The following is a 63,051-nucleotide window of genomic DNA, read 5'->3' on the forward strand; positions in this document are numbered from 1 at the left end:
AATATAAATTGCGTACCTTAGACCCATCGGGGGTGCCTTTCTTTTATAGTTAACTCAATTCTAGTCCCCATAGAAGCCTAGCTTCAATGGACTTTTACTCAGTGCTTATCCTGGACTCTCCAAGAGATATAGATAAACTCCCTAAGGGTGCGTTTGTTTGGACGGACTGGATAAGGAGGGATTGTAATCCATCGGACTGTTAGTCCTGGGATACATTGTCCCTGGACTATTTGGTCGGACTAGATTTATATTCTATGTTTGTTTAGTCATGGGATTAGAGGTCTGGATTGGACTATTCTATTGAATCCCATGTTTGTTTGGGATATTATGGAGAAGGATAAATGTTCAAAAGACTATTTTGCCCTTTTGAATTATTTACTAAATAATAAGAATATTAAATCTAAAATTTTACTTTTATACAGAGTAAAATTTTACTTTTAGTTTCAGAGTGTAACATTTTACTCTTATTCAGAGTAAAATTTTACTTTCATACAGAGTAAAATTTTACTTTTAGTTTCAAAATGTAAAATTTTACTTTCATACAGAGTAAAATTTTACTTTTAGTTTCAAAATGTAAAATTTTACTTTTAGTTTCAGAGTGTAATATTTTACTCTTATTCAGAGTAAAATTTTACTTTCATACAGAGTAAAATTTTACTTTCATACAGAGTGAAATTTTACTTTTAGTTTCAAAATGTAAAATTTTACTTTCATACAGAGTAAAATTTTACTTTTAGTTTCAGAATGTAAAATTTTACTTTTAGTTTCAGAATGTAAAATTTTACTTTAATACTGAGTAAAATTTTACTTTCATACAGAGTAAAGTTTTACTTTCATACAGAGTAAAATTTTGAATTTGGAGAAGCTAAGAGAAAGATGAGAGGGTCAAAGATGTAATAAAGCTAGCCAATCCCATGGGATACATTATCCCATAGATTCTGTCCTAGGCCCCCTCCAGGGATACAATAAGCCAGTGAATTCCGGATTAATAGTCCGGAGGGATTATTAATCCGGACCAAAAAATCCATACCAAACAACGGACTATTAATCCCTCCGGATTAATAGTCCAATCCCATGAGTTATCCTTCAAAACAAACGAGCTGTAAGAGTGTTATCCTTATCCATGCTAAAGTCCTTCTCATTCCAGGACTCTTGTCCCTTATCCGCTTATCTCGGATTCTGATATCTTCGGAGATAACCTCGGCCCAACCGAGATCACCTTGGCGTCATAACCTGGACACGTAGCACCTCGACTGACACGTCGGCGTCACCTTGGCTACGTGTTGGTACTCAGAAAATATATCCCCATAACTGCCCCCTAGGTTCTATCACCTCGGCATTCTGAGGTGATGGAACCTATACCAGAACTTCCTGCCAATATATCATTTTAAAGTCTCTCAGCCGAGATCATCATATAGGCCGACATGTCTCTTTAAGGTTAAAAGATTCCAATATCTCCTTCACGCGTATGAGCTGTCATACAAAATAACTCAACCGTTTCAGTCACGCGTCTTCCTCTTACTGGATCGTATTCCGGACGCGTTTGCAAGTCGTCTTGCACCTACATGCGCCGTCTGACAAATCTGTTTTTCTAGGCTCATCAATTCCTTTTTGCTGCCTCTTCACGTTTTGACAAAACTTGTATCCTCTCTCTTCGTCTCTTCACTTTTTACTTTCGCGTCTGAAGCTTTTTTCTCTTTCTAACTTTTCCCTTCAAGATCCTCCATTGCTCAAGCTTCCAAAGCTCTTCAACTTGCTCTGTCCATTTCCTCCGGCGAGGTTCTTGCCAATCTGTTCCACTGCTGCCGTTCTTCTGATTTCGGCGATCTCAACATTGGCTTCTTTTCTCTGGTAAGTCACCATTCCTCCTGGTTTTAGTTCTTGTTGTGCTCTAAGAAATTTTGCTTTATCATTAGTCGCCATTGTTGTTTTACTCAAATATTTGATTCATGAATCATGCCTCTGAGCGTATTTATTTCATGATTTTGTTTTTTGCCCATGTCTTGAATACTCGCACTGTTCACAACTTTTCTGCACTTTTGCCACTGTTCTTGACCTTATACCCTTTGTACTTACAATGTTCTTGATAGTCCATCTTTGTTCTTGATTCTGAAGCGCATTCTTGCTTTTCTATTTTTCAGATTTGTGCCTTCAATCTTCGTTTCCATAGATCTAGGTTTGGGATTTGTTTGTAGAACCCACGAATTTTTAGGAAAAACTGAAACTATTTCCACAAATTCTAACCCGGCAAATTTTTAGGTTTTTGCCAAGGTCCCAATAACCCTTTTAAAACACCTTCATTCTGAAACCCAGTTCCTCCTAGTTAGGCCGATATCATGAGTATGTGAAAACATAGGGTAGACACCCCGACCAAGTTAGATCACTTTAGCGTGAGTTTGACATCCCTGCTGACGTCCATCTGAGGTTGGCTGGGGAGGAAGACTCTATCATGCCCACAACTGATTCCATGCCCCTTCCTATTGTAGCTTTCATTGAGTGCGGACTTCGGCTTCCACTCAATATCCTTTTTCATGAGATCATCCATTATTATAAGTTGAACCCAATGCAGCTTGCCATCAACTCCTACCGAGTCATTAATGGCATCATAGCCTTAGCCAAACAAGAAAATGTTAGGGTTACCTTAGCCGATATCCAGTATTGCTACACCATGTGTGGCCTAAAAAAAGACACGGGCTACATTTACTACCTCAAGCCGAGATCCACAGAATATAAAATCGTAGCCGACCTCCCAGACTCCAACAAGGGAGCTGGAGACGATTACTTCATTACCTCGGGGAACCGGGAGAGATTTCGCTCCAGATGAGGACCTCCATCTGTACCCTCTTCCTCAAACCGTTTTTGTAGAGGGCAATGGTAAGAGCCTTGTGTCCATACTAACTTGTTTTTAAAGTCTTTAATACTTTATTTGCTTCTAACGTCTGTTTTTCTTGCAGCTCTTCCTTAGCCACCAAAGGGCTTCCGTTAGTCTTTCTTTCCCAGCAAAGACTTGAGGAAACTTTTGGATCTGCCAGTCTACAAACGAAAGGCCCCTTTTCTACTTAATTTCATTTCTACGTACAAGTCAGCTCTTCCCGATGTCCCCAAGAAGAAGAAGAAGAAGAGTCTGTCTCCTCCTTCTGCCACAACTCCTCAAACTACCTCCACATCTCGGCAAGATCAATGATCGACTTCTGATCCAGCCGAGCAGCCGTCAACCTCAGCTCCTTGTCTGATCCCAATATCCCAGCGCCAACGTCGACGACGAACTGTTTTTGCTGCTGAAATGGGCCGTCAAAAAACAGTTGTTAAGGATCTTTTGGCCGATATTCCTGATTTAGTTGATGCCCAATCAGCGCCAACCCAGCCAAAGCCGAAGACAAAAAGGATCAAGAAGGCTCAGCCAAAGGCAAATGTGACTCAAATTGATACCGAAGATGTTTTGCCGATCTCGAAATTAGCTTCAAGCGAGAGAACTACATCTGCTGCCGAGAAGAGGCCAGCCGAGGCCCAACCATCGGAATCCCCAAAATCAAAAAGGTCGAGGTCATCCGCTACAACCACATCGAGGTCTCGAAAGCAGGATTTCCCCTAGGCTCCCCAAATCACATTGGAGGATAAGCCAGTTAGGGCTAACGACAGCGCTGATGACAAAAATGTTGGCATTGCCCTTAGTACTGCTCTGCTTCTTCCCGACGATCTCGACCGAAACGCCGAGTTGAGTGAATATGAAAACTATGCTCTGATGCTCCAGCGCTCTATCCAAGTAAGTGTCCTTATTTGGTCATTTTGCTTTCTTTCTTGTACTTAGAAAATTTTCTAATAACTTTTGTCTTGTTCACTTTCAGGCCATTCAGCATGCTCATTCCTTCTCAATTCAGTCCTTTGAGAATCGGAAAGAACTGGCCGATAAGAAGAGAGAAGTTTCCAGTCTGCAAAAGGCCAACAAAAGCTTACAATAAAAAATGAAGAAGTTAGAAAACCAGGCCGAGGCTGCCATCAAAGCAAAGGACGATGCCGATGAAAAAGCAGGTGCTGCTGAGGCCATTAACAAGGTTCTTGAGGCCCAGAGGAAAGAGTCTGAGGAAAATATGGCCCAAGCCCAAAAAGAACTTTAGGATGCCTTGGCCACCAAAGACGCTGAGCTAAAGGAGGCCGACCAGAAGGGGTACAACGAGGGGGTGGCCGATGTCACGGCAGACTATGAAAAGCAAGTAAAGCAAGCATGCAACAAGGGTTTTACCCTTGGTTGGATGACTTTGCTAAAAAAGCTTGAAGTCCCCGAGGACTCGCCCCTTAGGAACGCCGACGTCATTCATCTTCCATTCCCTCCTATTCCAACTCAATCCGACGACGAATCTGAGTCCGAAGAGGAGACCTTAGTGAGGAAATCGAAGGAGGCTGCTGGGACCAAGTCCCCTTCTCTGAATGAGCAAGTCCTAGACTTAACTCAAGATGAGGAGGGTGAGGAAGCCCCCAAGGATGCCACTCCTGAGAAGGCGTCATCGGACGTGCCCCTTGCCGACAAGAGCCTCGATCTAACCCTTTAAGAAATTGACGCCGAGCTTGCAGCTGAGAAGGCTGCCGAGATGTCTTCTCAGCAGTCCTCCAAAGTCCAAACCCAGCCTACTAATGATGTTGAAGACTCTTAATTTCATGTTTTTCTCTTTCTTCTGTGTTTTGTACTTTTTTGTTTTTGGGACAGTGTAAACTCTTCATATGGCCGATGTGCCTTCTTATGAATACAACTTCCTTCTTTCTTGGATGCTTGCATGTTTGTCTTTCCTTTATTGCTTTTGTATGACTTTCATACTTAGAATAAGTTTGTGTCTTCAAAATGCACCTTAGTCTTGTGCAATCTTCTCAGGGTGAAACACCTCGGCTTATATCGGCAGGTGCTTAGCTTAATACAACTTTGGCTTTAACTTGTAAATTTTTCTCAAATTTCAACAAGTTTGTAACCTTGGTTTAGCTTCAACTTGCAAAATTTTCTCAAGTTTTGACAAGTGTTAAACATCATCTCGGTTTAACTTCAACTTGTAAACTTTTCTCAAGTTTCAGCAAGTGTTAAACATAATCTCGGTTTAACTTCAACTTGTAAACTTTTTAAGTTTCAACAAGTGTTAAACATCATCTCGGTTTAACTTCAACTTGTAAACTTTTCTCAAGTTTCAACAAGTGTTAAACATCATCTCGGTTTAACTTCAACTTGTAAACTCTTCACAAGTTTCAACAAGTGTTAAACGTCATCTCGGTTTAACTTCAACTTGTAAACTTTTCACAAGTTTCAACAAGTGTTAAACATCATCTCGGTTTAACTTCAACTTGTAAACTTTTCACAAGTTTCAACAAGTGTTAAACATTATCTCGGTTTAACTTCAACTAGTAAACTTTTCTCAAGTTTCAACAAGTGTTAAACATAATCTCGGTTTAACTTCAACTTGTAAACTTTTTAAGTTTCAACAAGTGTTAAAACCGCTTTCCAACTCTCTGCCCCCTAATGTGAACTTAAGTTCCACTTGAGTTCTCATTACGCATGTATTCTAGAAACATCGGCAAGTATCTTATCAGTCATAAATGTAGAAGAATTCTGCTAAAATTTTATTCATTACGTCAGCAAAAAATAAGGAAATTCTAATGATAGAAAAATTTCAGATTACAAGTATTTCAAGGTCTTGGCAACTCTTTGCCCTCATTATCTTCAAGCCGATATACCCCATTGCCCAATATTGAAGTGATTCTGTAGAGTCCTTCGCAATTTGGGCTAAGCTTGCCCTCCCTGGGAGCTTTCTTGTTGCCGACGACTTTTCTCAAGACTAGGTCGCCGACTTGGAATTCTCTTGGGTTAACCCTTTTATTGTAAGCCCTGGCAAGCTGTTGCTGGTATGCTGCTAGCTGAATTGCAGCTCTCTCCCTTATTTCTTCTAGTAGATCAAGGTCTCGTACATCATTAGTCCCGTTCTCTACCCCCTGGGTTTTGATCCCTAGGATGCTGACCTCCAGTGGAATGACAGCTTCTGTGCTATAAGCCATGGCAAAGGGGGATTCCCCTGTTGATCTTCTCGACATAGTCCGATATGCCCAAAGTACACTTGGCAGTTCAGCCACCCATTTTCCTTTTGCTACTTGCAGCCTTTTCTTTATCCCATCCAGGATAACTTTGTTGGATGCTTCTGCTTGTCCATTGCTTTGAGGAAAGCTTGGGGTTGAAAAATAATTCTTGATCTTGAATTTTGCACAGAAGCTTTTGATTAGCTTGCTGTCAAATTGTGTTCCATTGTCGGCAACTATTGCTCTTGGAATCCCAAATCTGGTAATGATATTTCTCTATATGAAGTTTTTCACGTCCACATCTCGGATCTTGGCTAGGGGCTCAGCTTTTATCCATTTTGGTGAAGTAATCTGTTGCTACCAGCAGGTACTTCCTTTGTCCAGTTGCTTGGGACAGTTACCCAATGAGATCCATGCCCCATTGGGCAAACGGCCAAGGACTGGATACTGGGTTCAAGTCTGTTGCTGGTTGGTGTATCAGCGGTGCAAACTTTTGACATTTTTCACACTTCTTGACATAGGCCTCTGTGTCCTTTTGCATGTAGGGCCACCAATATACCTGAGTGATGGCCCCATGAGCTAGTGATCTGTCCTTCTGCTGTCAGACTGAATCTTGCCGACTTTAATCTGATCTTGTGCGCCTCTTTGTGGTCATCTGGCAGCTTCTCTTCCTTTAAGAATGCTACAATTGCATCCATCCAGCTTGGTCCCATATCCACACACATTGCTTCGTGCTCTACGATCGGTGGTTCAACGCTCGGGCCCGACAGGTATTCGACCATTATCGTCCTTGCTTTTCCTGGTTGTATTGCACTAGCCAGATTGGCCAGTGCATCGGCGTGACTGTTATCATCTCGGCTAACCTGATGTAGTCGGCAATTCTGTAACAAGGCGACTAACCTGTTGACTTCCTTTGCGTAGGCTAACATCCTTTCATCTCGGGCTGCAAACTCGCCCATTGTCTGGTTGACTATGAGCTGGGAGTCACAGAAGACTATCATTTCATCTGCTTCTACTGCTACTACCAGCTTTAGTCCTGTAATCAATTCTTCATACTCTGCTTCATTGTTTGAGGCCTTGAACCGCAATCGAATGGATTGTTCCAATATCTCTCAATCTCGAGATACCAGTACTACTCCTGCCCCGCTCCTTATCGGTTTGAGCTCCTATTGACAAACAGTCGAAAGGAGTCGCCGATGTAAATGCTGCAGGGTCTGAGTTTTTCCTTCTTCCTTTGTTCTGTTGCATTTGGCTGGGCTTCTCCCTGCTTGCTTGGACATCGTTCATCTCAACTCAACGGCGCCCAATGTACGATGGATCCTGGTGTGAACTTGGCCACGAAGTCGGCCAAAACTTGGCCTTTGATTGCTGTTCTGGGTCTGTATTCCAAGTCATACTGTCCCAAGGCCACTGCCCACCTGGCTATTCTTCTTGTCAGGTCTCCTGGTTGCAGTAAGGACTTCAAGGGTTGTTCAGTTAGCACTACAATTTTATGGGTCTAGAAATAATGGTTCAGTTTCTTTGAAGCCATTACTAAAGCCAGTGCCAATTTTTCTAAGGGTAAATACCTTGTTTTTGCATCGACCAGGGTTTTGCTTACATAATAAACAGCCCTTTGTTCCCCTTTTTCTTCTCGGATTACCACTGCGCTTACTGCGTGTTCTGAGACTGCTAAGTACAAAAACAACTCCTCCCCAGGTTCTGGATTTGAAAGAACTGGAGCTGTGGTCAAATACTTCTTCAAGTCGGCCAGGGCGACCTCACATTCTTCTGTCCATAAAAAATCTGTGGCTTTCTTCACTAAGTTGAAGAAAGGTTTGCACTTGTCTGAGCTTCTGCTGATGAACCTATTCAGGGCTGCGGCCCTTCCAGTCAACATTTGTACCTATTTTGCCGATGTTGGACTCTTCAAATCCAAGATGGCCTTAATCTGATCTGGGCTGGCCTCAATGCCCCTTCTAGTCACTAAGTATCCCAAAAACTTACCAGATCCCACTCCAAATGCATACTTTGCTGCATTGAGTCGGAGCCGATATGTTTTAAGGATGTCAAAGACTGCTTTCAGGTTGGCCAGATGACCTTTAGGTTCCTTGGTCTTCACGACCATGTCATCGATGTAAATTTCCATCGTTCTGCCAATCAGGTGTTTGAACATCTTGGTTACCAGTCTTTGGTAAGTTGCTCCAGCGTTTTTCAACCCAAAGGGCATCACTCTGTAGCAGTACTGACCTTTTGGGGTGATAAACGTAGTCTTCTCTCATCTGGGAGATGCATGGCTATCTGATGGTATCACCTGTAGGCATCTAGGAAGCTCATCCTTCTATGCCCTGAAGTGGCGTCTATCAGCTGGTCAATCTTGGGTAGAGAAAAACTGTCTTTAGGATAGGCCTTGTTCAGGCTGGTAAAGTTCACGCAGACCCTCTATTTACCATTCTTCTTCTTCACCACCACTGTGTTTGATAGCCATGTCAGGTAATTTATCTCTCGAATGGCCCGGCCTCCAGAAGTCTGTCTACTTCCTCTTCCACTGCTTCGACGTGTATCAACGTCGGTCTTCTTGCCCGTTGGATTATAGGTTTTGCCGACCTATCAACATTCAGTTTATAGCAAGTGACCTCGGGGTCAATGCCAGACATTTCGTAAGGCGTCCAAGCAAACACCTCAATATTTGCTCTCAAAAAAGCTTCCAACTCTTTTTCCTCTTCTTCAGCTAAGCCCAAGCCGAGAAGAAAGAAGCGTTCTTCATCCCCCTTCTGGATAAGGATTTTCTTCAGTGCTTCTTCACTCTTCTCGGCTGGCTCCTTGCCGATATCCTCTAGGACCTCCACGTCCTCGCCTTCGATCTCTGCCTTCTCTGGTTCTCTTATGCTGCAGGTGGATTTCATTACTGTCATGGAGTAATTCTTTGCCTGCAGCTAATCTCCTCTAATCTCCTCTATCCCATGTTCTGTTGGGAACCGCAATAGTTGATGCAGTGTTGAGGGAACAGGCCCCATTGTATGCAACCATGGCCTTCCCAAGATGATATTGTAAGGGGATGGTGTGTCTATTACGGTGAACTCTATCTTTATCTTTTTGGTGCCAGACTGCACCTCCAAGCTCGTCGTTCCCAGTGGCCATGTCGGCGTTCCGTTGAACCCAACCATTGGGCTATTGGATTGCTCCATATCATTTGGGTGAAGGCCAAGCTCCTTGTAACATCTGACGTACATGATGTCACAAGAGCTGCCTAGGTCGATTAAGATGCGCTTCACTTGGCATTTCCCAACCTGGAAGGATACTACCAAGGCATCGTTATGTGGATGCTGCACCATCTCAAGGTCGGCTTCAGTGAAAAACACTACCGGTCCTTGGCACTCCTCTTCCCGATGTCTTTTCTCTTCGACTTGGTAGACATGCTGTAGGTGTTTTACCTTTTGGGTCTCTCCCCGAATCTCGTTTTCGTTGACCTTCGAGTGAATTACATTAATTACCCGAGGTCCTCCTACTTGAGGTTGCTGTGTTGGGGGAGGTGGAGCTGCTGTCGCTTGAGGCAATCTTGTCTGTTCTTCCCTTGTCCTGGCCTCATCGACAAAGTCTCTCAGATAGCCTTGCCTTATCAGGTCTTCTAAGTGTGTTTTCAAGGCTCTACAACCCTGAGTCATGTGCCCATCTTCATTGTGGTAAGCACAATGTCTGCCAAGGTTTCTTCTCATAAACTCTCCTGGTGCTCTTGCTGCCGTTCTGAAATAGGGTTGGTTCCGAATTTTATCCAGGACTTTGTGAATTGGGATTCGGAACACAGTCGTAACTGCCTGTGTAGCCCTTAGTCCAATCTCTTGCTTATTGGATCCATTGTTACCTCGGCCTCGCTTCGGCAAGCCGTTTCCTTTTTCTTGTTTTGCCTCCTTAGTCCCCGATGTATCTTCCTCGGCTCTAGCATACTTCTCGATTCTCACCCTGAGCTCTTCCATACTTTTTGGCAATATCTTTGCCAAAAATTTTCGTAGTGGTCAGTCGTCTTTTAGGCCGTTCTTGAAAGATACGACCGCCACCTCTTGATTACATTCTGGTATTCAGTTGAACACCTTATAGTACCTTTTTGCATAGGCCCTAAGGCCTTCATCCTTACTGATCTTCAGAGCCATCAATGCATCCACCCTTAATGGCTGCAGCTTGTTTGTCACGAACCTGGCCATAAACATCTCAGCCAGGCCTTCCCAGGTCGTCACACTTCCCTTCGGTAGTTTGTGAAACGAATCTGATGCAATCTCCCCGAAGGATGAGGGGAACACTTTGCAGAGTAACGGCTCGTTCCCACTACATAATGCCATTGAGTTCAAGTATAATCCAACTTGGAAATTGGGGTCTGACTTACCATAGTATATTTGGAACCTCGGCATACTGAATCTCTTCGGCGCCTCAAATTTGTCCAATTCCACTGAGAAAGGTGTTCTCGGCTTATCAGGGGAGGTTACCTCGGCATCGGCATTCTGTTGCTTCCTCTTGAGGTAATCTCTCAGGTCTTCCTTTGTTCGCCCAGGAGCTCGGCTATCTCCCGACTTCAGTCTTTTCGGCATACTACTCTCAGCTTCGTTGTAGGCCCTTTTCGACCTTTCTCCATGAGTTGTGTCGAAGCACAACTCCTGCCTTTGAACGTGCCGATGTTCTCTTGGGTCTGCTTCTTTAGTGCGATGTGTCCTTCATGATTCTTCTCTCCTCGACTCTCCTCGCCCGACCTCCCTGGAAGGCCGGTGAGAGTGTTTTTCGCTTCTGGTTTGCTGAGGGGCTATTGGGATTGGCTTCAACCCTCCTTTCTGGGTATTGGCCGCTGGAATCGGCGTGTCCTGCAGCGGGTATGGTGGCTGCATGACATTACTTTGCATTATAAAATTGACGACCAATTACAGGTCTGCCAACTTGTTTGCCATCTCTTTCACCTCGTCGTCCCTCCGTAGGCATCTATCCTTCCATACCTAGAGGTCGTCCTCGTTGTAGTATCCGTTTCGATTTGGTTTCTTTGGTACGTCACCATCCTGACCGACATCTTTCTTGCCGTGAATCTGGTTCTGAGTCTCCTCATTGCGACCATCTTCCTCCATATTAGGATCAATATGCTTACCTTTCCCAGCAGGGGTTTCGTCCCCAACCTTATTCTTCTGTCCGTCGCTAGCCATCTATTCTCCTTTCTTTCCCACAGACGGCGCCAAATTGTGTGAGTGATTTTTCGATCACACTGCCAGCTCAGTATTCAGCTGGAGAGCACTGGCATAATAGATGGCACCTGGCTGACCTGCAACAGAAAGAGAAGATTCCAGTGGTGGTTCGTCCACCCGGGGGCACTCCGACAATCAAGTCAGTATATCTCTCAAAGATAATCAATAGTGCTAAACTCACTGTTCAAAATATAAATTAAGTACCTTAGATCTATCAGGGGTGCCTTTCTTTTATAGTTAACTCAATCCTAGTCCTCATAGAAACCTAGCTTTAATGGACTTTTGTTCAGTGCTTATTCTGGACTCTCCAAGAGATAAAGATAAACTCCCTAAGAGTGTTATCCTTATCCGTGCTAAAGTCCTTCCTCATTCTAAGACTCTTGTCCCTTATTCGTTTATCTCGGATTCCAATATCTTTGGAGATAACCTTGGCCTAACCGAGATCACATCGGCGTCATAACCTGGACACGTGGCACCTCGGCTGACACATCGGCGTTACCTTGGCCACGTGTTGGTACTCAGAAAATATATCTCCACACCTCGTATACCACTATCAAACATGTCCATTTCATATCAATAAAACCAGAAGATCATTACACATGGTGATGGTGGCGAGATCAGTATCACACATGCAGACACATATTATTCAAACAATACCAAGATAACTGAAATAGGTATAAAATGAAATTCTTTTTCCCAAGAAAATAATTTTTGAAAATATTGGTACTCCTTCAACCCCAAATAACTAAGTAGTCCAATAGTTCTTTTACTTTAATACAAAATTGTCACATCAACACTAAAAATTGTCAATTGATTTTGAGTTTGAGAACTAGAACTAAGTAGTCCAATAGTTCTTTTATTTTTATTTTTATTTTGAGTTTATGACTCGCTTTAAAAATTGCCAATTAACAACTACCCGTACAAGATTAAACCACTTTTGTCATTAATTAAAACAAAGAATGCCTAAAACAATGAAGATTTACACAACAAAATAAATAAGTTACAAAAAAGTCAAATATTAAATTAATACTCAAAGCATCTTTCTTCAATAATTTTCCATTTTGCTCTTTAGCTACAAGGTTAAAAGCCTACACTGCTGTATTCCAGACTTCTCTTTCACAGTGATCATATCTCTATATAGTCATTGCCAAAAGTTCTAGCATTTCTCACCCTCCTTACCGACATATGGCTGTAGAATTAGATGGAAAATGCATCAAATTCAAACAAAAATACTGGGCATGTTTGGCTTGTCTCGGAAAACATGTTTTTAGAAAGAAAGAAAGAAAAAAAAAAAAAAAACTCCAAAAATATGTTTGGTTGAAATTTTTTTTAAAAAATTCAAAATTACTTTTCTCTCTACTTACACATCAATCCTTACTTTTTCTCTGTCCTCTCTCATTCTCAATCACTTTTTTTCTCACCTATCTATTCAACTACAAAATATATATATATATATATATATAATCATATTAAACTCCAAAACTCTAAACTATTTTCAAAATATATAACCAAACAAATTTTCAAATTTTCTAAATTCTCTTCCAAAAATTATTTTTGAAATAATATCTCAAAATATAAACCAAACAAGGCCACTAAATTGGAAGTGTCATTTAAATAATTGAAGGGGAAGGTACATACCCACAGTTTGCAGCTTGTACCGGTTGTCAATGAAATGTATATCGTCTTAAATAGAAATATTTGTATGCCGTGAAAATATATATATATTTTTACAACATACTTTTGTATGTCATAAAAAAATTGGATTAAAATCTTTTTTAGTAAAAGTTTTCATGGCATGCTAATGCATGCCATGTAAAGTTAAAATAGTTTATGATATGAAATGTATGTCGTCTTAAGTGCAATTATTTTGTGACATATTTTTTTAAGCCGTGAAAATATAAATTTTTTATGACATACTTTTGCATACCATAAATATGTAAATTAACGACTTACATGATGTATATGCTGTTATTGAAAAAGTATTAACGACTTACAAAAAAAAAAAATGTCGTAGAATGTACTAATTACGACATGCATTCGATGCATGCCATAAACATAAAGCCGTAAATAGTTAATTTTGTTGTAGTGCCATGTGTGCTGTTTTCAATTTATTTAGATCTAATGCCAACTTACTTGGCAATTACACCACTTCTTCTTCTTCTTCCTCTCATTCTTTCTTTCTTTCTTTATTTCTTTATTTATTTATTTTATTTTTTATTTATTCATAAATTAGGTAATTACTTTTTGACAACTCCTTTCACACACCCGTATATCTATTCTATTAATTTAATATGATTCTAGTTAACATGTATTCTAAGACTGTGTTTAGATCATAATTTTGATTAGGAGACTGGCCTTGTTACATTCTGCAATACCTCAACAGATATATGTATAAAGCATGGAAGTTTAGATAGTTAAATTATGTTTGTCCCAATGACGGGGCCAGAAATTCAAAAGTAGAGGGGGCATTCATTAATCACAATGTTAATTTTTTCTTCTTGTAATAAGTAATAACGAGATATTATTAAACTTATACACTTATTTATTTGTTTTTTGTTAACCGATGTGGGTGCACTATCTCATATCACTCTGTGAGATATCACAGCTCCACTACATAAGTGGATTAACTCCCTTAGACTAGTATGAGGCATTTTAAAGCCGTGAGAAGTTAGCTGCTGGTTTTCGCCTAACTCCAAAGCAAACAATATCGTGCTAGTCGGGGAGGGTTAGCTACTTCATTAGCAGCTAACCTCTCAGGACTTTAAAAGGCTTCATTAGCAGCTAACCTCTCACGACTTTAAAAAGCTTCATTAGCAGCTAACCCCCGTGGCCATCCCTACTTCTGTGTATATGGTACACACCAAAATGCATATGGTACGCACCTCTAAAATGCATAATTAAGTTTGAAGAAATCTGTCTAATTTTTTGGCATAATTAACATTACATAACATTTGTCACTAAAATGCATAACATGCATAAAAAAAATACATAATTAGGCGTAAATCGTACACACCTCTAAAGGAATTTCCTTACTTTTTAGAGTTAATTTTCGTTTTACCTTTCAAATTATTTTCATATTTTGTATCCTATTCTTAAAACATTTAATTTCATCGATCTAATCTCCTAAATTTTTAATTTCAACTAATGTGATTCTTTACTTTTACATTTTTCTAAATTAGTAGAATAAAAAAAAATTAAATTTAATAACAATTATTTTAATTTTTTTTAGTTGTCAAGCAAAGATAAATCTTGCTAAAAAAGTGTTTTTTTTTAATTTTTTATATTCAATTATCAATAAAATAAGCTAAAAACAAGCAGTTTAACTCTTTCTAGCTTAAATACCAAAAAATGATTTAAAATTTGTAACCAAACAAAGCATAAATATAAACAAAAGGATAAATTTCATTTTTCAAGATTTTCATTTAAATTTTATTTTACTCTTCGTCTCCTAATTCCAACAATTAAATTTTTGAGTACTCAAAATTGAACACATGATCCCCATCACTCACCGTTAAAAAAAAGTAATATAAAGTGCTCATGTGATGGGATTGTCTTTTTTATATCCCTTTAAAATATGGCTACAAATTAATCAAATTGTTCACAGGCTCGGCTTAGTAATGGCTTAGATTAGCTTGAGCCAAATTTTTAAGAGAAAAGTTAAGGATCATGAAAATTTTGTCATAAAAATGATCATGAAAAATTTATAATCATTGGATTACCTTGATTAGTGTGTGGTGCTTTATTCTAAGTGTAATCCAAGGGTCACAAAGTTTTTATGATTATTTTCATGAAAAGTTTTTCATGATACCTACCATTGCTGAACTTTTAAGTTTGTTTAATAAAACAAGTTAAACTCAAGCTAGAATGAGCTCGATTAATTTATTATTTATTTAAATAATAAAATAAGTATATTATTGATATATTAGTAATGCAAAATGTATATAAATAATAGATTTGTATTGTTTTTAAGAGTAACATATTTCAATTACTTTGAAACCAAATAGAGAGGTAAGAGGAAAAGTGAAAACGGAGAGGTGTGGGAGGCATATACTGATTCGAGCTTTAGCACCTGTTGAATAAGCCAGGGAAGATAGGAGGAAAGGTGACGTCCGAACCTGATCATAGGATCAACACTGAGAACTGAATGCAGCGGAACACTGCGCCTCACCACCATTAAATAATATAATCAATAACAAAAAAAATTCATTATCAATTTGAACTCGAGTTTGATTAGTATTAACAGTCGAGCTGAGCTCCAGCTACATGAATTTTTTACTCAAGCTCGAGTTAAATTTCGAGCTCGATAAACAAACGAACTAAGCTCGAGCTCTATAAAGCTTGGTTTGGTTAGGCTCTCGTTTGCTGCCTTACTTTAAAGCATTTGAAAACTGAGCAATGAGAAGGAACTACCAGGTGAAAGTCAACAAAGGTAGATAGATGCCTCAAGTTGAAATTCTGCCAAAACCCAAGTGCAGAGCTTGCTCTGAAGTAACTCATCATTTCATTGCCGAAAAAGCAAAACGCCTCCCTGCAGTTCACAAGAACATACAACTCTTTTAGAAGAACTGAACATGGTAGATCTTTCTCAGTTTAGCTTATGAGTATCTTTCATAGTGTAAATCTTCCACAAATTTACAAAGTACCCATCTCTCTTCTTTTCTACCTGTGTTAATTCCTCACTTTCATAGTGTAAAACGATATTTAGAGTCATCTCTTTGTTAAACAATATCAATTCAACCAGCCATTTCAGACAAGCAAAACTAGGCACAAGTTCATAGACCACTTTTCTTTTTCTTTTTTTCTTTTCGGCCTCAAATCCTTTTGAAATAAGTTTGGTTTGTTTTTGAGAAATAAATTTTGAATTTTTTTTTCTAAAATTTTGTTTAGTTTAGTGATTTTGAAAAAAAATTTTCAAAATCACTTTTTATCTCATACATATCAATCAATCATTTTTTCTCCCCCCTCTCTCATTTTCAATAACTTTTTATCTCACACACGTCTAATCAACTACAACAAAATATCAAATCATCCCAAACTTCCACACTCCAAAATTATTTTCAAAATCTACAACCAAACAAATCAAAAAAATTTCTAAACTCTTTCTCTAATTTTTTTTTGAAAATTTGTTTCCCAAAACCAAACCAAACACTTTCGCAATATCTTTAATCAAACTTCCTCAATTGTTTCGTTGTTGGATGGGTCTGCAAAAAGTAGTAGAAAGCAATACATGAAGGCTCTAAGTGAGAACAAGGAAACAACACAACAAAGCCAATCCAACCCTAATCACATCCTAGATTCCCAACGGACCAAAAAATAATAATAATAATAATAACAGAATCCCTCTGATAGTAATGAAGATGAAATTATTTCGATCTAAGTTTCAACTTTTCAACCTTCTTAATGACATTGTTGCAGATAGTTTATTCTACATTCTGGTCGTTCTTGCTTCCAGAGACATTCAGATGACATTGATCAATCAAGTGCTAAAATAACCCGTTAAGCAAAAATTAAGATCTGGAAACAAAGCTACCCTGAATATATCCTTACTCTAAAACAAGATGTACACTAACCATACTAATGGATGACTTAATAATCATGATGTGTATGTTATGTAAGCATAAACTCAAACAAAAATGGTTACATACAAAAAAAACTTCACCGATAATGAAAGAAAACTGGGCTTAGAAGATTGAAGCATTTGTGACGGTACACTTGCCGTTGCAAAAAGTCACTTTTTGAGATGGCAAACTTGTTGTCACGAAAAAGGTGAATTTTTGAGACGGTACAACTTGCATTTGTGAAAAATGTGACTTTTTGTGATGACATAATTTGCTGTCACGAAAAATGAGAGTATTTGCGACGGCAGAAATTGCTGTCTCAAAAAAATGAGAGTATTTGCGACGACAGAAAATACTGTCGCGAAAAGGAGAGTATTTGAGACGACAGAGATTGCTGTCGCGAAAAAATAGAGTTTTTGCGACGGCACAAACTAGAGTTGCAAAAAAAAAAAGTTAGTTTTTGCAGCTGTCTGTCTGCCTGTCTCTCATTCATCTCTCTTCTCTCTATCTCTCTCATTTCTCTTCTCTCTCTGTCTCTCTATCTTTTTCATTTCTCTTCTCTCTCTGTCTGTCTCGCTCATCTCTCTTCTCTCTTTGTCTCTATCTTTTTTTATATCTCTCTCTCATTCATCTCTTTTCGCACTCTCTCTTTTTGTCTATCTCTCGCTCATCTTTTATTTCTCTTTCTTTTTTTGTCTCTCTCTATTTCTTTCTCTCTCTGTCTCTCTCACTCATCACTATTCTCTTTCTCTCTCTGTCTGTCTACCTGTCTGTTTGTCTATTACACACTCTCTCTCCCCCACTGTCTTCGCCTTGCTCACTTTCTCCCTCATCTCTTCTCTATTTACTGAGTTCCTTCTCGATTTATCGATCTATTACAAAAAAAATGCACTTCTAGCGACCACTTTGTCTTTCTCTCGTTTATCACTCTGTCTCTGTCTCTCTATCTCTCTTCTCTATCTGTCTTTCACTCATCTCTCTCTCCCATCACCCATCTCCTCTACCACATTCACTACTATTGCAAATGTCATTCCACTACTACTACCACTACCACTGTTGCCACTCCATCTCTATGACTACCATTACTACCACCATCGCTACCACTCCACTACTACCATCACCACTACTGCCACCACTACTGTCATTACTTCTTCGCCACCATCGCCACTCCATCTCCTTTACCACTACCACAACTTCACCACTAATCTCCTTCGCTGGCACCACCACCACCACCACCACCATCACCTCTTATCCACCACTTTCACCACTACTGTCGCTTCCTCTCCTCTACCACAAAAAATTTGTTCCTGGTTTTTAGTAACAAAAAAAAATGGACCGCAAAAAAATATTTTTCATTAACCACAAAAAATTAACTTTATTTTAACAGAAAATATTTTTTATTAAATTATTACCCCTACTTCTACCAAATAAAAAAAATAATCAGTGTGTTTGGTTTGAGTTTTCTGAATTAAGTTTTTTAAAAATTGAGTTTTTTTATTTTTGTTTTTTTTTTGTTTTTAGTGAATTTTTTAAAATTTTAAACTTTTTTTTTTTAGTTTTTTAGATCCATCTTACTTAGATGTATCTAAAAAGTAAAAAAATTGTGAAAAAATATTTTAAAAAATTAAGAAATACATAAAAATATAAAAAATATACTGAATTCTTGTATTTTTTTGTATTTTTTATATTTAGTGAATTTTTAAAAGATTTTTTTATAATTTTTTACTTTTTAAGTGTATTTATGTTAAGTATGTCTAAAAAGTAAAAAATTTGTATAAAATATTAAAAAAATTCAGTAAAAATAAAAAAATATGAAAAATAAAAAAGTAAAATTTTTTAAAAACTGTTTTTAAAAAAATAAAACCAATCAAGATGAATATTTTTTTTATTAAAATAAATTTTCAACCTAACACTCCCTCTCACTCTCTCCCGCTCTCCTCTCTCTTTATCTCTTCTGCCTCCTACGTCGTCGCCTCTGGTGCCGCCCCCGGCGACCACCACTGCCGCCGCCACACCTCCTCCCTCACCGCCCTCTCTCTCTCTCTCTCTCTTCTCCTATTCTCTTCACCGATCTTCACCGGTCGTCTACTTCGTCTTCACCAGTCACTAGTGTTACAGATGATCCTCCCAAGGTCCATCTCTCTCTCTCTCTCTCTCTCTCTCTCTATATATATATATATATATATATATTGTGGTGTTTATGCTTGGTTCACCAGAAATTGGGTTCTCGATTTCCTTCAATTTTATGTGGGTTTTAGCTTTTCCTTTTCATTTCAGATATCTGGGTTCTCTTTGGTTTTATGGTTATATATGGTGGTTCACTTTTGTCAAATCATGTGAAACTGTTGGCTATTTAGGATTTAAAGATTTCCTTATCTTCAATTCTGTGTGGGTTTTTTTTTTTCTTTTTTTAATAAATGTTAATTTCATTTTAGGATCAAGTGTTAGTCAGATATTGGGTTCTATTTGGTATTTATGGTTATATATATATATATATATATGGTGGCTCAATTTTGGCAATTGTGTGAGACTATTGGCCTGTTTGGGGTTTAAATTTGTCCTAACTTTAATTTCATCTGAGTTTATGCTTAGATGCTTTTGTTTGTGAAGTACCTAATTTTTCAAATTTAGCATTTTGCTTTCAAAATATTTGATTACATGTGAAAGACTTTGGCTCTGGAATCCATTATGTTTCAGGTGATTTTGTTCATAACCACACTTAAACTGTATCTTTGAGTTGGTACATGGCATTTAAATTATGTTCTAATATTTACCAAGCACTTAACAGTGTGCATGATTTTGCAAGTGATCTTGTGCGTAATGACACCAGAAATGAGCTGTTGGAATTGTGCAAACTCAAAGTAATTAGAACTGTGAATTGGTGTATGTCATTTAATTTCTACAAATGTTGAGTAAATACTTAAACAATGCATAATTTTTCAAGCGATTTTGTGCAAACAACACCTGAAATGAGCCTTTGGAATTATGCAAACTCAAATTAATTTAAAGTGTGAGTTGGTGTGTGGAAGTTAAATTATGTAGAAAGATTTACCAAGTAGTTATCAGTGTAATTTTTGGAATGTTTGAACCCGAGTTATTACTTGAGTGGATTTATGTGATAAATGAATTGAAATCCCAAATCTTCGGTATTGAAATGTTCATCACCTGCAGGCTGACCCCCAATTTGGAGGCTCCACTGATGAAGTTGTAAATTTAGGACGAAGTGTGAAGTGCTCGGATAAATGGGTTGATAACTTTAGAGAGAGAGAGGAGAGAAATAAAAAATTGACTTAATGAGGGAGAAAGAGAATTTTCAAGTTGGCTTTCTTTTTTCTTTTCTTTTCTTTTTTAATTTCTGAAGGTTAATTTTTTATTAGTTTCTAAGTTCGATTTATATGGTTGTTAGTGGTTTTGGGGGAAAAACTGAAAGCTAGATTGATAGAGAAACTATCAACCAACCTTTTAGCAAGAAGGCTACAGCTAGGGAAGCTTTCCAGAATTTGCTTTAGCTCTCCCTGTGATGCATGTATCAATTTGAATTAATATAGTGAATGAATGGAAGACTTCTGGAGAGGTTCGAATATCCCCACCAGTATGGGTTAGATAATAATACTAAAGAATCAAGGGGCTGCGTCTGAATGATTTTTTTTAAGATTGTTGATATACAAATGAAATATTTATATAAAAAATTTATATTGAACTGTTTGTAAGTTTCATTTCAAATCAAAATACCACCATTATGGCTCATAATTTTAAAATTTTCTTGTCACATCATTCTGGATGAGATTTTTTGAGCAAACTGTTTGTAATTTTCTTTTGTCACATCATTATATTGTCAGCTTCTTCTATTGATAACGAAGCAAGTTGTTATTTCCTTTGGTTGGTTGGTTGTCTTACTTGATTATACATCTCTAGGGAATTATGTCAAATAAACATAATTACATGTTTACATTAGATTTGACTGTTGAGCGACTATGGTAATTAACTCTGTTCTACGGTAATTATATTGATGTTGTTATTCCATCATTCTCATTTCCACAGTCCATAAATGTGGCTTTCAGGTACACACACTCTTGCCCTCAACTCCTACACAACTTGTCAATTCAAACAATGGGAAACATCCAAATTTGATTCTTATAGTTGGAATTGGTGCTAGCATGCTGATCATTGCTATCATTGCTGTCCTTATAAGTTATAATATGTTCATGTTCTTCTCGTCGAGGGAATAAAAAAGCATCTGCCAAAGAGACTGGTATGTATAAAAATGGAATTTAGGTCCTTATTTATGTTATTGCGTTACTTATTTTTTTCGTTTTCTAAATGTCTTTGATTAGCAGTTTTGATTGATCATGTAATAGGCTAATAGCAAACCACAGGTAGAAATTGTAATGTCTCTAAATTTGGAAAAGACTCCCGAAGTTTGCCTTGTGAAGTAATGTGTCTTAAATGAAAGTTATTTATTTATTTCTTATTTTGTTTTGTTTTTATGTTTTAAGTTCATTAGTCATAAGATATTAATTCTGTAAAAATTAAATCAGTTTCATAAACACAAAGAGAACAACTTTTATATGAGATAAGGCAAACCAGGAATTACGTTTGTTTTTAGATCCAGTTTTCCTTGGGATTTTACCTTTCTATCCGTGGATGTGTATCCTCACCATATGGAAATGAAATAATTTTCCTTTCTTTCACACAGTATTTGGAATCTGTATGTGTTTTTATTTTAAAATATGGTATTATGAAACTTTTTTTAAACCTTTTTATGGGAACCAGGAAGGAAAAAAAACTATCTATTTCCACAAGAATATTTAAATGCAACTGTTCAGAATGTTGTTTATAAGGAGAAAAGACCTATCTCAATGCATGAAGGCGGGTCTTAACTAGATTTGTTTATGAAAATGTGAGAGCAATGTTGATATCAATCAGTGTCTCTTTGTCTATGGTCTTTAGTTATCCATGTCTGATGGGATGTGGAGGAGAATATTTTCTTATATATGCTAGGTACACACGACTACCTAGACACGAGAGATTTGTGGGAGAAGATGGGACTCGAATTGGGTTCCCAGTTTGAGAGTTAGAGCCGGATTTCACTCTAGGCAAACTAGTTCCTTAAGAAACTTAGCATTCGAGGTGTTGACGGCTCAAAAACACCAAACGGCGTCGGATTAGCACGAAACTTGGCACACATGACCCCTTAGGTATGGGAGACTTGTGGGAGAAGACGAGACTCGAATTGGGTTCCGGTTTAGGAGTTCGAGCCGAATTTTGGTCTAGGCAAACTAGTTCCTTAAGGAACTTGAATTCGAGGTGTTGACACCCCAAAATCACGAAACGGCTTCGGATTAGCACGAAACTTGGCACACACGACAGCCTAGGCACGAGAGACTTGTGGGAGAAGACGGGACTCAAATTGGGTTCCCGGTGTGGGAGTTAAAGCTAGATTTCGGTCTAGGCAAATTAGTTTTTTAAGAAACTTAGAATTCGAGGTGTTGACGCCCCAAAATCACCAAACGACGTCGGATTAGCACGAAACTTGGCACACGTGACCGCCTAGGCACGAGAGACTTGTGGGAGAAGACGGGACTCGAATCGGGTTCCCAGTTTGGGAGTTGGAGTCGGATTTCACTCTAGGCAAATTAGTTTCTTAAGAAACTTGAATTCGAGGTGTTGACGCCCCAAAATCACCAAACGGCATCGGATTAGCATGAAACTTGGCACACACGACCGCCTAGGCACGAGAGACTTGTGCGAGAAGACGAGACTCGAATCGGGTTTCCGATTTAGGAGTTCGAGCCAGATTTCGGTCTAGGCAAACTAGTTCCTTAAGAAATTTAAAATTCGAGGTGTTAACATCCCAAAATTACCAAACGGCGTCGGATTAGTACGAAACTTGGCACACATGACCGCCTAGGCATGAGAGACTCGTGGGAGAAGACGGGATTCGAATCGGATTCCCGATTTGAGAGTTAGAGTTGGATTTCACTCTAGGCAAACTAGTTTTTTAAGAAACTTAGAATTCGAGGTGTTAACGTCCCAAAATCACCAAATGACATCGGAGTAGCACGAAACTTGGCACACACGACCGTCTAGGCATGAGAGACTTGTGGGAGAAGACGGGATTCAAAACGGTTCTCGGTTTAGGAGTTAGAGCTGGATTTCACTCTAGGCAAACTAGTTCTTTAAGAAACTTAGAATTCAAGGTGTTAACACCCCAAAATCACCAAACGGCGTCGGAGTAGCACGGAACTTGACACACATGACTGCCTAGGCATGAGAGACTTGTGAAAGAAGATGAGACTCGAATTGGATTTCCGGTTTGGGAGTTCGAGCCGGATTTCACTATTAAGAAGCAAACTAGTTTTTTAAGAAATTTAGAATTTGAGGTGTTCATGCCCCAAAATCACTAAACGACGTTGAAGTAGCACGAAACTTGGCACACACGACTACCTAGGCACGAGAGACTTGTGGGAGAAAATGAGACTCGAATCGGGTTTCCGGTTTGGGAGTTAGAGCCTGGTTTCGGTCCAAACAATCTAGTTCCTTAAGAAACTTAGAATTCGAGGTGTTAACGCCTCAAAATCACCAAACGGCGTCGGATTAGCACAAAACTTGGCACACACGACCGCCTAGGCATGAGAGACTTATGGGAGAAGATGGGACTCGAATCGTATTCCCAGTTTGGGAGTTAGAGCCGAATTTCACTCTTAAGAAACAAACTAGCTTCTTAAAAAATTTAGAATTTGAGGTGTTAATGTCCTAAAATCACTAAACAGCGTCGGAGTAGCACGAAACTTGGCACACACGACCGCTTAGGCACGAAAGACTTGTGGGAGAAGACGGGACTCGAATCGGATTCCCGATTTGGGAGTTAGAGCCGGATTTCACTCAAGACAAATTAGTTTATTAAAAAACTTAGAATTCGAGGTGTTAACACTCCAAAATCACCAAATGGTGTTAGAGTAGCATGGAACTTGGCACACACGACCGCCTAGGCACGAGAGACTTATGGGAGAAGACGGGACTCGAACCGGGTTCCCGTTTTGAGAGTAATGGTCGAATTTCACTTTAGGCAAACTAGTTTCTTAAGAAACAGAATTCGAGGTGTTAACTCCCCAAAATCACCAAACGGCGTTGGAGTAGCACAAAACTTGGCACACACGACCGCCTAGGCACGAGAGACTTGTGGGAGAAGATGGGACTCGAATCGGATTCCCGATTTTGGAGTAAGAGCCGGATTTCACTTTAGGCAAACTAGTTTCTTAAGAAACTTATAATTCGAGGTGTTAACGCCCCAAAACCACCAAACGGCATCGGAGTAGCACGAAACTTGGCACACACGACCGCCTAGGCACAAAAGACTTTTGGGCAAGGTTTAAAAATGCGGTGTTACGTAACGGTTTCGGCCGTTACGTAACGGTTTCGATGGTAGGCACCACGCGTTACCCCCGATTTTGCGATGTGATTGAAATTCACAGGTGTATCGGCCGTTACGGCCACGTAGCGTCGTAACGGTGGCGTAACGGCCTGTTACACCCGTTACAGGGCTTTTTTCGCTGATTATTTTCAAAAAAAAAAAAAACAAAAGAAATACGGATAGTGCAAATGCTGGTTCAAACAAAAGAAAAAAACAAAAAGACAAAAAATGTGGTACATACCTTTATTATTCAGAGGCTCAATCACTGGTTCAAATGCTTTGCTTTATAGCACATGAACCACTTCGAGGTGAGGTGTATCCATCCACAAATTTTCAGATCTGAAATACGGATGATATGAGTGAGAAATAGAGAGAGAGAAGAGAGAAGATGGAAGAGGGAGGAGATGAACCTGCCTCTGTTCTGTGACTCTCCGGCTGCCCCTTTGTTTTCAACACAAAACTCTGATCTGTTTACGTCTTCACCGAAGTGCTGCTTCCACAGGTTCATCTCCTCTGATCTTCTTTTTTTATTTTGTTTTGTTTGCTCAGCTTCCTGGACCGAAGTCTCTGATCTTCTTTTTGTTTTGTTCATCTCCTCCGAAGTGCTGCCCCTTTGTTTTGTTTTTTTATTTTATTTTTGTTTGCAGCTTCCTGGGGAAGATACACTTTGGGAAGGTATATAAATTATATAATATAATATAACATTTGTTTTTGTTTTTTTTTTTTTTTTTTTGTGCAACTTCCTGGGAAGATACACCTGTGTCTAGCAAATTTTATTTATTTTTTATTAATTTTATTTTTACAATGATTTTCAGATTTTAAATTTTGTAAAACTTACAAAATTTATGTGATATATTTAGAGCTATGCATTTATTTTTAGTATTTTTATATAATAATTAGTGATTGATTTTTTTTTAAATATATATATATATATATATATCTAGAGCTATGCATTTATTTTTAGTATTTTATATATAATAATTAGTGATTAATTTTTTTTTATAATATCTAAAAATCATAACGCCTATAATTATATTAATACATTTTATATATGTCAGTTTTTATTGATTTTCTTTTTCTTGCTGGTTATTCAAAAAGATAACAAATACTCAAGTGATTGAAACCCAAAAAACAGCTATGTAAGAATTTTTTTCTTTATAATTTATCTTTTAATTTTTATATGATTACATTAGCATGTAAACTCCAAATGTATAAATAGTTGTTGCAATTTTTTTTATAATCATTTCATTTAATATTTAATTATAAATATTTTTATTTTGTTATTGTGATGTGTTGTGACAACAATATTGAAGTCACTATTTTTTTTAAAATATCTTTTCAAAAGAAAAAAAAAATCAATACCTCAAAAAAAATTCTTTATAATTTATTTTTTAATTTTTATATGATTATATTAGCATGTAAACTCCAAATGTATAAATAGTGGTTGCATTTTTTTTATAATCATTTCATTTGTTTTTTTTTAACTGTATAATCATTTCATTTAATATTTAATTATAAATATTTTTTATTTTGTTATTACAACACTGTTAAAGGCATAATTTTATTTTAAAAAAAATGTCTTTTTAAAAAAAAATCAATACCTCAAAAAAAATTCTTTATAATTCATTTTTTAATTTTTATATGATTACATTAGCATGTAAAATCGAAATGTATAAATAGTGGTTGTATTTTTTATAACTATTTTATTTAGTATTTAATTTGAAATATTTTTTAAAAAAATTTTGTTATTGTAATGTGTTGTGACAACAATTTTGATAGCACAAATTTATTTATTTTTTAAAAAAATGTCTTTCTCTAAAATAAAAAAATAAAAATAAAAACTATAGCTCAATCAATGCTATGAAAAATGTCTTTATTCCTAATTTCATTAGCATGTAAAATCCAAATGTATAAATAGTGGTTGAATTTTTTTTATAATCATTTCATTTAACATTTAATTATAAATATTTTTTTATTTTTTTATTGTAATGTGTTGTGATAACAAATTGTTTTTTTTTAATGACAATTTGTTGTGACAACAATTTTTATGGCAAAATTTTCTTTTTTTAAAAATATTTTTATAATTTATTTTTAAATTTTTATACGATTACATTGGCATGTAAAATTCAAATATATAAATAGTGGTTACATTTTTTTATAATTATTTTATTTAGTATTTAATTTTAAATATTTTTTTACAACCATTTCATTTAAAAATAAATTTAAAAAATGTATTAATGATGCAGAATTCATATTAAAAAATGGCACGACAAAAGGGTGCCAATGATGAACCCCCAAGTGATGATATTGGTTGGAAATTTGGAACTCAAGTTGAAGGCACTAGGCATCATATTATTTGCAAATTTTGTGGACATCACATTAAAGGTGAGATTACGCGTTTCAAACATCTAGCACATCAAACAGGACAAGTGCGTTCTTGTCCTAATGTTAGTAGAGACGCGATGCAAGAAAAGATGAAACATTTACAAAATAAGAAAATGAGTAAAGTAGACAAACAAAAGAGAAAAGCTGAATTGGAAGCACATATTAGGGGAGATGATCTCTATGATGAAAATGAAGAGGGAGATTTTGTAGATCTTCGAGATGATGACTCTGACTCTGATCCAGAGATGACCAGGGCTAGACAAGCAAGTATTCGTTCACAACAACAATGGGAGGAAAGGCAACAATTTAGACGAGGTGTTGCAGGTCATGGACCACAATACGATGCAGGTGGTAGTTCTGGTGCAGGGGGTAGTGCTCAAAGAATGCCAAAAGGGTCAGGTATTGCTAATGTTTTTCGTCGATCACAATCTGTGCGTGAAACTGGTGAGAGTGGATGTAATTGGATTAAGCCCAATGCTCCTGAAGCAAGGTTGAGGGCAATGGATGTAGAACTCCAAAAGAGCAAGAGTACAAAGCAGCGAAAAATCTCCACAATGAATTTACAGAAGCTAAAAGAGAGATTGGGACGGGCAGTGTCCAAGTTTATACTCTATAATCGTATTCCATTCAATGTAGTTGATTCAGAGTATACACAACCCATGCTTGATGTTGCTGCTGAAGAAGGGCCAGGAGTAAAGAGTCCTAGTGCTTATGAAGTTTCTGAAGTATATTTGGGCATGGAACATGATGAAATGACAGAATGGATAGGATCATTCAAGGGAATTTGGGCAGAGAGAGGTGTATCCATCATGTGTGATGGTTGGAGCAGTCTAACTCGGCAACACATCATCAACTTCTTAGTGTACTGCAATAGATGTGCTATATTTCACAAATCAATTGATGCCTCTAATATTGTTAGTAGGACTGTTGAATATTATTTTGGGTTGTTAGATAAAGTTGTTGATGAAATTGGAAAGCAATACGTTGTTCAAGTGGTAACTAATAATGAACCTGCACTGAAAGCAGCCGGTAAAATGTTAATGAGAAAAATGAAACATTTATATTGGACAGCTTGTTCAACACATTGTATCGATCTCATGCTAAAAGACATAGCCAAAAAGAAAAGTGTAGCAAAGGTGATTGAAGATGGTAAAACCATCACCAATTTCATTTATAATAGTAGATGGGTGTTGGAATTAATGAGAAAATTCACTGGAGGTAGAGAATTGATTCGACCTGCCATCACTCGATTTGTTACAAATTTTATTGCCATTGAGAGTATTGTTAGATATAAACAACAATTGAGAGCTATGTTTAATAGTGATGAGTGGAAGAATTCTAGATGGGGGAAGGCAAAGACTGGGCAGCCTTACAATGTGAAAAAAATTATTTTGGGAAAGGAGTTTTGGCAGAAAGCAACAGAGTTTTGTAAAGTTCATGAGCCCCTAGTCAGAATATTGAGGTTGGTTGATGGAGATGAGAAGCCAACAATGAGTTTCATATATGAAGCCATAGATAGAGCAAAGTTGGCAATTAAAAGAGATTGTCGCTACTACACCGAGTATTGGAAAATTATTGATACTCGATGGTCTTTTCAATTGCATCAAGATTTGCATGCGGCTGGTAAGTGTTACGATTTCAATTATAAAATGTATATTTATTTACAATTATTAATTGTCTTCTTATTTTTGAAGAATATTTTTTAAATCCTCAATTCCAATATGGTGTTACCTCATCCAATGAAATGATAAGAGAAGTGATGGATGGACTTAAAAAAGTAATTACCAGACTGGAGCCTAATATGGATGCTCAAGTGAAAGCAACTAATCAAGTACGTATTAATTATTTAAATTTTAATAGTAATAATTTACTTTTGCAAATGTTACTTGTAATAATTGTCCAAATTATAGTTGTTGCTGTTTCGAGATAAACAGGAAACTTTTGGTATTCCTTTAGCACAAAGAGTATGGAAACAATCAAATCCAGGTTTTATTTTCAAAATTACAAATTTACAATAAATAAATACTTAAATAATTTTTTATCATATTTTGACTTATGTCTAATGTAATGTAATTTTGTGCAGCTGAGTGGTGGATTATTCATGGCAGTTGTGCTCTTGAACTTCAAAAAATAGCTGTGAAAGTATTAAGTCAAACCACCACATCATCTCACTGTGAACGTAATTGGAGTACTTTTAGTCTCATCCATACGAAGACGAGGAATAGATTGAAATATAAGAAAATCCAAAGATTAGTCTTCATCACCTACAACATGAGATTAAAATTGAGACACGTTAAAAGAAACAGCCAAGAGGAGATTGATAGGAGTTTTAATCCTATTAACTTGGATTATATATTTGAAGATGATCCAATAAGTCCATGGATAGAAGAAAGGAAAAATCCTTTGCTAGATGGTGTGGATAATTCTAAATGGCTAGATTTGGTCTCAGATGATGATGGTGGTGGTGGCAACGACAGCAATGGCGATGGCGGCGATGGCAGCGATGGAAACGATGGTGGTGGCACCCATAGATATCAAGCTCGACGCACTTCTCAAAGCTCAACTCCTACTCCAACTCAAAGTGATAATAGTGGTGGTTTAACACCATCTGATGGAGGAGGTGATGATGGTGATGGTGAAGGCACTTCTCACGGTGACGGTGGTGGTGGCGGCGGCGACAATGGTGGTGATGGCGGTAATGGTACTAGTTTTGGTGCAGGAAGTGAAGATTTTATTGGAGGATTTGGATTATGTGATGTTGGGAAACATTATGATATTGGAGAACCTATTGCACCTTTACCCCAACTACCTAGGAGGTTTCGTGGTAGTGATACACGTAGGGATGAAAGAAGAATAAGAAGTAGAGAACAACAGCTTGATTCATCTGATAGTAGTCGTAGTTATCCATATCATCCTTACCCATCCTATAGCAGTGATAGCCAGAGCTATCCTTATCCACCTCAACAAAATTATCCTTGGGCCCCTCAACAACATGGTCCTCCAGGATACGGTTTGCCAAATTATCAACAAGCCCAACAAGAGTATGTTGATCCTTTTCAGCCAAGGTATCAATTTTCTCTCCCAATGTACGAAACAGAAAGGGATAACATGATGAGCACATTTACTTATATATTTCCTACTGGATGGGGTGAAGGTAGTAGTAATCAAGCTCAACAATCTGATTTCCAAGATGTACCACGTCACTCATTTTGGTGGGGTGAAGGTAGTAGCAACAATCAAGCTCAACAATCTGAATCCGAAGATGCACCACGTCACTCATTTTGGTGGTGACATTATGTAATTTTAGTAGTAACATTATGTAAAATGTACTCTCTATTATTTGTGATTTATGCTATGATGTTATGTACTTTGTCAAGTTCTTCTATTAAGAATGTATACTTTTTTAACACTATTTGAGTTAAAATGCACATATGCTTCCACAAGTATAATAATTAAAAATAATTTTATACATCTAAGTCCAATAAAAGAAATTTTTGCCACAAGTGTAACATGGATTTATGACATATAAAGTCATTAATTATTGAAATAAAATGTAAAAAAATTATTTTATAATGATTTAAAAATATGAAATATATTGGATCATACTTAAAAATTTTGAAAAAATTATCTAAATTTATTTTAAAACCCAATAAATATGATTCTAAAAAAAAAAATATGCATATCGATAAGTTTTTGCAAATTGTACGAAAAATAAAAAAATTCACAGTTCCGGTAACCGCAACCGTTACGCTGCGGCCTTTACACCCCGTAACCGCGCCACCGCCACCGTTACGGCGACCGCAACCGCTTTTCAGAACCTTGCTTGTGGGAGAAGACAAGACTCGAATCAGATTCCCGATTTGGGAGGTAGAGTCGAATTTCACTCTAGACAAATTAGTTTCTTAAGAAAATTAGAATTCGAGGTGTTGATGCTCCAAAATCACCAAACGGCGTTGAAGAAGCACGAAACTTGGCACACACGATCACCTAGGCACGAGAGACTTGTGGGAGAAGACGGGACTTGAATTGGGTTCCCGGTTTTGGAGTTAGCTGGATTTCAGTTTAGGAAAAATTATTTACTTAATTATCTTTGTAATTGTATAGTAATTAATTTTTTTATGTTTTTTTGTAACGAACATATTAACACATAATTATATTGTCATTAATTATTTTTATTTTTTGTTTTCAGATATTTCCCGAGTAGGAGTTTGCTTCTTGTGGAATGTATGTCTGTGAAGAATGCGACTAACTTTTGTTTTTGTTACTCACGGAGAATAATGAGCAAAACTTTTAATTTTGGTTTATGTTATTTTGAATTATGAAAAACATTATGTATTTAGACGTTATATATGCATTATGGAACATTATGTAGTGGGTAATTTTGTTGATGTATAGTTATGAATGCAAGAATATTTTTATTATGGAGAAATTGTTTTTTTTATACATGAATTTTTATATTATTATGCAGTTATTGATTTCTTTTTCAATTATTTTTTTCATTTAATACAGGTAATTTTAATATTTTTAATAATTTTATTGTATTTTTTTTTATTGCGACGGCACCACGTTGTCACAAAAAACAAGTAATTTTATTTATTTATTTATTATTATTATTATTTTTGCGATGGCACCACATCGTCGCAAAAAACAGGTAATTTTAATATTTTTAATAATTATATTGCAGGTTTTTTTTTTTTTCGACGATACCACACCATCGCCAAAAATATTAAAACCATTGGCGATAGTGGCCATGCCGTCGCAAAAAACAAAACAATTTGCAATGGCATTTTTTGTCATCTCAAATAAAATTTTTAACGACGGTAAAACAGTATCGTCGCAAAAGGTTTGACTTTTTTACATATTATATGCGACAGTAAATTGTCATCGCAAAAGGTAACAATTGTCGTCACAAAAAAAAGGCGACGGCACGATGCCGTCGCTAAAAGATTTTTGCAACGCCCTCTGTTGTGACCCCCCTTTGCTGTCGCTAAAAATTATTTGCTGTCGCTAAAATTTTTTTGAGACGGCATTAAGAGTATTAGTGACGGCATCGTGCCATCGCAAAAATCCGAAATTTTTGTAGTGGAGCATACAAATGTACGTAAACTGGACCTTCACTCGCAGGTACTTGATCTTTGGGCCCGGTTTGTTTTCAGAGGTAAAATGGAGGGGATTAATAGTGAGGGGATTGATAGTGAGGGGATTAAGTAAAATTGTGTTTGTTTTGATGATAGTTGTTAGTGTAGGAATTATTAAATTATTTTTATATAAAATAATAAAACAAATAAAAAAATATAAAAAATTAAACATTAATATTTATAAAAAAAAATTCCCAATATATAAAAAATAAAAAAATTTCTAATCCCTTCACTATTTTTCTAATACCATCTCTCCAACCTCCATCTCAATCCTCTCTCCAACCTCCATAGCTCCTATAGAGATCTATGTGAAACTATAGGAACTCAATTTTAAACATCCACTTGTCGATGTACATACCATGCTCCATATAACCAATGACCTCCATCACACTCTCAAAGTAACCACCTTGAATAAAATTCAATATTAGCAACTCAAATAAATCCCTGTTAACCACTAAATTCCCATTCTCTATATTCCTCTTAATGTCCGTCCATAAGATGGTGATTTCACGATACATTTCCAAAGAGGAATACCCAGAAACCATATTAAAGAATGTTTGCACAATGGGCTGGATTTTCATCATTTGCATTTTTCTGTATGTATTCAAAGCATCCCCTATCATTTTAGCTTTCCAGAAAATGTAGATAGAAGAATTGTATTCATAAACCACAGAAAGCACAGTTTTCCCCTCTTCTTCCAATTCCGGGATGATAGACTTGGCCAAATCTGATTCACCATCAAACATTTTTTCAACCAAACCAGCTTTCTTATTTTGTTTTAGAAAAGCCTCTGCTTCCCCAAACATCTTTCTTTCATGATAAGCCTTCAACAGCGATATATAGGACCTAGTGCCCATGGGAGTCCCTCCCAACTTCATGTCATCTAAAATGTCGTGAGCAGTCTCCAACCATCCCAAATTAATGCAGGCATCATTCACATCAGAACACAAACTTTCTTCTTTCAATGAAGCCACCTTCTTCTGAATGCTAATTAAAAGCTTTGACAACTCACTAATCCTACCACATCCCTTGTATTGTAGGATAAGCTTGGCTATTTCTTTGTCACTAAGGACAACTTTACCATTCTTATATATAAGAAGCTCTTTTTTAGTTTCCATTTTGAGGACAGAATCCTTCTGTAGCAGCTCAGGTAATATCTACATTTTCAACCCTGCCCTGAGATTATGAGATCCAATTGGCACAAGGCAAGGCTTTAGGGGGTCTTTTCTATACTTTCTACCATTAAGAGATTCAATACATCTATAAATGTCTAATATGAGTCCCGAAGCAGCATCGACATCGTTAAATTTGAAATGCGAAACTCAGCAAACTATCATAGAACTGCCTGTAATGATGAACCAGAGAAACTGAAACCTGACCAATATTATCTTTAAATTTCTTCAACTCATCCCTCTGACCATTCATCTGATGAATCCGAGAAATGACAACAATGATATGTGCATCAGCTATGACACCCGCTTGTGCCATCAGTTCTATAATCTATTGGCCATTGAAAGATGACCCAAACCTCACACAAGCATCCAGAACAAGGTTAAAGATCATCGTATCAGGTTTTATCAGCTTTGTAGAAGCAGATCTGTTTGCACTTGAATGTTGAAATCGATCACAAAGCTCAATCAATATATTTAATGCAAGATATGCCCCAACCTGTGTCTTCACCATATGCATGACGACCAGACCCAATATATTTGCAGGGGGCAAACTCTCTTTCTCCAGCATCAGCCTGAAAATCATGGATGCGGAAACAGGCATTTGAGCTCTTGCCAAGGATAGGGAGAGTTTAATCAGGAAGTCGGATCGAACTAAATCAGATTTCTCTTTTTGTATTAGAAAAACTAAATCGCATGCCTTCTCAAGCCAATGGGGATCAGATGAGTAGGACAACTCAAGTAGCAGTGTACTCATGAGAGACTGGTTCGGAAAACCATACAGGTTTCTAAAATCATTATAAGTTTCCTATGCTTCATCAACTTGATGATCCTTCAAAGCCACTTCGAGCTTTCTGAGCAGAACAGTGTGCGATGATCGGTCCCAGCATACGCTTTCTGTCTTACTACTAGTAGAGAAATGTTGGAGTGAGGGACTCCGATAATGCTTATGGCATATATCTGGAAATTGAAGCTTCCCAACACTGTAACTGCAAACACATTCTGCATCGTAAACCGATCTTAAAGTGGTATTTCAGTAATTGAAGAGAGACAGAAAACTGATGAATAACTCCTAGTGAAGCAGGGATGTACTAGGAGGAGCATTTTTTTCAATGATTTTGCCATTCAGATACACATTTTTAAACAACCACAGTACATGTGATTAGAATGGACAATGATGGATTTACTATGCCTACATGAAGAGCAATTCAATGAAAAGGTTAACCCATTAACCGTACTCCACATAAGAATAAGATTACATACTTGACCACACAATTCCAGTAGTGTATCCTTGCAGGTGTTCTTCGACAAATTTTCTGACTAATTATCTGAGACATATCATTATTCACATCAACATTAAAAACTGATGAAAACGTAAATAGCATTTGAATGAGACATATCACACTGACTTCAACAAGCAATGACATATAAAATCCACATCCCTATTCGAAGGAAAGCCCTTCCCAATTCTTCAGTATTGCAGTATACCAGTGTTAAAGTCACTGTAAAAATCCACAAATCAAGGAACTATGTATCTTGTATCCATTACGACTACGAGTTTAATACACACACACACGCACAAAAACTCAAACTGCACTTTTAACTTTAGACTAAAATTATGGCACAGTCAGGTAACGTTTGGTAGAATTTTCTAAATATGATTTAAGAATATAATTGTATTTTGAGTTTGTGAGTTTTAGAATTATGATTTGAGTGTGAAAAATATGTTTGATGAATGAGTTTTGAAAAGAGTTTTAAATTGAGTGGAGAATTTTTGATGTGACATATGATATTTGATACAAAAACTTACAACTCATAACCAAATACACAACTCAAAATTATATTCAAAACTCATAAAAAAATTTAAAAAATTTTGAATTTTTTTTATTTAAAATATAAAAAAATAACAAGTGCCAATTGAAATAAAAAATAAAAAAAACACTGTTCCGGTCAACAGGCCGGACGTTTGGGAGGACGATAGGTTAGCCAAATTTTTTCGCCTTGAAAACAGTTTTCAAAAGTAGGTGTGAAATTAATTTTTAAAAACTCTAAATACACTCAAAATAAGGGGCGAAAATATAATTGGAGAAACTAACCAAACACAAACACAGTTTAGCCAATTGTCAATTAAGAATCAGACATCCCTCATTGTCCAAGTGGAGTAAAACATTGACAAAGTTTAGCCCCGGTTAAAAGTAAAAAAGAACTCTTAACATATTTTTACCCAGATAATAATTAAATTAAATAAGATAGGTTGTGTATGTCAATCATTAGTCATATTTTACTGTTTAAAAAAAAAAAAAAAGAAGACATTTTGAAAAATTGCCTCATTGGAAAATATACATTGCAGTTCCTCTTTATCTATATGTAGAGGTTCATTAAAATCTAATTTTTTTTGTCCATAATTTAAAAACGATGAAGAAAAATGATATAAGGATTTAGTCTCAAGAAAGAACGAGAGTCAGATTAATAGCTATCAAAAAAAAAAAAATTTAATGCTCCGTTTGATTCTCGGTAAATAAAATACTAAGCAAGTTTTTGACAAATCAAGCATTTACTTAATTTCCTGTCTCTCGTGCTTTCTCGCGAATCAAACAAGGGAAATCGGTAGGCATTTTTTTCACATTCAAACTAGATTCAGAGCCAGAGTGAGAGAGCGAGCTTAACTCGTTGAATCACACTGATGAGATACAATTGATGTGTTGTTTCTTTCATTGGAGACTCGGGTGATCCACAACTAGGCTTTGTTTGGTTGCCACAAAAATGTGAGTCGACCGAGCCCTACAATAGTGGAATGGGTTATCTTATCCCTAGTTCTTGGGAGAATTTGTTTGGTTACAATCTGAGAAATTATTTTTAAATTTGTCTACCTCTTAGTAAATTTTTTTGATTTTTGTAGATACATTAAGATTAGATGAATCTAAAAGATAAAAAATAAAAAAAAAATTAAAAATATTACTAAAAGTAAACAAAACTCCAAATAAAAATACACAGATTTTCGTTTCAATTTTTGTCTATTTTCAGTATTATTTTTAATATTTTAACTAATTTATTTTACTTTTTATATAGATCTTGATTAAATAAATTTAAAAAATATAAAGAATTTATTAAATTATAAAAAAAAATTCATTAAAAATAAAGGAAAACTCAAAACAAAACAGACACTTCTTGATTTTTTTCATTAGTTTTGAAAATTTAAGGAACAAACAAAATAAGTAATTTTGAAATTAATTTCTTTGTAAAACAAAATGTTAAGGATTAAAACAGAAATTACTCAACAATAAATTATAGGAGAAATTTCATACCAGTATACAAACTAATTACAAATAAGTGGTTAAAAGTTTACCAATATTAATAATATAAATATAATTTTTTTTTCATAATTATGTAATGATTATCTCAAATTACCACTGGTTGATAATTCCACTAAATTATGTCATGTGAAAAATATTATTTTTCATTTCAAGTTGTATTAAAATTTAGGAAAATTATAAATATACTCCTTAGGGTTTTTATTAAAAATAAGGACTATCCCTTATACTTCTGAAAATTATAAATATCTCATTGTTAAAATATTTGTATTTAACAGAATTAATATAAAAAATAAAATTTCTAACTAATCTTTTATACAACAATAAAATTATTTGAATTGTTAATTGAAATATATTTACGCTATCATTAAAAATTGCTGATCAACTTGATGATTTATAAATAAAATGAGTTATTTGTTATGTGATTAGAAACTTGAAGGGACAAAATGTAATTTTTAAAACTACAGGGGTAATTTTAAATAAATCTCATGTTTTAAATTTTATGAGTTAAGATTCTCTCAAGGTCAAATTTGGATTTGACCTCATGTTCTAGGATCGTGGAACTCACCATAGATCTGGTTTCAATTTATAGAGTCATTAGTGTATATCTTTCATAAAAAAAAAAAAAAAAAAATTATCCAATAATTATAATATTTTTCATTTTATTACGATTATTTTTAAAAAAAGAAAAGAAAATAGACAATAAACATATTTTAAAAAATAGGCCATTCAAATATTTCATTCACATTTTCATTTGTTTTTTCTTTCTAAATTTGAAGCCTTAGTATTTACACTTTTACCTACATATTACTTTGATATTTCAACCTTTCAAAAATAATTACATACTAATAAAAAAATTTATAATTTTAATAATTAATTTATAAGCTTTGTCATTATCAGTAATATTTGTCCCCACCATTCACTAATGGGTTATTTCATTTCACTTTTTACTTTTTTGTCAATCTCAATAGACAATATAATTCAATTTTTTATTTTTTTATTTATTTTTGTTTGTTTTTTTGGTGCAGTCGAAGTTTCCAAGGACAAAAAAGAAAGTAAAATTTTTCAATCATTTTCTTATGGTAAGAATTATATACAAGTCTATTTTTTAGATCTAATGATATTTAAGTGAGATGATTGGTTAATAATTACAAAAGATATGAGGCAAATAAAATAACAAGATACAGTGTGATTGGTTGATTGATCATTAAACTTTAAAAGTGAGTCTAATTTTTGAGTTTGCTGCTCGTATTTTTTATAATAGTTACATATTCATGAAAAAACACATTCATGAAAAAAGTTTTGGATTTTAATTATTTCTATTTATTTTTATCACTGATTTGAGCTGATTATAGCTTTTTTGTTATGGAACTCTATATCAGATTGTTTGTTACATCTTTTGCTTAAAACTTATTAGGTAGAAATAATTTACAGAAGTTAAAAATAAAGAAGGCTAAATTTTAAAAACTGGGGTGCTTTGACTTATGCTTTTAAATTACCAACTTTTAATTTGTAATAAGTTGTATTAAACAATACCACGAGAAACAGAGTAGGAAAAATTAAGAAAGTTTAAACTATATATAGTGTAGGAAAAATTATTTCTTGGTCCAAGAGCGTCACGTGGTTATGTCCTTAGCTAATCACAAATCACCATATCCTCTTGTGTTTATCAATCACTCAATACAAATTTATGAGTCTTATTCCTTTCGCCAATCATACCACAATTAGGACACCATCTGACCATGCCCGAGTATCACCAAATATCTGCTCATGTAGTTCCCATTCCAGGTACAAGGTAGAAACCAATGCTTTGACTGATTGTTACACATGCATGGCCGAAAAAACAAATTACAAAATATTTGGTTTTGATGCAAAAGAAACAAAAGAAAAAAACAAATAGAGAGACTGCAGAATTTATACTCAGAATTTTACTAAAAATAGCAATCCATAATATAAGTTTATTTTATATATATGAACCTGCATTTCACCAATTTTGTTTCCACAACACAAGCCGATTCTGTGCAGAAATTTGGTGACATTAATAGAATTATAGAAAAACAAAAGAAGATACAATTGCAGTGGGTACCATCACTCGAAGGAAATGTGAATACGAGAGCACAAAAGAGCGAGCAGCCTACTGAAGTGAAGACTGGTTAGGCATGTCCATAAATGATCTTGAAATGTTCATGCTCCGGACTTGGCTGCTGATCATTCAGAAGGAGGTAGTTATGATCAATTTCATTCAACTCAAATTCAGACTGAAGAAGAGGAGGATGAGGAGTGTCTAGGGTGGTGGCGGTGGCGGTGGCGGTGGCGGTTTCAGGTACTTGTTGGGTGGTGGTGCATGTGATGAAAAGGGTCGGGATAGTTTGCAAATAGCCCATTAGCACATGAAAAAGTGGATGGAACCAAGGAAATTTGGAGATGTAGATGAAGATGCAGATAATGAGATAGGAGTACCAAAAGAGTGAAGGTGGGAACACTAATGAGACTATCATTAATGTAACTACAAGGATTCCAGATATGTAGAATTGACCAAATCGCAATTGAATGGGCTGTGAAAATACTACTGAAAGAGTCAGAGGAAGTCTGACAGAGATGAGAAGGAGGAGGAGGAACAAGAAGAAGACAAGACTCGCGAGGGAGTGAGAAGTCATCTTCAACATCAATGGGTGATCCGAGGAGACGTTGCCTTGAAATACAAGGAACAGGTGCAGAAGGATGTTCATCAATGGTGGGACTACAAATCTCAAATCTATGGTGAATTTCATATTTCTGTTTTGCAGTTAAATCTATTCTGCTTCTTATGATCAAGCACACACGTGGTATATCCTTATATAGGCAGTTGGTCTCTCCATTCTCCAAAGAGTAGCACCATGGTTCTAAATCGTCATATCGGGTACCGTATCGATATCTATCGCGGTGTAACAGTATGAGTAATATCAAGCATTATCGCGGTGTAACAGTATGAGTAATATCAAGCATTACCTATCAAGAATCGATTGTCGCGACCATGAAAATTTTAAAATCATTAACGATCCCTCTAAAATGAAATTTTATGCATTTTTTTTTTTTACTCTTTGAGCCTTAATTTGTCACATTTTAATCAAAATTTTGAACTAATTTTCAACTAATGACATGTATTTATTTTAGTTTCTTGAGCTTTTTTTTACATATGTTAAACTTCTAATAAAAAAGTTGATGAAAATATGTTTTACTCATTCTCAACTATGAAATACTTTCAAATTCACATCAAATCAATAAAAGTCGTAGGTGCATAAACAAATAAATAGGAAGAAGAAAAAAATATAAGCATTTACACCAAAAAAAAAAAACAAAACAGAAAAAAACAGAATAACTCAACTCACCAAAACAGAGCACAAATTTACAACTCATTATCCAACCAACACAGTGGCCGAGCCAAAATTTTGGCTCAGAGGGGTTGAGTTGAAATTTTTACAAAATTCACAATCAAACTTAACCTAATTTTTATTTGATGGTAAGAATAAAAAAGCACTATAATGTAAATGTTATAATTAAATATAAGCTTGAGTTAATAGATCTGAATCGTTTTTTGTTTTTAATTTGATTTTGTGTTTGATGATCACATACTTTGAAAAATAATCACATGTCCTATAAAATATGAAAACGAAATTATATTAAGTTGTACATACAAAAGAGATGTATATATGAATAAATAATTTTTAAAAAAAATGAGAGAAAATGCGAATAAATAATACAAAGACACTGCTATATATCACTTTTTTTTTAACAGTTTTGAATCATTGAATTACATAATAATATATTATTAGTTGTTTTTAATTGTGTAATAAGGATCTTTAAATAAAGGAACTAATTATGCGTATTCATATAAGATGTGATATAACAAAAAATTCAGTGACATATAATATTTCTCTAATATAAAAAATTGGTGACACATAGGCCTCATTTAGAAAGTTGACTATTCTAGTAGGTCATTTTAGTGGTTGGTCTAAAATTTTTGTATTTGAAAAAATAGTTGGATTTTTTTATAGTTGGATGTGATATTTTTGAGAGAAAAAGTAAAATGATTATAGGTTTAATGTGATATTTTGTCTTATTAGCTATTTTAATCTATTTTGTCTTTTTATAGATTTTAACCAAAAAAAGCCAAAAGGCCTCTTGCCAAACAGGACCATAGTAACATATTAAACAAGTTTTTGAGAGAAAATGTAAAGAAAATAGTAATTTAAAATTTAATCAGATTTGATTTGAGTGGATCAAATTGAAACTTTTTTTTTTTACTAGAGGCAAAAGTGTAATTTTTTAAAAATTGAGGAGAGTCAAGTGCCTCCTCTAGTCCTTATCTGCCTCCGTCACTACAACAAACCTTCTTTGAAGAAACTTGAAGCCACGATAGAAGGGAAGTGACATTCTTACCCAACCTTTACCGAAGTACTTTCACAGAATCACAGCACAAAGAAGGTTTGAAATGGATTGTCTTCCATCGTACCGGTCTAAACCAACAAGTATGGGAAAGTATCAAACTGTGTAACGGAGTCATCCCGCTATGTACCGGAACTCGGCCTGTTCATCAGCGATTTTCAATCTCAATGGTATACCAATCTATATTCGTCATGGTGTTCTGTTTTTTCAATAAGAACCAGTCGGCATATTATGTACCGACTAATATTTAGAATTATAAGTAGCATGTACTTTTAGAATATGATGTGATATTATCTATTATGCTCAATAATATCACATGTACGAAATTAAAATGTACTTTTGTGTAGCTTTGAGTTTTATTTTAAGCATTATTCACATAACAATCAAAGTCAATCTTATAAATATAATTTATGTATATTTTTTTTATTTTTGAATTATGTACAACTATCATCTCCCACTTAATAACAAACTGAAAATTTTGCACGGAAGCAATGTTGATCCACGATTGTTAGTAGTTGAGAAATAAGCAATGGCTAATGTTTTGAAGTTTTACATTTGTCGAAACACAACAATGCTATGTAACATGATAGCCAAGCTCATCCCCGGTTCAATTTTTGACCAGCGGGTTTAGTTTTTGTCACTGTATAACTTTTTTTTGGTTATCAAATGTTAGAAATTAGTCGTTAGATTAGTATCTAAGGGGAGTTGAACTCACACTCACTCTTTACAAGTTCTAAAAGTCTTGCTTCCTATTCCACTTATATGGGAAAAAAATAATTAATTTTTGAAATCGTATTTATCATTCATTTTTTAAAAGGAAATGTGATCCAGTCAAGATATTACAATGTTCTGATCATCTTAATTTTTTCTATAGATAATCTGTTCTATTGACTTTATAATTTAAACAATTAAAATCACTAAAATAAACACACACAGGAAAAAAAAAAAAAAAAAAAAAAACATCATTGCTACTATTTGGAAACTACCTACTAATAATTTATTTTGTCAAAAATATATGAAACGAAGTACAGTTGCTTTGATTAGTTCCAAATAATAATAATAATAATAATAATAAGAAGAAGAAGAAGAAGAAGTGAGGGTTATAAGTTGTTTGAAAAATTATATATAATCCATTTTGTAGATCAATTTTTTAGACTCAATGATATGTAATTAAGATAATTGGTGAACGATTAAAAATAATAATTTATCTTAAATATTTTAATAAATTATCATTAAAATTTAAAAATAAATTTAATTTTTGTATTTGAATAAAACTAAACTCAACTTGGAAGTTGCTTTGATGTTTGAGGGAAAATTCCACAAAACGGAACGAAAAGGATGGTTGAGTAATCAATCGCTCAAATTCATCCGCTAAGTCTCCCACTTACGACTTTTTTTTGGTGATTATTTCGGTAGTTTCGAAATATGATTATATAGTATTTCATGATAATATGATTAGTAGAGAAGGTAAAATATTAATTACCTATATTGAGTGATTAAGAGATATAAAAAGATATAATAAATAATAATTGATAAAAAAAATATGAATAAATGATACTCCAGTACTATTATATAATTTTTTGAGTTCCTTCGGAGTTTTCACTTGTCAAAAGCTCGAAAGGAGCGCGTGGTGTGCACAATTGTATGGAACTAAATTATAGTCGTGAAACGAGGTGCACGTAAGACACGCGCTTTGGAGCTTGCGTTATTGACTCTATGATGAGTCATATGGGCCGGGCTTTAAAAATCTTGTTGCCTTTTTTGGCTGCGAAGTCTCTCTGATGAGTCATGTGGGCCGCGGTTTAATTCGCCGTGTGCCTTTTCAGAGTCTTGATGGTGCCCAATTGCTCGCTTTTACAGTCAGCAAATTATCTCGAAATTTTTGAGATTAATTTAGAACAAATCACATCATACTTTCTTAAAGGATAAATTATAAATACATTATTTAAAATTTGTTTAAAATATAAATTAATTTTTATAATTTAAAAAATTATAAATATCTTATTGTTAGAATTTTTTATTTAACAAAATTAATTAAAAAAGTAAAATTTCTAACTGTTCACATATGTAATAATACAATTATCTGAATTATTAATTGAAATAAAATTTTGACATTATTAAAAATTATTAATTAACTTGATGATTTATTAATAAAATAATTTATTTGTTATGAAATTAGAAACTTTAGGGGGTATAATGTAATTTCTAAAACCACAGCGAATAATTTGTAATTTAAGTAAATCTTAAGGGATGTGTTTGTAATTTACCATTTCCTAAACTATGACTCATTTGTATTTTATTGTTTGAATTTCAAAAATCAATAATTAACGATTTGAAAAATATTATCTTGTTACAGTTAATCTCTTCTATTTTGAATTTATACAAAATCAAATCATGTGTAAAGCATGACACATCTATCTATCTAACTATATATTATATAAGGAAAAGAGAGTTTCTAATTCACAAGTTTTGTGGGAGCTCCAACATCCCAATATTAATTTTTTAATTTTTTGATTTAAGAAAAAGAAAACTTCAACATTTACTGATTTCTCCCAATTCACAAGCTTTTTTGACTTCTCTCATACCTACTGTTACACCATTTTCAACTTCTCTTATGTACTATGATTAGTAATGAGATTGTTAAATTATTTTTATAAAAAATCTTAATAAAATAATTTGTATATTAAAAAAATATCTAAAATAAATATAACACCTAAAATCCTCTATAACTCTCAAATATATATATATATATATATATCTTGATTTATGACTTTCAAATGGAAAGTATATCAAATATATAAAATAAAAAAAATAGAAAGTATACTAATCCATTTCAACATTTAAATTTGAGGGGCACTAAATATAGAGAACATTCCATTAATTTAAATTTTAAATTATAATGATTTATCCCATAATATATAAGTTTTAAATAATGATCTATATCTATATATTATGTCACGTCTCGTATTTTATTACTTGGATAACATTACCAGTATTTATTAATTGAGTCTATTTACAAATTACAATTCATCCTTTAATGAAATAATGAATAATTAAATATACATGTTCTCTTTCGTTATACAATAATGTCATTTACATACAAATAAAAGAAATATCTTGAAGCTTACAATAAATAGAAGAGCGTTGCCCTTTACAAAGCATAGAACTCAACTAAAAAAACAATTAAAAAGCACTATGGCTCATCACCACTTTATAACCATGCAAGTTGTTTGATCCTCAAATCTAAAAATATTCCCTGTATACATGTACAGATAGGGGGTGAGCAAACTACTAGCTCACCAAACAATCTCATATTATAACGTAAAAAAGCATATGGGTATAGTGATACAATGTTACCATACATATATACAAAAATCATACTATACCATAACCTTATGATTTTATTACTTAATCCCTTAAATCCAATTTATTTAATTAATCACAACTAGTTAACTTAAATAAATAAATATGCTTTAATGGCAACAGACCATCATTTTCAATCCATTCAATTACCTCATTGCCAGTTAAATCAAATAGTTAAACAATTCATAATGACATCCAATAAAGTATCAAATACATTTTATATAGTCTTATGAGATGAATTCATATGACATGTCATGCTCAAAATATTTTTTTTCATATTTTGAAAATCATGTGCACAATATCAATTTGAAAACACATTAATTCAATAATTTCAATGGTGGTACATACGACTCAAGTAGGCTTAACAAGCATTACCAAACCCCACCTTACTAGTCTTTCATCGGAAGGCACGCGGTACCTCCTCACCACTGTACCAGTCTCTCACTAGAAGGAATGTGGCACCTCCTCACCACTTTACCGATCTCTCACCGGAAGGCACGTGGTGCCTTCTCCACACGTGTTTTTGGTCTGTCACCATGGACACTTAGACCTACTTAACGAATACCAACTACACCCCCTATCCGGACTTACTAACGTATTTACCTCAAAACAAATCAATATGATCTTGTTTCACAAAATAATTCCTCTTTCAAAGCAATAACTTTCCAATACAGGTTCAAAATCAATTTCAATAGTGATTCAATGGAATGGCAATACAAAATGTATAAGCATTTATATTATTCCATTTTCAATTTCCATCACACAATCTTCCATTGTGATCAATTTCCATGTCTATCAATGTACACTACTAAATAAAGGGCCTTTTGAGTCAGTTTTTTGAGTCGGCAAATTTTACCGTCGCAAAAGGTAGCCTTTTTGAGACGGCACAGAGTTACTGACTCAAATACCAAACCTTTAGCGTCGGCACCGTTGGCCGACACAAAAAATTAATATTTGATAGCATTACTTGAGTCGGTTCAATTTACCGACGCAAAAGATAGACCTTTTGAGTCGGCATAGACCTTTTGCGTCGGCAAATTTGTGCCGACGCAAAAAATTATACCTTTTTGTGTCTACAACTGATGCCGTAGCAAAAAAAAAAAATTATAGCCAAGATATATATATATTTACTTGATTATATTTAATAAATATATTTATTTATACATATACTTTTATATTAATATTGAGTGTATATACTATAAATAATATATATCTCATTTAATATCTGAAAGAGGTATGGTGGTTAAGTGGACTTAGTGCGGTGACTTCGGGTCAAATCGTCCAAATGGAGTGTGTTCGAAACTTGGGAGCTTCAATGAAAAAATTGTGGGTTAAATTTTTTTAAAACATTTAACCACTTTTTGAGTCGGCAATCTACCGTCTCAAAAAATTGAAACTTTTTGCGTCGGCAGATTGCCGACTCAAAAACTTTTTGCGACCCCACCATTTTTGTCCCTTGAGTTATCGTCGAAACGCCGTCGCAAAAAGTTTTTGCGTCTGCAAATACGCTATTTGTGACGGCATGCTGCCGACTCAAAAGCCCTGTTTTCTAGTAGTGGTAATATCATAATATAATCCCAAGAGATAATACAACAACATCAACATTTATGTATTCTCCACATGTTAATCAACATTTTCCAACTTAGTCATTTCAAGACAAATCTATAACATACTATATATCAAACTTACAAAGTTCCAACATTTCTCAGCCTTTCAAGAAATCCCTCACTAAATGCAAACATAGTAATCCTCCACCGGTTACCAAAGCTAAAACTTCTAAGTAATAGGTTCATCAATAGCAATAACATACAACACAAAAACGGATTCAAGATTTCATCAATTTCTAATTCACATTCTTTATCAATGTACTATAATTATAATCTTTCCAAAACTCATCACTATCACAATCATTCAATAGAATTAAATTCCCATTTTTTTTCTCATGCAAGTAAAATCTCGAGATCTTCAAGTTAAATCATAATTTTCAATAAACATAAGTGAATATTCCAATACTTGATCAATTATATCAAAATCTTCTCTTGACTATAAATATAAAATATAACACGAGTGTTCACTTTTCAATTATCAACATTAACGCCATCAAATTAAACCAAGGAAAATAAATAAATAAATAAAAATTTTGATAACTCATTCTTGTTTTAATCTAATTCATCCGTTTGCTCCAAACGAGCTAAAATCACATTCTTCTATTTTCTTGTGAAGGATCGCCAAAACAATTCAAATATCTCATATATGAATTTGAGGTAATATTATGATAACATAACTCAACTAGTAAAATTAGGGACCAAATACAAGACCACCTCAACTTAATCTCGCTTATTTCTCCAAATCTCATACTTAGTCAATTTCAGCACTTTTAATATCATAATATTAAAAGTTAGGAATTAAACACAATAACAAACTTTTAATTACGAAGGATTTAAAACATTAACCAAACTAATTTAATCCATCAAATTAGTAAGTTCATTATATTCACCATCTTCTAATTTAACAACACCAAACATAACTTCACATGTCTCATCTCTCAAATACACCCATATTTCATGCCTAGCCAATTTTTCCTAAATCTCTACAAATAACAATTTCACAACTTTTCTAAAACTAACAATTCAACATGATATTTACATCAAAATTTATGAAACATGTCCAAGAGTAACCTTGTTAAGGTTGGGAGTCCAAAAGTCCACATTTCATATTTTCAATTTAACAAAAATAAACAAAATCTAATCATCAATATATCAACATTCACAAAACATCAACATAACATTTTTAGAGTTTTTAATCCCAAAACCACTCTATAATTCCTACTTAACAATTTACACAATATTCATCAACATCAAAGATGAGATGATATTTCAACATTATTTTTCTCAAAATAAATTATCTAATCATGAAATGATGTAATACAACTAGGGATGGCAATGGGGCGGATATTAATTCCCCATCATCATTCCCCTATAATTATTTTTTCCCATTCCCCATTCTCCATACCCCATAGGTACTACCCTCCACATCCGCCTAATGTGTTTGGATTTTTCCCAACCCAACTTGACCCCCCCCCTTTTTTTTCTTTTTTTTTTTATTTTAATGTTCACAACCAAAGCTATATGAAAATTTAATTTAATTTTTTTTGACTTAACAACAAAATCAAATACACATTAATTAATTAATTAAGAAGTTCGTTTTAAAATAATCAAATATATAATTTTAAGACAATCAAATAAGTTTTTAGTGATTGAAAAAAAAAACTAAAATTTGTATAATTATTAGTTTTTTCACCTAATGGCGCCACATTAGAACATTTTAAAGACAATAAAAAAATTATAAAAAAATATCTTACAAGAATCATGTAAAAATGAGATTTAATATTACATTAAATCAGTAACTCAAATGTAATCAAACCCAAATTTCTTACAAATTTTTCCATCGAATTTCGTTGACATCTATATTTGCAACACACTAATTTAACTAAAAGCAAAAGAAATTTAAAACAAAAAAACAAAAGTTAGAAGCAAAAAAAATTCCAATTCAAAAATGCGAATTCTTTAACATTTCAACTCTAATTTCTTATAGCAACAACACTCCAACAGTGTTGCTCCAGCAACAACAGGATTTCATCAAGACTAATCTGTGCATAAGCTGTGCATAAGCCCTGTCAAGATCTGTTTGCACAAATGCTTCATTGCTCTAATGTTCACTCTCTTGCGCTTTTCCTTGCACCTAAAAATAAAATAAAATAAAAAACCCTGGAACAGTCCATTAATAGAATTGTAACGCCCCCAAAATCATACAATAAATACAACCCATAAGCGAAAAGATGATAGAAATAATATACTTTCATTCATCAAAGTTCGTATACAAAAGATAACACATGCGATATACATTCACAAACTGTTCATCCTGAATCTACAGCATGTGTTATAATGATAAGAGAACTGAAAACTAAACAGGTAATCATATGCCCCGTAGGCTTACATCTTTCCAAGTCATTGCTTGGTTACAAAAAAATGAGCCTAGCTCAATGTAGTTAAAGCCCTTGGCTATACAAAAGAATACACAAAAGAAATAAGGTCTTGCTCCCAAATGTCCCTCCAAACTATTGCCTTGGTAGAGGCATATCACCAACATCTGAAAATAGTTTTTCCCAAATAGGGTGGGCCAAAGCCCAGTAGGAATAATCTAACACAATATATGAGATTTAACAAAGATATAAGTGCAATGTGCATATACAATGCTTGTGACAAAACATACATATTTTTATATAATCATAAAATACCAAGTTCATATCTTATTCTATTTTCCTTCAATTCATGAGCCAATTTCATTATCTTTCAACAACCCAATTAAGATTACAACTCAGTGGTTATCTAATCAACACAATTACCACACAAACGCTTCAATTTGTTGTTTTACAAAAATTTCATCCATGGGATCAGCACCTATGTATACGCATGGTTTCGGGACTTTCACCCTGGACACTTCGGCCAACTTAATTTCAATGGAGTCCATCCCCTATCTCCTCCCAAAAATAGAGTACATCACCTTTCTCCTCCCAAACATCATACATATACAATGTATTTAAAACATAGTCATATTCAATGACATCCAACAATAGATTAGTTTCAATTCACCTAATCCTCATGCAATTTCTACAACAATAATGGTTATCCTCCGTCGATAACCCAATACAGTTATTTCTAAATAGATATTCTATAGCGATCCCAGTTTTGACCCAACTTGTAACAATCCCAACCTCTAATTAATGCTAATCCATGATTAATTATGCCTAATTAGAAATTTAGTTGAATCTTGAATTAAAATGCATGTGTGTGTGTTGCATTGTTGTGTTTATATCTGTTAGGCGCAGAAAGATCTGTTCAAGATTTAGTTTCGGTTTGCGAATTAAAAGCCTTATCGACATTCGAATCAGAAATTGACTTGATTTATGTGCTAGTTAGAATGTATAGAATTTTATGGTAGGCTTAATTAAAATTTGGTTTAGAACAACTAAATTTGATTAAAATAATGCTATTTGTTTTATTTTGTCAATTACCACCTACAAGGCCTTTTAACCCCACTAAGTTGTCTTTCTCATTTCATTCATTCCACAACTGATACAAGAGATGGGAGAGAGAGAGTTGAGGGATTTGGGTCCTAGTTCAAGAATTGACTTCACAATGAGGGAATTGGTTAGAAGATTGAAGATAATTTGAAGCTTTAAGTTAGGATCACACTTGTAATCAACCTTAGGTGAGAACTACACTCTTAAACTTTGTATTCAGGGCATTAAGTAAATGAACTCAAGAAGGTTAGTTGGTCAATTAAGCTAAGATTGGAGAATTGAAGCTCAATACATACATGCATGTGTAATTCATAACATTTGGGATTGCCTTTCTAAAGAATCCTTGCATGCATGTCATAATCCAAGCTTCGTTTTAGAAATTCCTCATGTTCCATGTCATATTACCTTAGTTGATCATGTTTTTGGGTTGAACATTGCATTTGATCATGTTTTGGAGAGCCTTAGCTCTAGTATGTACATGCATGTCATGTTTTGGATCATCCTCAAAGTTTAAATCAAGTTTGTGCACAATCGGTTTGCTCTTGGGCCATAAATTCTTAAAATGATTCTTTAAACATTTTGTTTCATGAGTTTTTAAGTATTTTTCAAAGTTTTGGGCCCAGAAAATTTAGTTTAATGAATTTGGAGTTGAATTTGAGCTTGGTGGGAAAATCTGGGAATTCCAGAAATTTGATCCATGCTCGAGCGTGGGACTTTACGCTCGAGCGTGAACTCTGAGTACGTGCACTCCGCTCGAGCGTGGAAGTATACGCTTGAGCGTGAAATGCATATACCCAGAAGTTTGTGGGTTTTACAGTCCGCTCGAGCGGGGGAATCCACGCTCGAGCGAGGGTCTGAGTCTCACGCTCGAGCATTGGTCGAGCGCCCGTCGAGCTTGAAAATCATGCATCCAGCACTTTTTCATGAGTTTACAGTACGCTCGAGCGAGGAAATTCACGCTCGAGCGAAGCTTCATTGTCTGCATGTCTGCTCGAGCGAGGAAAGCCACGCTCGAGCGTGGACCTTATTTTCAACAAATCTTAAGAAATGTTTTCCAACGCATTCTTGCATCCTCATTCCATCCTAGGCATTTCTAAGCCATGTTTAAGACTTCATAATGAGGATTAAGGGTTAGAAACACACTAAGAGCAAACGACATAAGTTATGTACAATTCGAATGTGTGTTTCAAGTGTGTGTTCGTATGTATGTTCATGTAGGTCACGTGCCTCAGAACAAGTGAATGGCTGCCTTACCATCTAGTTAGGGCTACCAATCATCTATGAGTAATAACTTTGTAAAGTTATGTTTAATGTTAAGTATTTTCTGAATATTATGATACGAAGTAATTAGTTCTCTGAAATGCCATGCTATGTTTGAAAAGAATGAATGGTTGTCCAAGATTCTGAAAGTTATTCATGGCATCCTTAGCATCATATGATATGCGTCCCTTTATGGGTCATCAGGTCCCTTTATGGGTCATCAGGTCCCCTTATGGATCATCAGAAACGTCTCTGTGCACATGAGTCATCAGAATGCCTTCAAGGCTATCCCTTATGGGCCATTAGATTTGTTAACACTGAGGGATATACCACGTGTGACTATATGCAAAACTTGATTATGAAAACGATTATAAGTCTGTTTTTGATTTGGAATCTGAATATGCGTAAGACTTTGTTTCTGATAAGAATCTGATTTCTAACTCGGGGATGGACAACATTCATTAAATCCTTTACTCTGTTATTATTCACTAGGCTTTAGCTCACAGTTTATATTATGTATGTAGGTGAGCCGGCATGTGACCAATGCCAGAGTTGACGGCCTTCATTTCTGTTTTTGTCAGCCAACCGTTGTACCTCCCGAGGAGGTTCCGATCGAAGTCTAGTTGTATGGCTGTTTTTGTACTTATGCTAGTTTCTGAATGTTTGTAAAGTCAGGTCTTGGGAACTCCACTTATGTAAATGTTTTGTAAATTTTGAGGTCCTCCGACCGACACGCTTGTATATATATATAAGTTTTGAAATCTTCTATCCCATGTATGTCATCACAGCTCATTGGACCCTTTATATTTTGTATAATTGCTTCCATAACCCCCTTATCATGTGCTTTTCTGTTCAGAGGCCTTCGGTAATCCACAGATTACTGGCCGGTTACGATGTTAAACTTATAGGGGCGGGTTTGGGTCGTAACAGAGTGGTATCAGAGCACGTGTTCTACCGCACAGACAGGTCCATATGAGCTTAGGAAGTCCTAGTAAGAAGTAGGGGCATTTCATCTGCATGTTTATGTGTATTGTTCGAAAGTGAAAGCATAAGTTCAAGTATAAACATGTGAATTTGAATACATAAAGTTTTGTTTACCTATAGCAAATGGACAATGCAAGGAATGATGACACAGCAGGGTCCTCTGATGCCCGAATGAATAGAATGGAACAAATGCTTGCAACCTTAACCAAAGTGGTAATGCAACAACAAAGGCAACAACCTTTACCACCTCCACCCTTGCCGGCTCAAGTTGAAATGGGCACCAGTGACATCATCAACTTGACACAGAAGTTCATGAAAATGAAACTGCCAACATTCTATGGTGGAATTGAACCATTAAAAGCAGAGACGTGGTTACTTGAACTGGAGAAACTGTATGAGGTGTTCTCTTGTTCTGAAGTCCAGAAAGTCCTCTTAGCCACCTATACTCTAAAGGATGAAGCCCGAAGGTAGTGGTTACTAATTCGAAATGGCCACGAGAATATGATGTGGACTTAATTCAATACAATTTTCTATGACAAGCACTTTCCCCAGTGCTTTCGAGACAGGAAGATTTCAGAATTTCAGGAACTCAAACAAGGCAGAATGTCTATAGCCGAGTACGAGGCTAAGTTTACTGAGTTGGCCAGGTTTGCTCCTCACATGGTGGACACAGACTACAAGAAGGCCCTCAAGTTTGAGGGTGGATTGGATCTGGACATACTGGATAGGGTGGGAGTCCTGAACGTGAATGTTTTGGATAGGGCATTAATGGCAGAGTCCATTCTAGCAGTGAAGAAACAAACTCCCGTCCCATGAATGGATTAGACGGGGAAAAGATATGGAAACAGTTTCAAAAAGGGTCGTTTATTTTCTGGGAATAAGAGGCGAAACACATGATCTTACAGTAGCTCAAACCAAAGTAGTGGTATTATACCGACTTGTTCGGAATGTGGTAGGAAACACAAGGGGGATTGTTATCGAGCTTTGGGCGCCTGTTTTAGATGTGGAAAGACTGGTCATATGATGAAGAATTGTCCTATCAGGTTCGAAAATACCAACCAACTAGTGGCAAGCTCAGTCGGATCCGCTTCTGCATCCAAGACGAATAAGAAGGCCAATACTGGGAAAGAACCTCTGAGACAGGGTCGAGTGTTCGCCTTAGTGCCTGGTGACGTACCAAACACCTATACCGTGGTGTCAGGTACACTCTCAGTATGTTCTCAAGATACATGCGTTTTGATAGATTCTGATTCTACACATTCCTTTGTATAGCATGTTGTCTCTCAAAAATTGACTAGACCATTAGAACTTATGACATATGTGTTATCTGTATCTACGTCGTCTGGGGATTCTATGATGTGCACTCATATTTATCCGGCATGTGATATTATGATTGGCGATATGATATTATATGTTGACTTATTGCCCTTAAACATTGACCACTTTGATTGTATTTTGGGAATGGACTGGTTGACTAAATACTGTGCTACCATTGACTGTGCAAGTAAATTTGTTGTGTTTAGACCACCGGGTATGCCTGAATTTACTTTTACTGGGAATGGGGTAGTTCCTCCCCCATATCTGATTTCAGCTTTGAAAGCCAGAAAACTGCTTAGGAAGGGATGTAGGGGTTACTTGTGTTGTATACTGACTGCGTCATCTGACGAAACTAATGTAGAAACTATCCCTGTTGCTTGTGAATTTCCCGATGTGTTTTCGAATGACTTACTTGAGGACTTAGTGGATAGAGAAATCGAATTCACTGTTGAGGTGTTTCCAGGGATACAACCTATTTCCAAGACCCCTTATAGAATGTCTACCTCAGAATTGAAAGAATTAAAAACTCAACTTCAGGAGCTGTTAAATAAGAAATTTATCAGTTCGAGCACTTCACCTTGGGGTGCTCCAGTCTTGTTTGTCAAAAAGAATGATAGATCTTTGAGGTTATGCACTACCGAGAATTGAACAAAGTGACTATTAAGAACAAATATCCTTTACTTCGAATAGATGATTTGTTTGATCAACTCCAAGGAGCTAAAGTGTTCTCTAAAATTGATCTTAGTCTGGTTATCATCAGTTAAAGGTTAAAACAGAAGACGTAGAGAAAACTACATTCAGAACTAGATATGGGCATTATGAATTCCTGGTAATGCCTTTTGGAGTGACAAACGCACCTGCAGCTTTTATGGACCTAATGAATATGGTTTTCAAACAATATCTTGATGAATTCATTGTCGTGTTTATCGATGACATTCTGATTTATTCTAAAGACAAGGAAGAACATGGGAACCATTTGAGAACTACTTTGCAGATTTTGAGAGAAAAGAAATTATATGCTAAATTGTCCAAATGTGAATTCTGGCTTGACAATGTAGCATTTTTGGGACATGTGATCAATAAGGATGGTGTTTCTGTTGACCCTCAGAAGATTGAAGCTATTATGGATTGGCCTAGACCGATGAACGCAACAGAAGTTAGAAGTTTTCTAGGACTTGTAGGTTACTACCGAAGATTTGTGAAAGACTTTTCCAAGCTTGCTATGCCGTTGACCCAGTTAACTCAGAAAAATGTGTCATTTGACTAGAATGAACAAAGAGAGGCAGCCTTTCAGGAATTGAAAACCAGGTTAGTGACTGCACCAATTTTAGCTTTGCCCAATGGTACTGATGGGTTTCAAGTCTACAGTGATGCTTCTCACAAAGGCTTGGGGTGTGTATTGATGTTAAACGGAAAAGTGATTGCCTATGCTTCCCGACAACTCTGACCTCATGAAAAGAACTACCCGACGCATGATCTCGAATTGGCAGCTGTCTACTTGTATAGGGTAACTTGTGAGGTGTATACCGATCATAAAAGACTGAAATATTTCTTCACCCAAAATGAATTGAATATGAGGTAGAGGCGATGGTTAGAGTTAATCAAGGATTATGATTTGCAGATCTTATATCGCCCAGGGAAGGCTAATACCATAGCAGATGCCTTGAGCCAAAAATCCAGTGAAAATTTGTCATGCTTGCTGACCAATCGAAAGGAACTGCTAGTTGACCTGGAACAGAAAGAGATTGAGATTAGTGTGCAAGAACAAGGTGGGATTTTAACTGCCATTTCCGCTTAACCTACGATTCTTGACGAGATCAAACAAAAACAATGTGAAGATGAATACTTGAGAAAGATTATAGAGGAATTTTATTCAAAGCTGAGGCCAGGATTTGTGTTTGAGTATGGCGTGCTGAAATTTCAAAACCGTCTTTGTGTACCCGATTGTTGTGATTTGAGAAAACGTGTAATGACCGAAGCACACAGCAATAAGTTTGCCATGCACCCAGGGAACACGAAAATGTATCACAATTTGAGACAGAATTTTTGGTGGCCTGGAATGAAGTAGTGTATTGCTGATTTTGTGGCTAGATGTCTACATTGCCAGCAAGTTAAAGCTGAACATCAACGACCTGCTGGGTTGCTACAACCACTCCCAATATCGAAATGGAAATGGGAACACATTACCATGGACTTTATTGTGGGATTGCCTCGTTCTTCCCGAGGTATAGACTCTATTTGGGTTATAGTTGACCGTTTAACTAAGTCTGCCCATTTTCTGCCTATCAAAACTATTTATAATGCGGATAAATTGGCCAATATTTATATGACTGAAATTGTGAGATTGCATGGAGTGCCAGTATCTATCATGTCTGACAGAGACTCAAAGTTTGTATCAAGATTTTGGCAGAGTTTGCAACAGGCTTTGGGGACTAAACTGAGATTGAGTAGTGCCTATCACCCACAGACAGATGGATAAGCTGAACGAACTAACCAAACTTTAGAGGATATGCTCAGAATGTGTGTGTTAGACTTCCAAGGGAATTGGGAGACCTATTTGCCATTAGCTGAATTTGTGTATAACAACAGTTATCATTCAAGCATTGAAATGGCTCCTTACGAAGCTTTGTATGGAAGAAAATGTCGTTCTCTGATATTTTGGGCTGAAGTAGGTGATAGACCTTTGTTGGGACCAGAACTTGTGCAAGAAACAACCGAGAAAGTGAAACTGATCCAGCAACGTCTAAAGACTGCACAGAGTCGGCAGAAGAACTATGCTGATGTTCGAAGAAGAGATACGGAATACGAAGTTGGGGACCATGTGTTCATTAAAGTGACACCGATGAAGGGTCAAACTCGGTTTGGCGTTAAGGGCAAATTGGCGCCAAGGTATGTTGGACCTTATGAGGTCCTTGAAAAGATCAATCCAGTGTCGTATCGGGTAGCCTTATCTCCAGTGATGGAGCATATGCACAATGTGTTTCATTTATCGATGCTTCGAGAGTATTTGAGAGATCCACTCCATGTCATTGAGCCAACACACGTACTTTCGAAAGATGATTACACCTACGAGGAAAGACCTATCCAGATTGTGGACCGCAGGATCAAAAGGTTGAAAAACAAGGAAATACCGTCAGTAAAAGTTGATTGGCAAAACCGCAGAGGAACCTATGCAACCTGGGAGACCAAAGAAGACATGATAAAAAGATATCCGGATTTATTCCCATTGGACCCAATGTCATCCCAGAACGAAGGTAATTCGAGTTTGGAGGACCAAACTCTTTTAAGGGGGGAAGACTGTAACAATCCCAATCTCTGATTAACGCTAATCCATGATTAATTATGCCTAATTAGAAATTTAGTTGAATCTTGAATTAAAATGCATGTGTGTGTGTTGCATTGTTGTGTTTATATCTGTTAGGCGTAGAAAGATTTGTTCACGATTTAGTTTCGGTTTGCGAATTGAAAGCCTTATCGACATTCGAATCAGAAATTGACTTGATTTATGTGCTAGCTAGAATTTATAGAATTTTATGGTAAGCTTAATTAAAATTCGGTTTGGAACGACTAAATTTGATTAAAATAATGCTATTTGTTTTATTTTGTCAATTACCACCTACAAGGCCTTTTGACCCCACTAAGTTGCCTTTCTCATTTCATTCCTTCCACAACTGATGCAAGAGACGAGATAGAGAGAGAGTTGAGGGATTTGGGTCCTAGTTCAAGAATTGACTTCACAAGGGGGGAATTGGCTAGAAGATTGAAGATAATTTGAAGCTTTAAGTTAGGATCACACTTGTAATCAACCTTAGGTGAGAACTACACTCTTACACTTTGTATTTAGGGCATTTAGTAAATGAACTCAAGAAGGTTAGGTGGTCAATTAAGCTAAGATTGGAGAATTGAAGCTCAATACATACATACATATGTAATTCATAACATTTGGGGTTGCCTTTCTAAAGAATCCTTGCATGCATGTCATAATCCAAGCTTCGTTTTAGAAATTCCTCATGTTCCATGTCATATTACCTTAGTTGATCATGTTTTTGGGTTGAACATTGCATTTGATCATGTTTTGGAGAGCCTTAGCTCTAGTATGTACATGCATGTCATGTTTTGGATCATCCTCAAAGTTTAATTCAAGTTTGTGCACTATCGGTTTGCTCTTGGGCCATAAATTCTTGAAATGATTCACCAAGGCCTTGCAAGGCGACACTCAACCTTGGTTAGCTTGAAGAGTGCCCAAGATCCATGAATCATTTTTCTAAGTTTCTAGTTTTTTTTTTTTTTGTTTTTTTTTATTTTTTATGTTATATTCGTGTTGTTTTTATGTACTAAGACTAAGTTTTAAGTTTTTATTGAAGTTGTAATTTAAGAACCTTTAATTTTTGGGTTGTTAATTAATGCTAGTAATATTGGTAACATCATTGATGAGGTGTTAGTTATTAACAAAATTGATTTTAAGTTCTAAATCTTATTATGATGTCCTCAAATCTTGGGGCGTCGCATCTTTTATCTCTAAAAAACCCAATCTATTTTTTTTTAACTTTTAAATTTTTTAAATTAAAATATCAATTGTTTATGTCCATAAAACAAAACTAATAAACGCATATCTAAAAGGTGCACAATTTTTTTTTCTTTTTCTTTTTTTTTATTTTTTTAATATGTAGGATATTTACAAATGGAAAATGTTTGACACCTCAAATTTTTTTCCATAATCTGATTTATAATGATGTAGTCATAAGTGTCAATTTTTGTACCAATATGAGAAGAGAGTTAATTAACTTATACATTTCAACCAACTACATACTCAAACTTTGACTATTTGAAGATGTTATTTCAATATAATTCCAATTAAGAGATCTTCAACCCTAAATATTTTTTTTATCAAATTATAATTTGATAAAAATTTAAAAAGATGAAACGTTGAAAATTATAATGGAAAATGTTTGACACCATGTTTGTTTTCTGTTTTTTAAAAACACTTTATAGAAAATTCTACTTTCCTGTTTTTCGTATTTTTTTTTATTTTTACTGAATTTTTTAAATATTTTAAGCAAGTTTTTTAATTTTTGATATTTGAGCCTTGGTTGAGGTGTTACCATAGTGGTTGGGTGAGATTGAATCAGAAACTCCAAATTTGAATAATTGTTATTGAGTAGTTTTCACTCCTTTTTCATCATTTTCTCTCCCTATACTTTGAATCTTGATGTGAGGCCAGAACCATTAGAAAGCTTACTTTCGGGGCTTCAATTTGGGCAAAAAAACGACCCTAAATGGAGTTTGGACGACAGAGTTATACCTGTTTGAATTTTAAGTTTCTGTGCTAGAAGCATGCTCGCTCGAGCGAGCTTTTCTTTGCTCGAGTGAAGTGCGTGATTTTCAGAGATTCTGGGAGCCTCTTTTCTACACTCGAGCCAAGCTTCCTTCGCTCGAGCGACCAAGTCGCTAACAGACATTATAAAGTGATTTTTTGGCCTAAAAACTTTAATTTTTTCTTTCTCTTCTCCTCCCATCCTCCAAACCCAAAACCCTAACCTTCCAAACTCTTGATTTCTCTTCTTTTTACCTAAGATTCATCCCAAATCTTTCATGAAGGTTGAAGAGCAAGCATAGATCAAGACTTCTACCGATTGTTTTGCGATTTCATTGGAGTTTCAAGTTGGGTCTTCATCTTTAGCTTTGAATTTTGAGGTAGGGATTTCTTTACTCCTTTTCAATACCTCATCTATAGATCGATATGTGGTAGATTTTATTGCATAAAAATCATATCCATTATGGATTTCTTTGAAAGTCATAAAAGGGGATCTAGGATTTGATATTTGTGAATGAGATTGTTAAATTGATTGTTGTTTGGGTTAATTGGAGAGTAGTCTAACATGTTTATGTTGAAAGGGAGAAAAAGTCCTAATTTAATGTTTTGACTTAAAGTTGAATAATGTTTGTAAATTGTTATTATGGTTTGTGAAAATGTGTTAATAGCTAAGAGGGAGAATTAACTATGGTATTGAAATTATTTTGGATTGATCATATTAAGTTGAGTTGGGTTGTGAATTTGATATCTATGGATTTAGTTTTGTGAAATGAAAAGAATGGATTGGGATAAAGAGTGGATTATGTTAACTTGGAAAATAAGAGAATTGATTTTTTGAAAAGAAAGAAGGAATTCATAACACTATGTAAATTTCAGAAATGAACTTGAGGTTGGATTATGAATATTTTATTTTACTATTGTTGTTGTTGGATTTAAAATTTCATGAGAGTTGGAATATTATAATACGTGTGTTAAGTACATACATTTAGAGGTTTTGTTCTTAATCATTGGTAAATGATGACATTGTTGTGTTGCGTTGTGATGATTGGTAGCATATATTGCGCTGAAAATGAGAGGTACCATTACCTTCCAACTAGCTCCTGGAGAATTGGCCGCGCTTAGAATGAGAGTTCCTAGTACCTTCCAGCTAGCGCCTGGAGAACTTGGCAAAGGTACCATTACATTCCAGCCAGTGTTTGGTAAATTGGTGTTTCATTATGGAAAGGTGTATCCTTGGCTTACCGTGCTTAAGGCAAATAGAGCAGAGCTTATTTTTCATTATTATCTCAGTGTACCTGTGTATATCATGCGTTATAATGGTTATAGTTCAAGAAGGCCAAGTTGTCTCATATGTTGAGTAGATAGTTATTGGCTGTTTATTGTTTTCGTTTTTCGTGTTAAATGTACATATGTGTAATTGAATGTGTTGGAAAATGATGTAGACCATGCGTTGAGTTCATAAATAATGTGAAGGAAATCAGAGATTTATGAACATGTTTCAAACTCCAAAACAAAATAGTTGTTATGAGATATTTTTGAAATGGAAAATGAAAAGGAAATGTGAACGGTCTGTATTATTGAAGGAATTGAATAATTTTGAGCAAAGTACTTATGTAAATATTCTTTGATTATAAACCGTCACATTATTTATATAGTATGAGACTAAGTATTCATGATCATAGCTATCTGTCTGTTGTTATTGTTTAGAATCATATTGAGATCCCTACTGGATTTTATGTTCATCCCACGTTGCTAATCCTTTTTCAGGTGAACGTCGAAAAGTGTTTCAAGGTCATGGATCTTCTTTACCTGTTGGCCATGAGGCCTTTTATTTGTGGGCGGAATGGCATTGATGCAAAAGGGTTAAACATTTTCTCTTAATTTAAAAGATGCAAGCCTACAGACAATTTATTTAATTATAACTCATGTTGCATTCATATTGTATTAGGATAAGAGAATCTTTATTCACGTTTCCACATGTTATCTCTGAAATTGAATCTATAATAATGGTTTAGTAATGGAATCCAATTAATAAAAAGCAGGATGTGACATTAGACACATCTAACATAAATACACTTAAAAAGTATAATTTCTGTAGAAAAAACTCTTTAAAAAATTCACTAAATATCAACAATACAAAAAAAATGAAGATTCAGTATATTTTTCATTTTTTATATATATTTATTAATTTTTTAAAATATTTTTCACAAATATTTTACTTTCTAGATACATCTAAGTAAGGTGCATCTAAAAAAGTACCAAAAAAATGCTTAAAGTTTTAAAATATTCACTAAAAAAAAATGGAAAACAAAAAACTCAGTTTTCAAAAAACTAAAATCAAACGCACTGATTATTTTTTCGATCAAAATTGGTGAAAAGAAAAAAAATTGGAATAAGAATGAAAGTTCTTTTAAAAATTGATAAAAAAATTAATGAAAGTGTTAAAATAATTCATATCAAACCAAAAATTTTATTCAAATTTAAAATCAAATTAGATAAAAATAAATAAATAAAAGAAAATGATGAAAGTTTGAAAATATTTTGAAACCTTCTTATTTTTAAAGACAGCAATGATAGAGACCGCTAAAAGTGGTACTATAAACCACAACTAATGAGTTGGCATCCATTTAAAAAAAAAAAAAAAAAGGCACAACAACACTGTGGTAGTGGATGGGGCCCACTGTCACATCATTAGTGGTAGCACTAATTAGTGCTCTCACTCATTTTTCTTTTAAAGACTAGAAATCCATATGTGTATTATATTCATATTGTATTTTTAGTTACGAAATTGAAATCAAATTAAATGTAAGTTAAATTATTAGATTAATAATAGAAATATCATATTAATTATTGTTAAATATCACTTCACTTCACATTTAATAATAAAATTATATATTTATCTTGATTATAATTTTTAAATTTGTATATTTTCATAACAAGAAGCGGTATGTCATAACTCATTTAATCAGGTTTAACTTTTTTTAATACAAATTATCAAAATTGAACTAAATAGATTTATGTAACTTTTAATTTTTTTAAACTAATAATTTAAAAAGTTATAAACATAAAAGTTAACCTATAAATTTTATGTATACAACAAAATAAAATATTAAATTATTTCAAAATAATTATAATATATATTTTTTAATTTACAAAGTCCCGTGCATAACACGGGTTACCACTAATGTATTAAAATTTTAAACTAATAATGCCTTTATTTGGTAATCCAGTTTGCACTTTGCTACTAAGATAAAAGAGTAAAAGTATAAATAAAATCACTAGATAATGGTATTTTTTGTCTTTAAATAAATAATAACGAATATTATTTTCTTAAAAAATTAATAATTGTGTCATATACTTACATGTGACTTAATTCCAGTTTAAACACAGCTAGAAATTAGACTTTTAAAGGCGTTTAAAGACGCCGCTATAGTTATCAAAAACGCCGTTAATTCTATTTGTAACATTTAGTACCAAACACCGAAAATATAGTTGTCGCTATAGCTTTATAGCGCGTTAAAAACGTCGCTATATAAGTATAGGCTAAATGTGTTGCATAACACTACAATGACATCATGCCGTATTTAGCAACGTTTTAAAAACGCCGTTATAACTCTTTTCTATTTTAAAAATATAACCGTTAGCACTATACTATAGTGGTGTTTGAAAATGTCATTATAGCTTCATTTTTTATTTATTTTTATTTTTTATTTTTTTTTTGGTTGTTGAAATTGTGCTATTTGTATGAGATTTAATTTTTCAAATCTAATGTCTTTCAATCACTTCTTTTTGTCTCTTTGATAAGCAAAGATCAACTCCATTAGAAATCCAACTATTCAAAAACACCATTCTGTCACTTCTCAAATTACATGATTCAAGACAACACTATCTTATCAAATTCTAAAGAGTAAAGAAAGTGTGCATCGAAATCAAGACTACATGATTACAACTAATTTAACAAAAAAGACAGAGAATGTGATACAACAAAAATGAAAATTTTGTTAATTACAATTTTCTCAGATATCTGAGATGCCAAGCTCTTTCCTCCCATGTAACGTCCTCAAAATAATAACATTAAAACCCATCAACATAGACATGCATTGGTATAAAAGATAAATATTCTTCTATTCATCAGAGTAGTTCCTTACAAAAGTATTACATGTTAACAACAAAAGCAAATGCCCTACGGGCTTACAACTTTCCAAGTTAACACTTGGTTACAAAAAGAAGAGTGCTAACTCAATACATATAAAGCCCTTGGCTTGAATTTACATGTAATACACCAAAAGAAAATAAACAAAACAATCCGCCTGCCTCTAGCCTCCCAAGCTATGTCCTTGGAGGTGGCATCCTACCTGTACTTGAAAATGATGTCCCATAAAAGGTGAGCCACAGCCCAGTAGATATACATTAAACCAGCCATGAACAATGACTAAAAGATTAGCAGTTGATAGATGGTCAACACAGATACATCCACTTACATCACATTCGATTTCATGATATTAAGTCCATGTTACATTTCATTTCCCACGTCCTTTCAAATTTTGATTTTTGAAAACAAGGCTCAACACTTAGCCATATAACTTAATGAGGTTTAGACTCATCTTTAAAACATTTTTAAAATTCATGATAACATAGAATCACTTTAATGCTGTATCAATAACACATAAACTATTCCCACACTTTGCGAAAGATACACATTTCGGTACTGTATCAACATAACATAGAATCACTTTTATACTTTACAATTGATAACGATATACATTTTAGTGCTATATCAAATCAATTCAAACACTTCCATAAGTCTCAAATAATACACATTGTAGTGTTGTATTAATAAAACAAAAACACTTCTAATTCGCAGCCTGATACACATTGTAGTGCTGTATCACTGTCACACAAAATCCGATTTAGAGGTCCATCCCCTATCTTCCCCTAAACCGTGGAGTACATCCCACATCTCTTCCCACACAATACATGTATATAAACATAGATCATATACAATCAATCAATACATGGAATTTATGTATTATTCCACTTGCTATATTCAATAGCATACTCAATCGATTAGTTTTAGTTTGCCTAAT

The 63,051-nt window shown here is 34.8% G+C and overlaps 1 protein-coding gene, 1 long non-coding RNA gene and 1 pseudogene across 3 annotated transcripts; 2 read left to right on the top strand and 1 right to left on the bottom strand.

The window, feature by feature from the left end:
- The first annotated feature begins 18,581 nt into the window (after window positions 1–18,581).
- LOC145788668 (uncharacterized) lies at window positions 18,582–31,060 on the top strand. 2 transcript variants are annotated; one of them, XR_003642844.2, is made up of 3 exons: window positions 18,689–18,933; window positions 20,863–21,053; window positions 30,790–31,060. It is a non-coding gene; the product is annotated as an uncharacterized LOC145788668 (long non-coding RNA). The 2 variants fall into 2 exon arrangements; XR_014348831.1 differs by lacking the exon at window positions 30,790–31,060 and having other exon boundaries at window positions 18,582–18,933; window positions 20,863–21,272.
- LOC114280741 (uncharacterized) lies at window positions 25,291–30,025 on the top strand. The gene is made up of 5 exons (XM_082902190.1): window positions 25,291–25,354; window positions 26,462–28,223; window positions 28,295–28,431; window positions 28,511–28,586; window positions 28,684–30,025. The coding sequence occupies exons 2-5, from the start codon at window positions 26,477–26,479 to the stop codon at window positions 29,889–29,891; spliced, it is 3,168 nt and encodes a 1,055-aa protein (XP_082758316.1). The 5' UTR covers window positions 25,291–25,354; window positions 26,462–26,476; the 3' UTR covers window positions 29,892–30,025.
- Window positions 31,061–32,004: 944 nt separating the features above from the next.
- LOC114300856 (pentatricopeptide repeat-containing protein At4g17616 pseudogene) lies at window positions 32,005–33,931 on the bottom strand (annotated as a pseudogene).
- Window positions 33,932–63,051: the final 29,120 nt, after the last annotated feature.

The sequence above is a fragment of the Camellia sinensis genome, chromosome 13 (genome assembly GCF_055761805.1).
Source record: "Camellia sinensis isolate YWXY chromosome 13, ASM5576180v1, whole genome shotgun sequence".
Taxonomy (NCBI): Eukaryota; Viridiplantae; Streptophyta; class Magnoliopsida; order Ericales; family Theaceae; genus Camellia; species Camellia sinensis.

Bases quoted from the DNA above. Each gene is read 5' to 3' on its own strand.
- LOC114280741 (XM_082902190.1), top strand. From the start codon at position 26,477: ATGGCACGACAAAAGGGTGCCAATGATGAACCCCCAAGTGATGATATT. The intron at 28,224-28,294 runs GTAAGTGTTACG...TTATTTTTGAAG, and splicing joins TCAAGATTTGCATGCGGCTG to AATATTTTTTAAATCCTCAA. The intron at 28,432-28,510 runs GTACGTATTAAT...TCCAAATTATAG, and splicing joins AAGTGAAAGCAACTAATCAA to TTGTTGCTGTTTCGAGATAA.